General features: G+C 45.3%; 2 protein-coding genes across 9 annotated transcripts; both read left to right on the top strand.

Annotated features, from left to right (window-relative positions):
• Positions 1-27,703: 27,703 nt before the first annotated feature.
• LOC310694231 (hemojuvelin-like) lies at positions 27,704-46,546 on the top strand. 4 transcript variants are annotated; one of them, XM_083477260.1, is made up of 4 exons: positions 27,704-28,109; positions 35,269-35,452; positions 37,687-38,189; positions 42,419-46,546. In XM_083477260.1, the coding sequence occupies exons 2-4, from the start codon at positions 35,359-35,361 to the stop codon at positions 43,040-43,042; spliced, it is 1,221 nt and encodes a 406-aa protein (XP_083333386.1). In that variant the 5' UTR covers positions 27,704-28,109; positions 35,269-35,358; the 3' UTR covers positions 43,043-46,546. The 4 variants fall into 4 exon arrangements, with proteins under 4 accessions (XP_083333386.1, XP_083333387.1, XP_083333385.1 ...); XM_083477261.1 differs by having other exon boundaries at positions 27,870-28,127; XM_083477259.1 differs by lacking the exon at positions 27,704-28,109 and adding an exon at positions 29,640-29,841.
• A 1,840-nt stretch (positions 46,547-48,386) lies between these two features.
• On the top strand, positions 48,387-59,368 carry LOC310694265 (intelectin-1-like). 5 transcript variants are annotated; one of them, XM_083477356.1, is made up of 8 exons: positions 48,388-48,514; positions 51,277-51,389; positions 53,667-53,831; positions 54,520-54,767; positions 55,622-55,780; positions 56,686-56,806; positions 57,121-57,224; positions 59,101-59,368. In XM_083477356.1, exons 2-8 carry the CDS (start codon positions 51,329-51,331, stop codon positions 59,248-59,250), a joined length of 1,008 nt encoding a protein of 335 aa, XP_083333482.1. In that variant the 5' UTR covers positions 48,388-48,514; positions 51,277-51,328; the 3' UTR covers positions 59,251-59,368. The 5 variants fall into 5 exon arrangements, with proteins under 5 accessions (XP_083333478.1, XP_083333480.1, XP_083333482.1 ...); XM_083477352.1 differs by lacking the exon at positions 56,686-56,806 and having other exon boundaries at positions 48,387-48,514; XM_083477354.1 differs by lacking the exon at positions 56,686-56,806 and having other exon boundaries at positions 48,387-48,514; positions 51,277-51,377.
• The last annotated feature ends 10,637 nt before the right edge of the window (positions 59,369-70,005 follow it).

Below are 70,005 nucleotides of genomic sequence, written 5' to 3' on the forward strand. Positions count from 1 at the left end.
ACTTTTAGAAGACATCTGAAGGCAGCCCTGTTTAGCGAAGCTTTTAATGTTTGATGTATTACTGTATTTTAATATTTGGTTGGAAGCCGCCCAGAGTGGCTGGGGAAGCCCAGCCAGATGGGCGGGGTATAAATAATAAATTCTTATTATTATTCTTATTTGCAGTAGGCTTGATTTTGGTGGTGCACAGGATTACAGCCTCTATGCTAAGTACCTCTTCACTGCTCAGGACTCTTAAGAGGTGAGCAAGCATGTCGTACTTGCCTGCTATTGCAGAAAAGTCACCCCCTCCTCACACACAGACACAAATGCGCACACTAGTAGGTCTTGTTGGTTATCGTCAGCAAAGGTCAATTTAATTGCAGCAACCCAGTATAAATCATTCTGTACATGCTCAGCGCCCGCCCAACTCACCCTTCCCAACAAAAGGCTGACAAATCCCTCGCCTGCCCGATTTTGCCGCCCTGCTTTGCAAATCCGCCAGGTCTCTCCACCCACCCAGCCCGCCCCCTTTCAGCCCCCTGACCTCTTGCTTCTCTCCGCCACAGGGTCCTGCCCTTCTCTGCTGCCTTAATATTGAAGGATGTTGCACATCATTGGCCTTCGCGCCATCCATCAAGCTGCCATCCCTCAAGATCAGGGTCATGAATAAAAAGAGATCGGAGGTCAGCTGGGAATACACAAGAGAGGTTGGGTTGAGGGGGCAGGGGATAATATTCCTTTGCAGAGGTAGAACTTGGAAATGAAGGAAATTAATGTTGTGTGTGCGTGTGTGTGTGCGCGCTTGACTACTACAGGCTTCAAGGGGCCATCTGCAACAGAGCTTTTAAAAGAGCAGTGGTTAAAAAGCGTGCTAGTTTCTTTAAACAGCAGCCCCCACCCCTCATCTGATGATTTGTGTCAATGGGGATGGCGCAGAAGATTTAAACAGCTTGGTTTTGGTTTTTTAATTTGTCCCAGACATAAAAATATCTTAGTCACCCTCTGATGTCAATTATTATTATTATTATTATTATTATTATTATTATTATTATTTATTTGTACCCCGCCCATCTGGCTGGGTTTCCCCAGCCACTCTGGGAGGCTTCCACAAAGACCAAAAATACACCTAAGATGTCACACATTAAAAACTTCCCTGAACAAGGCTGCCTTAAGATGTCTTCTGAATGTCAGGTAGTTGTTTATCTCGTTGACATCTGATGGGAGGGTATTCCACAGAGCGGGCACCACTACCGAGAAAGCCCTCTGCCTGGTTCCCTGTAGCTTTGCTTCTCGCAATAAGGGAACCGCCAGAAGGCCCTCGCCGCTGGACCTCAGTGTCCGGGCAGAACAATGGGAGATAGACTTTGGGCGCCTCTTCTCCACAACCATCACAACCCAGCTTTTAAAATCCTCTAGAGACGATAAAGAAGGCTGATCGCTGAAGAATGGATGCTTTTGAATTCGGGTGCTGGAGGAGACTCTTGAGAGTCCCATGGACTGTAAGAAGATCCAACCTCTCCATTCTGAAGGAAATCAGCTCTGAGTGCTCACTGGAAGGACAGATCCTGAAGCTGAGGCTCCAAGACTTTGGCCACCTCATGAGAAGAGAAGACTCCCTGGAAAAGACCCTGATGTTGGGAAAGATGGAGGGCGCAAGGGGAAGGGGACGACAGAGGAGGAGATGGTTGGACAGTGTTCTTGAAGTTACCAGCATGAGTTTGACCAAACTGTGGGAGGCAGTGGAAGACAGGAGTGCCTGGCATGCTCTGGTCCATGGGGTCACGTAGAGTCAGACATGACTGAACAACTAAACAACAACAAGAGATGAACATTTGCCGCCAGAGCTCAAATGCCCAAACAGATGTGTGCTGGAGAGAAGCATCATGTACCCAGCTGCAACAACCATCTCCAATCTAGGGATGAGGGATAAATTAGTTTGGGTTGCATTTTAGTGAAAAGCAACAAAACCAACGCAAAGAGTGTCAAAAACGCTCTCAAGTTTTCAAAACTCTGGACTATTCCCCCCTCTGGATTTTTCTCTGGATGAAATTTGTTTCTTTGGGGTTCTTTAGTTCTGTTGATTTTCATTTCTCTGAATGTCAATATAAGGAGTGCCAAAAATTCCAGATTGTTCAAACTCTAGGTTATCCTCTGCTTTCCCCCCTTTGGATTCCAACCCCACGCTCTGGATTTTTCTCTGAATGAAATTTGTTTCTTTGGGATTCTCCAGCCCTCTGGATTTCAGTATGAGGAGCATCTAAGGTTCTCTAGTTTTAAACAAAGCATTGCAAACCCTACTTCTGTGGACTTTTCAAGGAAGTTCTCCAATCCAATAATTTGTATGAAAAATGGGAATATTGGTGAACATAACTTTTGAAACAGCTGTTTTATGGGGGAAATTGCTGGCTAATTCTTCTTCTTCTTCTTCTTCTTCTTCTTCTTCTTCTTCTTCTTCTTCTTCTTCTTCTTCTGTTTAGGGAAGTTTTTAATGTTTAATAGGATATTGTATTCTATTGTATTCTATTAAACATATAATGTTTAATAGGTTATTGTGTTCTATTGGAAAACCCAGCCAGATGGGTGGGGTATAAATAATAAATCATCATCATCATCATCATTATCTTCTTCTTCTTCTTCTTCTTCTTCTTCTTCTTCTTCTTCTTCTTCTTCTTCTTGAATCATTTTAAAGCATCTCAAAGTGACTTCACAATCTAACCAAAGCCACATACAGTGGTGCCTCAGGTTAAGTACTTAATTCATTCCGGAGGTCCGTACTTAACCTGAAACTGTTCTTAACCTGAAGCAACACTTTAACTAATGGGGCCTCCTGCTGCTGCCGTGCCGCCGGAGCACGATTTCTGTTCTCATCCTGAAGCAAAGTTCTTAACCTGAAGCACTATTTCTGGGTTAGCGGAGTCTGTAACCTGAAGCGTATGTAACCTGAAGCATACGTAACCCGAGGTACCACTGTACTGAGCAATTGCTTCTTATAACACAACTGCATGTATGTATGTACACACACACACACAAAACCCCTTTTATTGAATTTTACTGTTGCATACAAAAACGTGTTGACACAGAAAAACAACAACAAGGGATGGGGAAGGTAATGCAGAGTTGCAGAATGCAATTTTTTAAAAAAACCCAGCATATATGATCCATATAACGTTCAAAACACATACAGGGGCAAAACTGCGTACAAAGATCAGGGGGAAACTGTGCAAATCTCTGCGTGGATTTTTCTTTTGGAAAAAACTGCAAACTGCTGTGATAATGGAGCAAACCGAAGATCTGGGATTTGGGTGGGGGAGAGAGAAAGAAAGAAAGAAAGAAAGAAAGAGAAACCATAATTGACAGAGCAAATGATAAAAAACCCAAATTCCTTCCCCCCTGTACTGCTACCCCATCGCCACTTACCCGAAACACACACATGCACTCTCCCTCTCTCTCTTTCTAATGCCCCCTCTTTCGTTTTATTTCAATCTAATTGAACAGGGAGTTTTGAAGATAAAAGCTGCCAGGGCTAATTACACCTCATTATTCCAAAGGCTCTCTCATGCCTCACTTATGCTCAAACGCCGGCAAGAGGGGGGGGGAGGGGGCGAGGCTATTAAGGATAAAGCCTTTGGTGGAAAACAAAGTTAGTTGATTCACACAGCGAAGCAGAAAAAGAGGAGGAGGAGGAGGAGGAGGAGGAGGGTCTGTGTGGTAGTTTCATTATTTCCACTCTCTCTTTTTTTTGTGTGTGTGTATGTGTTTTGCTTTTCTTTTCTTCTGGGGGGTGGGAAAAAAAACCCACCCCAGGTTCCCCCTCCCTGCTAGTGAATTGATGGCTTAAAAGCAATTGAGGGGAGAATGGGAGGGGGTCATAAAATAGGGGGTGGTGGAGGGGTGAGAGGGAGGGAGGGAGGGAGGGAGAAATAAGCAAATTACTGTAGAAATTCTTGTGCAATGGACATTAATGGGGAACTCATATATAAACACATCCACCCCACTCTTTCGACCACCAGAGGCCTAGAGGAGATGATGCTTTAAAATCTCCTCCTCCTCCTCCCTCTTTCTATTCCTCTTCTCATGTCACTGCAAATTCTCTCATATCTATCTATCTATCTATCTATCTATCTATCTATCTATCATCTATCTATCTATCTATCTCTGCAGGCTATGGAATCTCAACTAACACTCAAGTTATTCCGTGCTGTTATGGGCCTATGTTTTCAAACCATTAGTTAAAAATACCCAGTGAGGTTATACAGTGGTACCTCGGCTTAAGAACTTAATTCGTTCCGGAGGTCCGTTCTTAACCTGAAACTGTTCTTAACCTTAGGTACCACTTTAGCTAATGGGGCCTCCCGCTGCCGCCACACAATTTCTGTTCTCATCCTGAAGCAAAGTTCTTAACCCGAGGTACTATTTATGGGTTAGCAGAGTCTGTAACCAGGAAGAACTTTCTGAGGGCAAGAGCTGTTTGACAGTGGAACAGACTCCTTCGGATGGGAGTCCGGTCCTGAGAGATCTGCATTGGCTCCCAGTACGTTTCCGAGCACAATTCAGAGTGTTGGTGCTGACCTTTAAAGCCCTAAATGGCCTCGGTCCACTATACCTGAAGGAGCGTCTCCACCCCCATCGTTCAGCCCGGACACTGAGATCCAGTGCCAAGGGCCTTCTGGCGGTTCCCTCATTGCGAGAAGTGAGGTTACAGGGAACCAGGCAGAGGGCCTTCTCGGTAGTGGCACCCACCCTGTGGAACACCCTCCCATCAGATGTGAAGGAAATAAGCAGCTATCTTATCTTTAGAAGACATCTGAAGGCAGCCCTGTTTGGGGAAGATTTTAATATTTAATGCTGTATTGCTTTTAACACTCGACTGGGAGCCTCCCAGAGTGGCTGGGAAAACTCAGCCAGTTGCGAGGGGTATAAATAATAAATTATTATTATTATTATTATTAGGGGAGGGGACTCTACTTCCTGGGAGGTTTCAAAGCAGAGCTTGGATAACCATCTTTTGGGGATTCTTGAGGGCCTAATATAACCCTCGGTGTCCCTTCCCAATCTACCATTTTACGGTTCTGTGGTAAATGCTCACAATCCATCTCGCGAAGCAACAGTTCTTCAGTCACGGTTTCTCAACGTGGAATGGAATTGGCAATCGCGGTGTGAGAATTAAGCATCCATATCAGTCCTACTTTGGCAGCTATGGGAAGGAAACATGACGGGTAATTTGGGATGTATGATCCTGGGGCAACCTCCCACCCCCAAAACATGCCGAGTAACTCACTCCTTTATCTCAAACTTTGGTTCAAAATTTTCACCTTTTTCTTTGGCTGTGGGAGCTGTCCCATCAGGCTTTATCCCTCCCACCATTTTGGGGGGCAATGATAGCACATTTTATTATATAATTATTATTATTATTGATGCTCCGTGTCCTTAACGTTACCGTATTTTTCACTTTATAAATCCCAAGAGACCATAAGACGCACCTAGTTTTTGGAGAAGGAAAACAAGAAAAAAATATTCTCAATCCCAGAAGCCAGAACAGCAAGAGGGATCGCTGCGCAGCGAAAGCAGTGATTCTTCTTGCTGTTCTGGCTTCTGGGTTAGCTGCGCAGCCTGCATTCACTCCATAAGATGCACACACATTTCCCCTTACTTTTTAGGAGGGAAAAAGTGCATCTTACTGAGCGAAAAATACGGTATACACCACCTTGGGATCTTTGGATAAAGGGCGGAATATAAACCGAGTAAATAAATTAATAAGTAAAACAAAACAAAACAAAACATGGAGATTTGCCCCTCCTACACCTTCTCTCATCTGAGGCTAGTTCACACGTTTTCGTTAACACGGGTACAAGTGTTTGTGTGAAAGTGTGCACGCTGTTGGTCTGTACGGCTTAGCTACGGTGCACACACAGACATTCTGCAGACAGGGGCATGGGGTGTAAATTCATCTGAATGTAATGTGTGAACATAAGAAAAGCAAGAGGCGTTAATGTGAGGTTCCCTGCCATGGCTGTTGGACAAGTGGAGGAACGGGAACTCGCATGCTGAGTGGGAGGACATCAAGGTGTAAAATTTCTCTAACTTTACCTTGAGGGAAGGGGAAGAGAATGAGTCACAGGGACCTTTGCTTTCAACGTGAAACTATATTTCGGCTGGGCCTGAGGGACAAAATTCAGCTCATGAATCCTTTAAGCATGAGGATTTCTGCTTATGTGATGGGGCGTCCAGCCCCTCTCCCCACACTGTGCACCCATGAAAACGTTGACTCTGTTCCTACCTTTGTGCACATCTGGTGGGACTGTAAGAAGATAGGAGAATTTTGGGACACTGTATATCATGAGGGACGCGGGTGGCGCTGTGGGTTAAACCACAGAGCCTAGGGCTTGCCGGTCAAAAGGTTGGCGGTTCGAATCCCCACGACGGGGTGAGCTCCCATTGCTCGGTCCCTGCTCCAGCTAACCCAGCAGTTCGAAAGCACACAGCGCAAGTAGATAAAAAGGTACCACTCCAGCAGGAAGGTAAACGGCGTTTCTGTACACTGCTCTGGTTTCGTGAGAAGCGGCTTAGTCATGCCACATGACCCAGAAAAACTGTCTGCGGAAGCAGACAAATGCCGGCACCCTCGGCCTTTAAAGCGAGATGAGCACCGCAACCCCAGAGTCGTCCGCGACTGGACTGAATTGTCAGGTGTCTCTTTACCCTTTACCTTTATACATAATGAACTTAAACAGATATTTAAACTCATTAAAAAACAACCCTGAAGCCTTTCTGTTAGGTATTATGTCCACGGAAACATGTTTTTAAAAACCCACAGAACCCTTTTTATGTATGCAACCACAGCGGCCAGGATTTTAATAGCAAAAGAATTGGAAAGGCGATACAATCCCCACTAAAATAGACTGGCAAGTGAAAATGATAAGAGTACTTACAACTCGCGAAAATGGCTGGTAGAATAAGAGGAAGATCAAATCAGAAAGCTGATAAAGATTGGGTAATATTTAGAGAACATCTCAAAAATCATTATGATAGTGCAAACCTCCTGACAGACCTAGACTGAATCCTGAAATAGAAAGAAATTATAAAATAAAATTTGTGTTGATAAATAATGGGGAAGTAAAATAATAATAAAGTGTGTATAGATCTACAAACAGTAAAAAAGCATAATGAGATGGATCAGAAATGTATATATATTGCTAGTTAGTGTTTATGTAGCTATGTGTTGTCGATGTCATATGTAAATTCAGGGGTCAGCAAACTTTCTCAGCAGGGGGCCGGTCCACTGTCCCTCAGACCTTGTGGGGGGCCGGACTATTTTTTTTGGGGGGGGGAGAAGAAGAACAAATTCCTATGCCCCACAAATAACCCAGAGGTGCATTTTAAATAAAAGTACACATTCTACTCATGTAAAAATACCAGGCAGGCCCCACAAATAACCCAGAGGTGCATTTTAAATAAAAGTACACATTCTACTCATGTAAAAATACCAGGCAGGCCCCACAAATAACCCAGAGGTGCATTTTAAATAAAAGTACACATTCTACTCATGTAAAAATACCAGGCAGGCCCCACAAATAACCCAGAGATGCATTTTAAATAAAAGCACGAATTCTACTCATGTAAAAACACACTGATTCCCGGACCATTCGTGGGTTGGATTTAGAAGGTGATTGGGCCAGATCCGGCCCCCGGGCCTTGGTTTGCCTACCCATGTGTAAACTGTTGTATAATAAAGGTTTTTTTAAAGAAGAAGAAGAAGAAAGAAAGAAAGAAAGAAAGAAAGAAAGAAAGAAAGAAAGAAAGAAAGAAAACTGGAACAGAGGAAGTGGGCAGAGGAAGGAGGGGTCATTTCGACTGGCAAGCAGAAATTCTCGCACTGACACGACGTTTCAACGCCGAATTCCTCACCGAGTCCACCAATCTGGAAACAGAGAGGTCAGCTTCAGTAATTGATGTTCTCCTGTCTTCCTCAACCTGGTATGCCCTGCAGAATAAGTGCCGGATGACAGCTCCTCTTAGCCCCGGCCAAGTTAGCCAACAGCCGGGGATGATGATGATTAGCACATCCTGTTATTTATTCATTTACACCATGGGTAGGCAAACTAAGGCCCGGGGGCCGGATCCGGCCCAATCGCCTTCTCAATCCGGCCCGCGGACGGTCCAGGAATCAGTGTGTTTTTACATGAGTAGAATGTGTGCTTTTATTTAAAATGCATCTCTGGGTTATTTGTGGGGCATAGGAATTCGTTCATTCTCCCCCCATATAGTCCGGCCCCCACAAGGTCTGATGGACAGTGGACCGGCCCCCTGCTGAAAAAGTTCGCTGACCCCTGATTTACACCTTCCCTGTCTCCCAACTTACAGGAGTTGGAATCCAAAACGTCGGGGAAGCACCGAGTTAAAGAGGGCTGATGTTGCCGCACAGGAACAAAGAAAGCTGTGTTTTACTGGATCAGACCCCTGGCCCTTCCAGCTCAGTGCTGCCTACACAGGCTGGCAGCATCTCTCTGGGGCATGTAAGGCAGAGATACCCACTGTGTTTGACTGCCTTTCTCCTACAAATGAAGCATGATTCTACTCTTCGTGGAGCTGAACAAAGCACTGGTTTAAATGTACAGTGGTACCTCGGATTAAGAACTTAATTCGTTCCAGAGGTTCGTACTTAACCTGAAGCTGTTCTTATCCTGAAGCACCACTTTAGCTAAGGGGGCCTCCCGCTGCTGCTGCGCCACCGGAGCCCGATTTCTGTTCTTATCCTGAAGCAAAGTTCTTAACCTGAAGCACCATTTCTGGGTTAGCTGAGTCTGCAACCTGAAGTGTATGTAACCTGAAGCGTATGTGACCCGAGGTACCACTGTAAACCCAGGGAGCTGCCTTATTCCCAGTCAGACCACTGTCCCAATATTATCCACAACAACTGGTAGCACCTTTCTGGGGTTTCAGTTGAGACATTCTCAGCCCTGCCTGCAAATTCCAGGGATCGAATTGGGGACATTCTGCACAAAAAACAGGTGCTCTAACAGCAAGCTGTGTGGCCCTTCCCTTAATCATATCTTCGCATGCAGACACACAGCAGAGAAGGTTAGTTTCAATGCTTCCCATTGGAATCAATGGTGCAAGTTAAGTATGCCTCACTTAACCCTGTTGATTTCAGTGGGACTCCAGGGAGCCACAACGCGCTTGCTACGGACTCAGATTCTTCTCCCCACAAAGGTGAAATTCCATCCCCAGAATGACAATTTGGACTCAAAAACCTTCCAGCGATGGTTATTTAAATGTTAATTTTCAAGTGCCGAATTTCAGTGTCAAGAGTTTGGGCTTGGGCTTGGGCACACAAACCTTTTTAAAACTTTCGTTCTTAAAGTAAATGTAAATAAAAATAAAATCAGAGGAGTGGTCTTGCTCTTAGCAGAAGTCATCGGATAACAAGAGAGAAAGTGGTTTACTTTTCTCCCGACTGAACATTGTAGATGATAGAAAGCAAAGAATCTACAGCCCTTTATCCAAAACTGAGAGTTGTCCAAAGATTGACTGCAGCACCTCTGATATTCTGAATTTGCATTGTATTATTTTATGTACTGTGGCTTGCCGTTGTTTTATTGATTATAATTTAGAAACTATTTATTGTTACTGTTGAGTGGATTTCTGTTTAACTTTTATATGTTGATATTATTTTATACTATTCTAATAATTGTTGAATGTTACTTTTTTAATGTAGGTTGCTTATTTTAAAGTTTTGTTTTACCATCACATTTTTGTATTGCATTAGTTTGTTATAAGATGTACATTTTTTGTTTCTTCAGCTTGTAAACAGCCTTGAATATTGTAAGATAGAAAGACGGTATACAAATTAAAAATGATAATAAAGCATTTTATTATGCTTTATTATCCCATTTTATTTATGGGAACACTTGCAATAAAGATCAAATTGCAAAGCTAACATGTTAAAATCTCTGGTTGAGTTGATTAATACAACAAATGTGTGATATAGAATAAAATTGGGTTTCTAGTAATGTTTTTCACTGGTTCCCCTACACCCTAAATTTTGTTTTTTACTTTTGATAGCATTTTACATATCTAAAAACTTTGGTAGTTGCCCAGTGCCTCCATCCTTGCTTTCAATAATTATGGTTGTCTAATTAAAGCATTTGGTATATCAAAATTTCACCATGCTCTGGGAAGACAGGGCACTGTGTTCAGTTCCTGAGGAATGCTACCCAAATCCCAAATGTTTGACCACAAACAGCTCTAGGACTAACAAGATTTGCAGTTTTCTGCAAACACATTTCATTTCGGTTTCAAGGCTGTTCCTTCCCTTTGGAGGTTTTGAGAAACACACGACCAAGTCCTCATTCTAGACTCACTAATAATTATTCATTAGCAACCCAAATTATCAAAATGTGTCTCTCTGCACTGTTTATTCCTTTCCTATTATTTGTTTTCTTTCTTAAAGTTCTCTTTAGCTTCTCAATTCCCTTTCATCCTCTACGTCCTACAGTTAAGACCCGAAAAAGGCGGTTTTGGCTGGAAAAGAAATATTACAAATTTAAGTGACAAGGTGATATTCGCAGAGATTTAGAGCTCTTTTTTTACAATTCTGCCTCTCATAAGAACTGCTCTAGTCTGGCGTTTGTTATGAAAACATGCTGTTGTGTCCGAGTTTAACATAACATATTTCTTAATTCCCTTCATGACAATAATTTCCGAGCCAACAAGAACTCAAACCAAGTTTCAAGTTATTAATGACCGAGGAAGGCAACATTTTTATGTGTCTATCAATTTGCACCTTGGTTTTTGTTAGTTTTTCTTTTCTTTTCAAAATTACTCAGAAGTCCCAAGCCAACCCCGGAGAATTTTTTTTGAGACTTAAGAGTGCATAACTAGCTTTTTTTAAAAAGCAGCCTGCTTTTTTAAACATTGTTCTTCGCACCACAGTTTATTGCTAATCGCTTCCAACAAATCGATAATTCTAGTTCTTTGCTTGCAAAGGTCAAGTCCTTCCTTTAAAAAAAGAAGCCATTGCAAGTTTCTGCAGAGACGAGGACTAATTTGGGGTGCTGTTTTAACGTGTTTCCTATTTCCAACATTTTATGCTATGTTACCAGATTGGCACTTTCGGAGTGGAACAGTGAGTTCTCATAAATAAAATATAAAGCACAGGAAAGCATGCGTCACGCTCCTGTATATGTTTACTCTGGAGTAAAACCCCGCTGTGTTTAGCCAGAGCTGATGCCTAGCGTGTGTGTACATGGGGTTGCAAGTCTTAATCTCAAACTAATTGCATAGAGGCACTCCGTCAAGTTCAATGGTGTTTAAGTGAGCAGGACGGCACACCAAAATCTCTCTTTTTTAAAAAAGTACTGCTGAATGTGGGGGTGCCTGGAGGTGGGAGGGGATGTAGGTTTTTTTTTTTTTTAAAGTGAAAACCATTAAGTAGGATTTAGGGGTAATCATAATATAAGCAAACGAGACCGGATTATCGCCTCTCGCCTTGTTCTTTGCGTAGCGATAAGCCCTCTTCTCCTGGGATTACTCGACTCGATTTTAAATGAAGCAGAAGGATTAGCGGAAAGGCTTGGAGGTGGAATAGTTACACACTGCCCCGTCACTTTACGGGCCAAAACATCTCGATTAAGCCATCTTCCTCCCTGCTTCGACCGGGGGATCGGCACCATCAATGGAGAATGGGAGGAGATTTCTCAAACTCTGCTGTCCTCCTGCCCCAGATGGACTGAAGAATCCACTCTTTTCTGCTAAAAATATATATGTAGCTGCAAAGTTCTCTCGTTGCTATTATAATATTAGCTGATAAAGTCCCCCTCCTCTCTCTCGCCTTTTTACTAAGGTACAAAGAGCAACAATGAACTGCAGGAAAGAGAATAATTGTTTCAAAGAGTTGAAGGTGCTTTGAAAGAGGGATCACCGCCCAGGGCATGTGAACCAATCCTTCTCCCCACCTGTGGCTAAAAGGCTGGGCAGGTTTTCGGTATCGCTTCTAAAACCTGTTTGATCGGCATCAACGGTGGGCGGTAAAGGAACGGCGGGAGGTCTACTCTTGTGAAACGGTTTTCTTTCTTTGCCGCCTCCCTCTATCTATCGCTATTTTCCATCAACCTGTTTTTCTGTTCCATCACAAACTCTGTGATGATGACAACACTACCCTAGATAGAGGACCAGAAACTGCTTGCATTATTGTACAGGCATGGATGATCATCTCAATTTTGGGTTTGCTGCACATTTCATTTTTGCCATGTTAAGTTCCGTTTCAGTTTCCACTTTGACTTGTGTGTTCAGAAGTTCTAATGAACATTAATAGGCAGTTTAGATATCTGGTTCTTTATCAGAAGCTTATCATGTAAAACAATGTGTACAAGTATATGTTCCATAAAACAAAAACAAAAAAATACTGTTTCCATTTAAAATCACAGCTTTAGTACAAAACTTGCCTAACACACATATTTTTGCAAGAGCTTTTTGATAATTTAATGCATTTTTTGTATTTCATGCACACTTTCCATCATGCACACAATTTCTGCAATCATTTATAAAAGTTGTTTGGGTTGCAAGCGGTTTCGTTTGTTTGTTGGAGAATTGTTTTGCAAAATTCAAAGTGAATTTTTCAAAGAACAGCTGTGGTTTCAATTCAAATGTTGTTTCTGGAAGAGAGACTTGGGCAGTTTTGCATTCAGAGACAAACCAAGCCAAATTTCTCCTCCATTGTGGGTTGCCTACATAATTGTGGGTTGCCTTCACACTCCAAATCTGTGATGCGGTGATATTCAGGGACTTCTGCTTTCATTTACTCTTCCAACATCTGTATTAAATTCTCCTTTCCTATATGACCACTGTTACTTCTTCATATGCAAAACCAACCTTACAGAAATTTTATGATTCAGTATTGTTTAAATTAATCTGGAATTACTGGGTGTGTGTGTGATCACACAAGAATGTTCACAAAAATTCGGATAGTCAGTACACATATACAAAACTTTCTCCCACCCTCTCCAGTGACGTGTCCCTACTATAGAACTTTCAAACATTAAGATCAAAGTATAGATGGACAAAATGTTTCTGCTTTCATGATTTAAAAAAATCACAACAGATAGAGAAATAAAGAGGATGGGAATAAATGTATTTTTTTAGATAGATTAGCAGCAGAATCCTAACTGTGTCTATTCAGAAGTAAGTCCCACTGAATTCAGTTGTGCTTGCTCCCAGGTAAGTGGGGATAGGATTGCAGCCTAAATTATTTCAAGCATTAACGATTTCTGTTGGAATTCTGGGCTGGGTCAAGCCTTTGTCCTGCTCAAAATAAATTCCCTGAAAACAATAGAAAGGGCTCACTTAGGCACATGAATTTCACTGAATCTGCTCTTGAGTAGTTGGACAAAACCCTCTGTCCCGAGAGTGACTTATTTCAATTAGATAAGACCCTTGAGCATTCATTATTGGCCTCTATTTTGTTTGTTTTTTATTTGTTTGAAAGGGAGCTATCTCTCCACTTCTTAATCCCATTTTCCTGAAGAGACGCCCATAGTGTGACCCCCACTGTCCTTTCAAGACAAGCATTTAATCCTACAGAGAGAGGTGTCTCTGGCCAGTAGAAGGACCTTACAAAGTAGTATTTATTCATTCTCCAGTAATCAAGGACCGTAGGAATCCAAGACCATTTTGGAGCTGAAACAGACTCGAAAGAGACGGTAGAGAAAGTCAGTGGTAAATTCTCAGCAGAGCTCTCCAGCATCAGTCCATTAATTTCAGTGGGTCTACTCTGAGTAGGGCTTAGCTGGCAACAGCCCCATGAAATGGATTTTGTGCCATCGCCCATCCACCTGACCCACTTCTAGGGCTTAGAAGTTGCCTGGTTTGTCCCCCTCAGATGATCTATCTCAATAACAGCACCGCTGCCACCTTATGTTAAAGGCTTTATAGTTATGGATCACATACCGTATTTTTTGCTCTACAAGACTCACTTTTTCCTTCCTAAAAAGTAAGGGGAAATGTGTGTGCATCTTATGGAGTGAATGTAGGCTGTGCAGCTATCCCAGAAGCCAGAACAGCAAGAGGGATTGCTGCTTTCACTGCGCAGAGATCCCTCTTGCTGTTCTGGCTTCTGAGATTCAGAATATATTTTTTTCTTGTTTTCCTCCTCTAAAAACTAGGTGCATCTTATGGTCTGGTGCGTTTTATAGAGCGAAAAATACGGTATATAGATGGGGAACGATGTACAAACCCTAAAGTTATAAATTCAAGGCTTTATTGTTATCGCTGAGTTAAAGCATTTATGTATTGTAGGGTTGGGGGGGGGGGAGTCCTTGATGGAGCCCCCTCCATTTGTCAACAGAATTCTTCTGCTGAGTATCAACAAATTTCATTTTGCTTCAGGAATCTGCCCAATTTTGGGAGCGGGTGGGTTGGGAGGAAAGCCCTGATAATTAGTAGAAGTTCCGAAGGATTCGTTGGTGGGGATGATATATTTGTGCCATTCTCGCTTCCCAGGAAAAAAAGAAAATGTTCCCAGGGGAAAAACCAGAACGTTAAATGCCCTCTCTCCCGTAATTTTAGATCTTCTTCCCTCCCCTGATTTGTTTTGCAGGACAAATTGGGGGGGCCACCCACGCTGAAATCCCGCTGAAACGCCCCCCCCCCGATTCCCTGGTGTTGAACGAGGTGACGAATCATTTGCACCCCTTCCGATCTGGTCAAAATGATCCGCAATGGGATGCAACGCTCATGAAATGATTAAAAATAAATAAATACCGGAAGGAGGCTCTGGAATAAAAGGTACATGTGGCCGGCATGACTAAGCTGCCATTAGTTTTTAATCCTTGATATTATCTACTCCCTAATGTTGCAAAGTGAGGGATTTGCCCAACAGCTCCTTGCCAATGAAATCCAGGCAACTAGCGGAGGAAGTTGTTCTGTGTCTTGGTGGCTGTTATGGAAGCAACTGACCCAGATACACAAGAAGATAGCCAAAGCGTCTTGGACCCTCAGCTCTCCTTGTCTGCCTTGTGTATCACAAACCTGCCACGCAACACTTTAAGTTTATTGCGGGAAGCATCCCGGACGCAAAGCTACAGGGAACCTGGCAGTGGGCCTTCTTTGTAGTGGCGCCCGCCCTGATGAACGCCCTTCCAGCAGATGCCCTTCCAGCAGATGCCCTTCCAGCAGATGTCAAAGCGATAAACAACTACCTGACATTCAGAAGACATCTTAAGGCAGCCCTGTTCAGGGAAGTTTTTAACGTGTGATATTTTACTGTATTTTTGGTTTCTATGGAAGCCGCCCAGAGTGGCTAGGGAGGCCCAGCCAGATGGGCGGGGTATAAATAATAAATTATTATTATTATTATTATTATTATTATTATTGGCGTAGGAACGGACCTCTGAAAACTCCAGCTGCCCTCTCTGTTACCTGCCTCTAAATCTGCACTCAGAACTGCCCCAAACCCATCTTCTGCTCCCTTAATCTGGCAGTGGTTTCCTCCAGTCCAAAAGATCCGCTTTCGCTGACATATTTTTTCATTGGGAGCTTTTTAATTTAGAGAAAAGGCGAGCCAGAGGAGATGAGGCGGAGGTGAATTTGACTCTTCATGGTGTGAATACAGAGAAGGCAGATGGAGAAAAGTTTTCCTTCCTCTCTGGGAAGATTAGAACTCAGGGGCAGGGCTTGATTTAGGTTTGATAGTACCTCGGGTTAAGAACTTTGCTTCAGGATAAGAACAGAAATTGTGTGGCGGCGGCGCGGTGGCAGCAGGAGGCCCCATTAGCTAAAGTGGTAGCTTAGGTTAAGAACAGTTTCAGGTTAAGAAAGGACCTCCAGAACGAATTAAGTTCTTAACCCGAGGTACCACTGTATAGGGTATGTTCTTAGTTTCTTATGTTAGAAACACAAGAGAGGAGAAACTCAGTAAGATGCCTATGAAACTGTCTGTGTAAAGACTGGACAGAACAGTTCTGAAAGTGATCATGGTCTGAACCATACATTACATGCACGTAATATAACTCTTGTTGTCTTTGTCCATGGAGTTGTCTTTGTTCATGGAAGTGAGAGCTGGACCATAAAGAAGGGTGATCGCTGAAGAATTGATGCTTTTGAATTCTGGTGCTGGAGGAGACTCTTGAGAGTCCCATGGACTGCAAGAAGATCCAACCTCTCCATTCTGAAGGAAATCAGCCCTGAGTGCTCACTGGAAGGACAGATCCTGAAGCTGAGGCTCCAAGACTTTGGCCACCTCATGAGAAGAGAAGACTCCCTGGAAAAGACCCTGATGTTGGGAAAGATGGAGGGCACAAGGAGAAGGGGACGACGGAGGATGAGATGGTTGGACAGTGTTCTTGAAGCTACCAGCATGAGTTTGACCAAACTGCGGGAGGCAGTGGAAGACAGGAGGGCCTGGCGTGCTCTGGTCCAGGGGGTCACAAAGAGGTGGACACGACTAAACGACTAAACAACAACAAATATAACACTTTCAGGCCTTTAAAAAAACAGATAAAGAAAAAAAGAATAACACAAGCGCCAAGAACTCACAATAATGAGGCCTGACATCATCAGAGTGGTATGCTTGGCATTCTGCGCATCAGATTTGCACATTGAGAGCTCCTAACCATGTGTCCAGAATGGCGGGTGTGCTTGTTGATCTATCTTCCCATTTGCCAAGTAGGGAATCGCCAACTCTGTCCCTGCTTTTGGTACGGCTATACAAAGAAGTGGTTAAATTGCTCCTCACCTTTTCAGCGGTGGACATTTTCAGTGGTGCCCAAACCAGCAACTTTGACCTTCCTTCACGTCTGCATCAACATTAGTCTTGTTCACCCTCGGTGACCTCAAATCACTTAGGGAGAAAAGCAGACCCATGTGGCTGCGTTATGCACTGACCTCTGGCGATCTCATTGGGTCAGATATTGCATGGTGACTTTGTCCCGCTCGATCCCTGATTGGTTGGGGCCACCCGCCTGACTAATTCAGGGTTAAGGGAAGCAGCAGCGGGGAAAAAGTCAGGGAATGTAACTGGGAACATTTTTCCTGTTCTGCCTTGTACTTCCAACATGCCCTGTATTTCCAACATGTTTGCCTACGGCCAACTACTGCCAACAACAAAAAAATGACATTACTTGTCCTGCTGTCTGCTGTGGTGAAATTACATAATTCACACTGTCATTACATTATCACATCCCATTCAATTCAATGCAAAGGAAACTCGATGCAAATTGGGACGCACAGCAAATTATGTAACATTTCTGGGCTGAAAGCAAGAACAACAACAACGAATACCGATCGTGTTTGCTGCATTGCTTTCTGTTCTGGAAATGGGGTGAATAAGTGGACACCAAGAATTTCCTCTCTCGTTTCTGTTTCCATCGGAATTCTTTCACATCCCTAGTAGGAGGTGAATATTCATAAGGGCCGGCTCTGACGTTGGGCAGGTTGAGGCGGCTCCCTCAGGCGGCTCATATTGGGTGCCATCGGTAGGCAGAAAATTAGTCATGTCACCCATTATTGCTGCATTTTCACTGCGAAGGAGAGGAGGACAGGCACTTGTGGAATGTTCACGGCCTCAGCTACCATAATAATAATAATTTATTATTTATACCCCGCCCATCTGGCTGGGCTTCCCCAGCCACTCTGGGCAGCTTCCAACAAAATATTAAAATACAGTAATCCATCAAACATTAAAAGCTTCCCTAAACAAGGCTGCCTTCAGATGCCTTCTAAAAGTCTGGTAGTTGTTGTTTTCTTTGACATCTGGTGGGAGGGCGTTCCACAGGGTGGATGCCACCACTGAGAAGGCCTTCTGCCTGCTTCTATGTAACTTGGATTCTCGCAGTGAGGGAACCACCAGAAGGCCCTCAGAGCTGGACCTCAGAGTCTGGGCTGGATGATGGGGGTGGAGACGCTCCTTCAGGAATACAGGACCGAGGCAGTTTAGGTATACAGGACCATGATAACTTGAGTGGCCATGCAATGTGGATGGTGTCATTTGCAACTTTGCCTAATAGTCCTGGGCTAGCTGTAATAGTCACACAATAGATGCCTGTCTAGTTTCCCCTCTAGATGAAGGCTTTTCTACTCCATCAGAACAACGTGTTGTTTTGCCCAAAGACAAAAACGGATGAATACAAATATTCAAAGGCTTGTAGATAACAGGAAAGCAAATGATTCTTGGACACATTACTTGGCTCTTTCTAGAAATGGGGGAAGGTTTTGCTTTTAGCAGCGGGCTGACCTAATCTGATACTCTCCCGTTTGCTTGTCAATCGGAAAACAACTCCCAGGTTTTCGCCTCCAGATTCTCCAGTCCAGTTTCAGGGAAAGTGTGCAAAAAAATACATATTATATGTAAAAAAATTGCACAAACTTTTTTTTTTAAAAAAACGAACCAGTGCACTGGAAAGTATATATTTTATGTTGAAAACTGTTTAGGTTTTAAGAGTGCATATCTTATTAGGAGCGGGGGGAGGCGATAGAAGAGGCTTGCAAGATGCAGACATTTTTGCACATCCTTCCAAAATAAAGACCCACACAAAGCAGAATGGAACGGATTCGTGAGTGAGCTCCAGCGAGACTGCAGGAGGACAGGAGAAGCTGCTGAGGTCCACACCAAGATCTCTCCACACACAGCTGCAGGAATTTGCTTTTGCAGAGTGCATTCAGAGAACTGAGACAAACTAGGCAAGGCAGAAAGCTGCCTCTTCCTGAATGAGACCACTGGGACGTCTATCGGCACTGACCAACACTGGCCCTCCAGGGGTTCCGGGTCTTTCCCAATGACCCCAGAAAGGGATTACAAAGAGATTACAACCTATAATTTCCTTCAACAATGCATCAAAAAGTTGAGTGGGTGGGGCAAAGGCACAGAAATTCCACAGTGGGAAACACAAACTTGATATCATCACAATCACGCCAGTGCCAGCCAGCAAATGTTTTTTTTGACGAAAGCTGCTCCCTACCATATCGTGCACAGAAAGGCACACCAACAATTTTTCCTGCCTGGGACTGCCTGCCTCGGTTGTTGTGATTATTCATCTCACAAACCCGCAATACAAGCCCACATTCTCCTCTGCGGAAAAGGCCACATTCCCAGTTGCCGTTACGGAACTCAGCTGAATTGCTTAGTTGAGGCTTTGATGCTCCCCGAAGCAAAACGAGAGGCATACATTTGATCAAATCATTTAGGTACAAAATTACCCAGAAGCATGGGTTAAATAACCAAAATGAGTAAATATTTGAAGGAAACAAAACCACACACACTACTTTCAGCATCCAAGACAGAACACACTTTGCAACAGAATTCAGCATCTATGTTTCACTAGGTAAAAGGGACTGAAGATTCCTCCCTGTTCCGAGCCAAGAACGAAGGGGAAATCACACCAGCAATGTATCTTAATAGAAAATCTAGCAAACATCCAATTCCCTCCCTCTCCTGCTTGCCACAAATGGCTTACCCAGTTGATTCCCCAGCGGTCTCCCTGCATGATCTCAGCCCTTGAGTTTCCCAAAGGCGGCTGGGCTGCTTCGGAGATGGGCCGTGAGTTTGGTAGCCCCATGAGTGGCATTGTGAAGGGAAAGAAGAGAAAGAAGAGAGAGAGAGAGAGGGAAAGGAACTAAGGGGGAAAGAAACCAATTGGTCCCTAATCTGCTTGAATACACTCCTTTTGCTGAATCCATCAATTTAGCGCAGGCTTTGTTTTCAGGTTCCCCCCCCCAAAACTAAGTCCCTTCTTGTGAGGCCGTCTGCAAAGACTGGAAAGCAGGATAAATGGTTTGGAGAGGTATCTTTAAAAAACAACAACACACATGATGAAAAGTTTGTAAAATTACACCTCCCTCTCTTGCAGCACTAGAAGTCCTGGACGAAGCTGGATGTTGGGAGATTTAGGACATATAAAAGGAAGGACTTCTTCATGCAACACATGGTTAAACTATGGAAATCGATCCTGCAGGAGACATTGCAGGCCACCGACCTCGATGGCTTTAAAGGAGGATTGGACAACTTCATGGAGAAGGCTGCTGGTCATCTGCAGAGTCAGAGACAGCAAAGCTTCTGAATTCCAGTTTTTGGAAACTGCAAGAGGAGAGAGTTGCGTTTGTGCTCAGATCCTGCTTTCCCACAGACATTTGTTTGGCCACGATGAGAACAGGATACTGGACTAGATGGGCCTCCTTTGGGCTTGATCTGGCAGCCAGGATCTTCTGGTGTTCTTATGACAACTGAATCCAGGTGGGGTGTGGGGTTTGGCGGCTGCCATTATAATTACAAGCGCATGGGAATGGAGTTGAGTGATGACCTAACCTGGGGAGAAAACAGCAAAGGCCTGAGGAAGAGAGCACAGCAGAGGTTACATTTTCTGAGAATCCTCTGGAAAAACAATCTCTCAAAGGACCTGTTGATGGCATTTTCCCATTGTACGGTGGAGAGTGTATTAACTTATGGTCTGTGTGTGTGGTTTGGGAGCTGCACGGCCAGGGAAAAAACAATGCTGTCCAGGGTTGTAAAGGCTGCGGAGAGAATAATTGGGTGCACTCGTCCCACCTTGGATCAAATCTACGCTTCCAGGTGTCATAGGAAAGCTGCAGAGATAGCGCAGGATAGTGCGCACCCCGGAAATGATCTCTTTCAGCTTCTGCCTTCTGGAAGAAGGTACAGGGTTATAAAGACTAGGACTAGCCGCCTGAGAAACAGTTTCTATCCAAATGCGATTTTGGTTTTAAACGCAGTGTAAGGTAGTCTCTGTGGGAGGATATTGTATTTAATTGTGGGGTATCAGACTTTTTAGGGGGCTAACCAGGCTGGGATAGCAGGCTTGTTGGTTTCTGAATGTCTGATGTAGATTTTCAATTTCGTTGTTTTTTATGGGACAATGACAATAAAGATTATCGTATTGTATATTTTGAACTGTGTGCTTGACAGTGTGCAGTTTGACCTGGCAGGGAGTGTGTGTGTGTGTGTGTGTGTGTGTGTGTGTGTTCTCCATCCCCTGGGCTGATGTCTCCCGCAGATTCCACAGCTATAGGCTGCCTCGTGCTATTTTAAGAGCAGAGAGGCCCTTTGTTCTTTTAGCTGAAGATATATTAGCAAACCATAATGATCCGATGATATGTTAATTGAGCATTAACGCACCTCGCCAGTTGTAGAGGAGGTGAAACGTGTCTTTATTAAGAGACTTGTTCCTAAAGTGCTTGAGGACTGTGAGACTCCTTTTTCCCCAAGTCATAAATTGCTAACGTTTTAAAAAGAGCAAAATATTAAAATGACAAATGTTGAAAGAAACAGCAGCACATTGTGGATAAAGGCATATTGCAGGATAAAATAACCGTCATACACCTGGGCTGTGGATAGAGAACATTTGCAGCTCTCCAGAACTAAAACCCTCCAAATAATAATAATAATAATAATAATAATAATAATAATAATAATAATAATAATAATTACCCTGCTCATCTGACTGGGTTCCCCCCTCTGGGAGGCTTCCAACATATAAAAAACAATAATAAAACATTAAACATTAAAAAAAAACTTGCTTTTACAGACGGCTCTGGGGTTGGGTAACTCCATACCCTCTAACATTTCTCCGATGAAAATAGGGACGTCATAAGGAAAAGCGGGACATTCCTGGATAAAATTAGAAACCAGGGTGGTATCTGTAAATTCAGGACTGTCCCTGGAAAATAGGGATGTTTGAGGGTCTGAGATCTTACTGGGATTACTATTTTCACCATCATCTCTGACCACCGGGCCTTGCTGGCAGCTGGGAGTTGGTGGCCCAATGGCCTCTGGGGGGTTTCACATGTTCCTTAGCCTTGATTTAGACAGCAAAACAAGAATGGGGAACAGTCATGCCTCTATCTCCATTCATCCCTGACCATTGGGCTATGTTGGCTTCTGGGAGTTGAAGATCCAATAACAACTGTAAGGTCACAGGTGCTCATTATCCTTGATTTAGGCCAAAGGCCACCTAGAAGGGGAGAATTTTGAGACAGCATTGAAGCAGCATAAAAATTTGTGAGTGTCTCTCGTGGTGCAAGGAGTCACACATCTTGGGGAACTCTACGAAGAAGAGTACATTTCTGAGCGCAATTCAAAGTGTTGGTGCTGACCTTCAAAGCTCTCAACAGCTTTGACCCTGTATACCTGAAGGAGCGTCTCCACCTCCATCGTCCAGCCTGGACACAGAGGTCCAGTGCCAAGGGCCTTCTGGTGGTTCCCTCACTGCGAGAAGTGAGGTTGCAGGGAACCAGGCAGAGGGCCTTCTCGGTAGTGGCGCCCGCCCTGTGGAACACGCTTCCACCAGATATCAAAGAGAAAAATAACTACCAAACCTTTAGAAGACAACTGAAGGCAGCCCTGTATCGGGAAGTTTTTAATGTTTGATGTTTTATTGTGTTTTTAATATTCTGTTGGGAGCCGCTCAGAGTGGCTGGTGCAAATAATAAATTATTATTATTATTATTATTATTATTATTATTATTATTATTATTATTACTACAGGGAGGTTTTTAATGTTCAAGGATTTTTGGGTTTTAATTTGTTGGACACTGCCCAGAGTAAATAAATGAATAAGAATAAGAATGGAATACAGAGAGCACAGAAGAATCTCAATGAAAAACCGAAGAAAGAGGGAATGGAAGGAACTCAACCAAGAATGGAAGAAGGAATCCCACATCTTGGCCAACTCTATAAAGAACGAGGAAAGGACAGAATGGAAGAGTGGAAGGAAATCATTGATGGATGGAAGGAGGAGCACCACTTCTTGGATAACCTTATGAAGAAGGAAGGGCTGTAGCTCAGTGGTAGAGTAAGCAAGCTATTTGCCATGCAGAAGGTCCCAGATTGGTTCCATGGCCTCTCCAGATAGGTCTGGGAGAAAACCCAGCCTGAGACTCTGGAGAGCTATTAGTGGCTCAGTCGGGAGATCATGAAGCTCTTAATCTCAGGGCTGTGGGTTCAATCCCCGTGTTGGGCAAAAGATTCCTGCATTGCAGCGGGTTAGACGAACCTTGCAATCCCTTCCAACTCAACAATTCTATGATTCTAAGCTACGTAGGCAATACTGAGCTACATCGAACCTGATGGTTGCAACGTTTTTTAAAAAGTTGTCCCCAAATCTCCCCCACAAGGCAATGGAAGCTGGGACACTCTCTTGCAAAGAGGGTCTGAGCTTTGTTTGGTTAACCAGGTGATGGCCCGACAGCCATCTCCCCCTGTTTTACTGCAAGTTCCCAGGGTCAGAATCCTCCCTGCGCTGCTGAACTCGGGAAGGAAAACATGTCGCCAGAGCAGTGTCACTGTGAAAACACAATGGAAACGACTTTGCCGTCTTCCATCTCTGAGAGGCTGGTGATTTAGAGTATTCTTGGTTCCCCAGGGGGGTCATATCCCACATCCTGACGGGCTCCATAAACCAAAATATTTCATTTTGGTGTCGTCGCAAAACCCGACTCTGTGTCCTTTACTGGACACCCCCCCCCAAAAGCTGTGTTGTGTTTAAGGATAGCCTAGTTTTGTTTTGTTTTGAAAAAAATAATATATTAGTTACCGCTCATTCTCTCTGTGTTCGCAAGCAGAGAAAGTTGGTCCGGTTGTTTCCATGGGAGAGTTCAAGAGTTGAAAAGCCTCTTAAAAATGAATAAATGATAGTAAATAATATAGGGTATCTTGGGTCCAGAGAACTCAGCCGAAATGGCGCAAAAGCGTGAGAGCCTCGCTCCCCTTTGACATTCCTGAGATATTATTAACAGAAGGATAAATAGCCAATTTGGCCCCACACAATGGATACAAAACACTCAATTAGACATTGGTTGGGGCTACGATTTCCCAACAAACGTCCCCTAGTTTTGGGGGTGAAAATTTGGTGTTTCTTTTTAAAAAATATATTTAGGTTAAATAACAGAAACCAAAATATCAATTAAGAAATATTCGTACCATTCCAACAGGCTGAAAAGTGGAACGCTATCATTAAATTTACTATTCCAAAACACTACCAAAAATACTATTCCCCCCCAAAAAAAACTGTTAGATTGATTTATATGAATTAGTTTATAATAACTTAACTTAATCATAGTTACTAGAACCCCTTTCCCCCCGCAAATCATTCACATACAGTAGGCGATGTTACCTCTTCACCACTGCGAATCTTAGCAATCTTTGTAACAGTTATAAAATTACTATTTCTCGATCATTTTCTGAGATAACGTCCCTCAGATAACTAAGTAGAAATATTTTAGGACCTAACGGTATATGATACTCTTGTTGTTTAGTCGCTTAGTCGTGTCCGACTCTTCGTGACCCCCTGGACCAGAGCACGCCAGGCACTCTTGTCTTCCATTGCCTCCCACAGTTTGGTCAAACTCATGTTCGTAGCTTCGAGAACACTGTCCCACCATCTCATCCTCCTCCTTGTGCCCTCCATCTTTCCCAGCATCAGGGTCTTTTCCAGGGAGTCTTCTCTTCTCATGAGGTGGCCAAAGTATTGGAGCCTCAGCTTCAGGATCTGTCCTTCCAGTGAGCACTCAGGGTTGATTTCCTTCAGAATGGAGAGGTATGATTTTCTTGCAGTCCATGGGACTCTCAAGAGTCACCTCCAGCACCATAAGATATCCTACTGTATCAGAAATATTAGCCTGGACAGATTTCAAATATGTTTGTAACTGAAAGCAATTCCGAAAGTTGATTATATAGCCCGCTTTACTCAATTCACAGGTCCGGGATTTGTCTGATGCCAACTTATATATTAAATTAATCTGTAGGGTGTTAAGTACCATTGGTCAAGGATCTTAAAGTAATTCTCTTTTAGGTCAGCTGAAATTATGTGAGATGGAAATTTGTCCCAGATTCTTGTTGTGTGTGTGATTTCCCAAGGAGTTTTGGGGGAAGCCAGAAAAGTTCTAAGAAATTTTAGGGGTAGATTTTCAACAGCTTGGAACGAATTTATCCATTTTACATTACAGTGGACGCTCGGGTTGCGAACGTGATCCGTGTGGGATGCATGTTTGCAACCCGCAGCATTCGCAACCCGCAGTGGTGCGTCTGCGCACACGCGGGTTGCGATTCGGTGCTTCTGCGCATGCGCAAAGCGCAATCTAGCACTTCTCCGCATGCGCAACCTCCGAAACCCGGAAGTAACCCATTCCGGTACTTCTGGGTTTTTGTGGTTCATAACAAGAAAAAGCGCAACCTGAAGCATCTGTAACCCGAGGTATGACTGTACTTTCTATGGGAAAGCGCGCCTTGGTTTTGGAATGTTTTGGTTTTGGAACGGACTTCCGGAACGGATTAAGTTGGAGAACCAAGGTACCTCTGTTATCTACCATGGAGCTACCTCCCCCTTCCACGGCACCTTGTGGTGAATGGTGCGTAAGATATCAGTTCAAATAAATCAAGCATTGAGTTTATCTTGTCTCCAGAGTGGAACAAATTGCCAAAGTACGCTGTCCAGCATGCTCTAGCGCCATCTAGTGCTCACCTTGACACTTCACACACACTCCCAGATGCGATTGGCAAGTCCTAGGCGCTGAGGTTTTACCCACAGCGCCACCCGCACCCCCCTGTTCTATTCCTTCCAACCTGCTAATTTTGCTTACATGTTGCTGATCTTTGCTGGTGTCAGAACTCACGTTACCTAAGTTGCTCTCCGAACTGTTTTCCAGATTTGGGGTCAAACATAAACTCTGCCAGTGAATCTTCCCTGCGCCCAGAAAACGGCAACTTTAGTTGGCTGGCATGCCAGTAATTGGTCCTGCACGTCACCAGAAGTCTGTAGGTGGCCGTTAATTTTCAGTGGTTCCAGCTACCAATGGAATGGAGACGACGCCATCTGCTGGGAAGCCTCCCTCAAACTGCTTTTGAACTTCCAGTTGTTGGAGCATGGTTCTCATTAGTAGAATGCAACATTTTTAAACTCCTTAACTCATTGCACTTCAAATAGGCATTCCAGGTCTCTGTCATTTTCCGGGACTTTCAAGACCTTTCCAATGAGCCTTTTAATGCCAGTCTGTTTTTTAATGACTGATGTTTAAATGTATTTTTAATCTCCTGCTGGAAGCTGCCCAGAGTGGCTGGAGAAACCCAGCCAGATGGGCGGGGTATAAGTATAAGTAATATATTATCATTATCATTATTATTATTACAGTGGATGCTCGGGTTGCAAACGTGATCTGTGTGGGAGGCACGTTCACAACCCGCAGTGTTCGCAACCTGCAGCGCCGCATCTGCGCACACGTGGGTCATGATCCGGCGCTTCTGCACATGTGCAAAGCATGATTTAGCATTTCTGCACATGCGCGAGAGCCAAAACCCGGAGGTAACCCGTTCCGGTACTTCTGGGTTCAGCACGGTGCGCAACCTGAAAACGTGCAACCTGAAGCGTCTGTAACCTGAGGTATGACTGTACTATTGTAAATTGCTTCTACATATGGAATTGTTTTTGATTGCTTCTGTTGTTGATGTTTTCCCCCAGTGGAACTGCTCTGAGATATTTTATGGGACGTGATTCATAAATGGAATAAATGGCTCCTTACCTCTCTCGCTCTGCCCTAGCCACTGTGATCCACGTGACGGTCACCTCCAGACTTGATTATTGTACAGTAACTCACTCTATGTGGGGCTGCCCAGAAACTCCAGTGGGTGCAGAATGCCGCTGCAACACTCCTTACGGGGTCCTTGCCGCAGGATCACATTCACCCGGTGCTATACCAGCTGCACTGGCTCCTGGTGGAGTACAGGATCAGGTTTAAGGTGCTGGTTTTAACCTTTAAAGCCCTATACGGCCTAGGACCCTCGTACCTACAGGACCGCCTCTCCTGGTATGTCCCACGGAGGACCTTACGGTCTTAAAAAAAACAACATCTTGGAGATCCTGGGCCACAGGGAGGTTTGGCTGGCCTCGACCAGAGCCAGGGCTTTTTTGGCCATGGCCCCGATCTGGTGGAAGGCTCTATCACAAGAGACTAGGGCCCTGCGGGACTTGACATCTTTCTGCAAGGCCTGCAAGACAGAGCTGTTCCATCAGGCCTTTGGTTTGGACTCAGTCTGATCCTTATGTCTTCCCTCCCTTATGGTTTTGATCTATGGGCTACTTTTAAAATGAGGCTGCACTTTAAATTTCATTTTAATCTGTATTTTAAATTCGGTTCGCCCCCCATTATGTTTTTACTGTAATTTTACTGGTGTCAGCTGCCCTGAGCCCAGCTCTGGCCAGGGAAGGCGGGGTATAAATAAAATTTATTATTATTATTATCCTATCACATCTGAGTCTTCTCTTTTCCAGGCTAAACATGCCCGATTCTTTCAATTGCTCCTCATGTGGTTGCACAACCGTACTTATGCCCTCTCCTCTCCCTGCCCCTTCCCTGAATCTGCACCGTTCCCCATAATCTACGCATTATTATTATCATTTTTTTGCAAACATGGTTTGGGCTGAGAACTGCACCGCAAAATTCAGAGAAGCACGAATCCCAAAGGACGGCTGCGTCTTGCTTTGTAAAGGGCCTTCAAATGAGAACCAAATCGAATTCTTTCCCCATCCCTGGTGAGGAGAGGGGCTGCAGTGCCCATAGAGACTGAGCCAAATGCTTGCACGCCACTAGTCTCGAATGGCAGGTCTGTCGTCCTCCCTGGATCTTTACCCATGTGATGGAATCTTTCTGTTGCTCCATCTGCTCTGATCTTTTTTTAGAAAACTCACCCCCCCCCCCGGTCCCTTCCCGGACTGGTTCCTCTTTTAAACACACATACTCCCACCCTGGCTCAAGCTCCCATTTACAGATGCCAGTTTTCGGAACAGGTGCTTCTGTCCCTTGATTTATCTCTAGTGCCCCCCAGCTCCTCTGCAAAGATTAGCCAAGAGGGGGTGACGGTACTGTATCTGCGTGTCCAGAGGGGGTGTGTCAGATGGGTCTAATGACGGCCTTTCCCACCCCCCTCCGCTCCTTGTCTTTTCCTTTGCCTGGTGCTGTGACCCAGTTTCATCATCTCTTCCCAGATCTCATATCTTCCAAAGGGGAAGGGAAATCGCAGAAGTCTTGGAAGTCTCCTCCACCCCTTCATAATTCCCAGCGTGGAGTTCTGGGCTCTTAGGAAGAAATCCGATGCCAATGTCTTCCAGAATGTCTCTCCAACGACCAAGGAAGTGAGTGATGATGCCCAGGTTTGGGAGAGATTTTCTAAAATCTGTGCGGCCAATTTGGTGTTAAACAAAACTTGAGTTTCGCCATCATCAACAACCTTTTATTCGACCGTCAGTCAGAAAAAAATACATTTGTCAATACACAGTTAAAAACTCCAGGAAGATTTAAAACTTAGCCAACACTAAAAAGGGCTAAACAGATAGCCCCATATCAATACAGTCAATTATAGTCTTGTGACGCTTAAAAGCTAAAAAAAGAAATTTGGCCACCAAGGAAGGTATAGCTCTAGTGACGTTATTCAGCAAGTGTAAAACCTGGTTTTCTCCGGGTAGGAAGCTAGATTGACATAGGAGTGGGTCTATAAAATTTTGTCTAAGCTCTGCATAAGAAGGGCAAGTCAAGAGAATGTGTTCAGTGGACTCAACCACACCCATGGCACAATGACAGGTTCTCTGGGCGTATGGTACTCCTCTGTACCTTCCCCACAATATCGCAGAGTCAAGGATATTTAATCTAGCCGCTGTAAAAAGTCTACAGTATTCCACATAGTGAATTTCTGCAAGGTAGGGGGCTGGTATGGTCCGATAAATCTGGTCCACAAGGAACATCCCTGGTTTTACCTGGGCTATGTCCTCTTGTCTGGCAATGTTACTCAGTCTCCGGGAGATCACAGCTCTAGCTTGATTGTACGTCATAGACTCAAAGTAAAGGTGAGACAATCCGCAGGATTGAACCTCGTTAGTGACCTCCTTTTCCCACGATGATTGGAAATCGTCCCTCAATATCAAGGGGGCAATACCCACTGGTTTACAACAAAGCTTGAGCCATAGCCAGAGCTTCGTCTTCAAGGCCACATACCGTAGAGCTTGCCAGCCGACCTCTAATCTCATAACCGCACCCGCTACCGAGGGGGGAATCCTAAGGATGGCTCTAAGGAATCGCGTTTGGATAGAATCCAGTTTCAAAAAATCCCTATGGGAGCCTAAAGAGATGCCCACCAAAAGAAGGGGGAGGACTTTCATTTGAAAGAGTCTCAAAGCTATCTTCACTGATTGAGCCTGATTCTTAGCATATAGGGATCTAATCTGGATGGCTGCTTTAGATGCGTTAGTTGTTATATCAACTAACGGGTATCACTACAGTTCCCTGAGGGCTGAACACTCCATTTCTGCAGATCTCTCCCAGGTCCTTCCCCTTCCCTCTTCCCATTCTGGGTCTGCAAAATGTATTTCTAAGCTAGCACCGTGCTGGATCAGGCCAAAGAGAGCCCATCTAGTCCACCCTCCTGTTCTCAAAGTGGCCAATCAGAGGCCCAGCAAACAGCAGCAGATCACTTCCCATTTGTGATGACCCGCAATTAATATTCGGAGGAAAAGTTGTGTGTGTGTGTGTGTGTGTGTGTGTGTGTGTGTATACAAGGTGTCAGTTACTAAAATAAAACCAGCCGCCTCCGGGATGTGGCCTTCTGCCCGCCCCCGAATTCTGCTTTCGGGATCCAAAATACTACAACCTATTTTTAAAGCATCTGTTGCGGACCTTTGCCTTTTGGGGGACAGATCAGGTTGCAGAGGCTCAGCTGTCTCTAGGCTGCTGGCCACCAGCAATTGATGTCTTTTCCCCCTCGATTATCACGAGAAGGCAGGAGCTGGGGGCCGCTGGGGGAGTTTATGGAGGAAAGCTGGCCGTTTCCCCGCAGGGGGAGTTTGACGAAGCAGCATTCTAGTTCACATCGAGGTAAGCATTTTGGTTTATTCTTTCTGAATTTCATTTCATACATGCACACACACACACACACACACACACACACACAGAAAGAGATACATACCACTTAGTTTTGAGATATCGACCATTTTAAATATGTATCCACAGAGGGGAGGCTGCTTCCTCCTTTCTTGTGACAGCAGGTTGCCGTGGGTGAAAGAGGGGCACTCTGCACATGCTCAAAGGCATCTTCGTGCATCGCTTCGTATCTGTTTCTTTAAAGAATCGGCTTGGCCAAAAGATGAGACAGAGGTAGTGCTAAGTGGGCAAGGTTTATGGAGAGGTAGAAAAGAGCATGTTTGGTATAAAATTATGATCTTAGCTGGTATGCTTGTTACTGCGTCAGGATGGAAAGAAAAGGATAAATAGACAATGGAAAAATGGAATGACTATGTTTTTGAATATATACAATCTGATATATTTGAGCAGGTAATGACGGAAGATACATGGGAAAACAAACGTCATTTTTTTTTGAACAAATGGACAAGTTATAGGAATTGGATAGCATTGGGGGAAGCCAAACCAAGCATCCAAATTAGGACGAATAATCTGTGCACATGGTTAAAGATTTGAAGAGAGAACAATTTTTTTTGGGGGGGAGGGGTTAAAGGAGAGGGAGGTAGAGGAAAAAAATTAGGAGAAATGAGTAGGACAAAAGTATATACTATTATGCATAACTAATTGGAGGATGCATTCCTTCCAGTAGCACCTTAAAGACCAACTAAGTTAGTTCTTGGTATGAGCTTTTGTGTGCATGCACACTTCTTCAGATACCCCACACCAAAGCTCATACCAAGAACTAACTTAGTTGGTCTTTAAGGTGCTACTGGAAGGAATTTTTTTATTTTGACTATGGCAGACCAACACGGCTACCTATCTGTAAATGGAGGATGCATGTTATGGTTAGATTTTCGACCGAATGATTTTTTTGGTAAGTTATTCGGCATCCCTGGATGAAAGTGTGATTATAAAGAATGGGGGGGGGGGAATGGTTTATGGAGTGGTGTTTCATTAAAAAAAAATACCCCAAACCCCTGAGTTAATTCTTCCAGTTCCTTTTCCAAACAGAAAGCAGATGAAGGGGAGAAGAAAATAGAATGAGAGAGAGAGAGAGAGAGAGTGCAGCTGAATAGGGTTAATGACGCTCAAGGCCGGTGATATTCCAGGCCTTGGTGCTGATTCATTGATGGCTTTTGATGATAGCAACTCACCTCCATTCTCCACAAAGCAAAGCATTTATGTCAGTTGCTGCAACTCAGAGGGAAGATGCATTAAACCCAGTTTTGGCTTGCTGTTATGATCTTGAAGGTATCCACTCTCCTTGAGAAATACCCAAAGGGGCATTGCGTCATCTACCTTCAGGGTGGTGGTGAAATGCTGCAATTTTATCGCCGAGAAGGGCTACTGCTCTGTCGGCAGAGCACCTGCTTTGCTAGCAGAAGGTCCCAGGTTTGAGTCCCCACGGGGCATCTCTAGGTGGGGCTGGGAGAGGACGGGGCCCGAAACCCTATGCCAGGGTGTGTGGCAGGAGGGAATGGCAAGTGTGGCAGGAAGATTCAAGGGCAATTAAAAAAGACAAACATTTTAACATTTCAGTGTATGGTAGCTTAGTATAGCATGTGTGTGTCTGTGTGTATACAGTGGTACCTCCGGTTGCGAACGGGATCCGTTCTGGAGATCCGGCCACATCCCCAGGAATTCACAACCGGAGGATCACTTCTGTGCATGTGTGCATGGCGAAACCCAGAAAAATACTCCTGGGTTTGCTGCGTTCGCATCCCAAAGTTTATGTATCTAGACGGTTATGTAAGCAGAGTACGACTCTCTCTCTCTCTCTCTCTCTCTCTCTCTCTCTGTGTGTGTGTGTATATATATATATATATATATATATGGATATACAAGCAGACGAGGTGAGCTCCCATTGCTTGGTCCCTGCTCCTGCCAACCTAGCAGTTCGAAAGCACGTCAAAGTGCAAGTAGATAAATAGGTACCACTCCGGCGGGAAGGTAAACGGCGTTTCCGTGCGCTGCTCTGGTTCGCCAGAAGCGGCTTAGTCATGCTGGCCACATGACCCGGAAGCTGTACGCCGGCTCCCTCGGCCAACAAAGAGATATGAGCACCGCAACCCCAGAGTCGGCCACGACTGGACCTAATGGTCAGGGTCCCTTTACCTTTTATACAAGCAGAAATAACAGTATCCACTCCAAGGGCAGTGACTGTTTTTTTATACTTCTCCATGACATATTGTTGTGAAGAGGGGATTTTAAGCTCTGACAAAAATGCAAGATGCAGAAAAGAGAAGGGCTTATATTTGTGTTGATAAGGAGATGAGAGTTTGCTTGTCTCCAATTAGACCTAGAATAAATGAAATTGTCCGGCCAAAGCAAACTCGCACCCTCTGACTGAGTTTGTATACGTAAAGCACTTCTGCAAGAGGCTCATTTAAAACTATATTTTGGGAACGACTTCTGTTCTTATGTAGCTGTCCCTTGATCGTATTATAAAGTAGTTGTGTTCTATGTTATAAATCAAGCACTGCTATCCACTTAACACAAGGCTACCTACTTAAGAAACTGGATGTAGAATGTGATTAATGACGTAGGAAAGCGTAATGAAGACATCTGAATATAAATTAAAGCAGCCACATGCAAAACAATGAATGCATAATTCACTGGATATGCAGAAAGGGGTCAAGAAATATACTATATCTGCATGTGGGGCAAGACAAAGGGGAAATATTTGGGCTATACGTGGGATGGTGAAGCAGGTTTTTAATAATAATAATAATAATTGTGCAAAAAGGAAAACAAAATTCACCTGCCTTCTTGAAAGGATCTTCCACCTCTGTTTTCAACCATCTGAATAAGGAATACCCATATTTTATAGGGACGCGGGTGGTGCTGTGGGTTAAACCACAGAGCCTAGGACTTGCCGATCAGAAGGTCGGCGGTTCGAATCCCCGCGGCGGGGTGAGCTCCCGTTGCTCGGTCCCTGCTCCTGCCAACCTAGCAGTTCGAAAGCACGTCAAAGTGCAAGTAGATAAATAGGTACTGCTCTGGCGGGAAGGTAAACGGCGTTTCCGTGCGCTGCTCTGGTTCGCCAGAAGCGGCTTAGTCATGCTGGCCACATGACCCGGAAGCTGTACGCCGGCTCCCTCGGCCAATAAAGCAAGATGAGCACCGCAACCCCAGAGTCAGCCACGACTGGACCTAATGGTCAGGGGTCCCTTTACCTTTACCTTTTATATTTTCAGGACAGACACCATCCAACCAGTTGAAGGAAGTGTTCCCCACCGCCAAGTATTTTAGGGGAGGGCTTGTTACCAGTCAATCCTGGTGCAATCCTCAAAAACTGCAAGTTCTCCAAAAATTTCCACCTACCCAAATTTCACCAAATGTGCAAAGCAAAGCTCATGCCAGAAACTTTGTATTGTTTTTATTTTGAAAGGAAAAGGGGCGAGGGCAAGACTCGCAATCAGAATCATGTCTCTGCATCTGGGTGGTTGCATACTATATCAGCCACCCAGCTTTGTGCCCTGTAGATCTGTGGAACTCCCCGCCCGTTGACTTCAGGCAGGTGCCATCTTCGCTGTATTCTTTCTGGCTCCTGCTAAAAACATTGCCATTTTGGGAAAGCCTATTCAAACAAGCAGAACGTTGACATGTGTTAGTTAACTTGTTTTTTTTTTATAGCTTATCCTTGATTTTAATTACATTTTGAATATTTTAAATGGTTGTTTTTAACTTTATTTTTTTATAAACAGTTGTGAAGTTCTTTTTCTTAAAAATCAAAATCAAGGGGTATATCATTGTAACAGTTTTCCAAAAGAAATTTTCTCATAAAATTAACTTAATCACTTAACGACTTTTCTCCTTTTCATTTTAACTTTAAACAAATTATTCTCTAACATCACATATTTAAATCCTAAGCCGATCTGGCATTTGCGAGTTTTTCCAATTAAGATATCTTAGCATATCTAACTATTTTGCACTGAGTTTGTGGTGTTTGCAATTGAATTCAATTTCCTGCCCCGATCTTCTGTCCTTCTGGCTGCCAGTTTTTCGTTGCACGCCTCCAAGCTGTTAAATTAACTTCAGCACGCCCCCTTGTGGGTCGTTGGTTTAAAACAGTTTATAGAGTGACCCTCTGCAGAAGAGTGAAGTCCTGTAGCTTTAGAATCACAGAATCATAGAATTGCTGAGTTGGAAGGGACCCTGAACATCATCTAGCCCAACCCCCCCCCCCCCCCCGCGATGCAGGAATCTCAGCCAGATCATCCATGGCAGGTGGCCATCCAAAGTCTGCTTAAAAACCTCCAAGGATGGAGAGTCCACCATCTTTTTCTGCTGTTGAAGAGCTAAGTACATGACAGGAATAGAATAGAATAGAATTTATTATTTATACTGCGCCCATCTGGCTGGGTTTCCCCAGCCACTCTGGGCAGCTTCCAACAGAGTGGTATATAAATGAATTGAAAATCAATGCATCATGCAGATGTATGTTTGGTATAGAATCTGTCTTTTCTTCTTTTCTGTCTTTTTCTATGTTTCCAGGCACAATTTCAAAGTGTTGGTGCTGACCTTGAATGCCCTAAATGTCCTCAGCCCAGTATACCTGAAGGAGCATCTCCTCCTTCCATCATTCAGCCCGGAAACTAAGGTCCAGCTCTGAGGGCCTTCTGTTGGTTTCCTCACTGCGAGAAGTGAGGTTACGGGGAACCAGGCGGAGGGCCTTCTCGGTGGTGGCACCCTCCCACCAGATGTCAAGGAAATAAACAGCTCTCTGACTTTTAGAAGACATCTGAAGGCAGCCCTGTTTAGGGAAGTAATAATAATAATAATAATAATAATAATAATAATTTATACCCCGCCCATCTGGCTGGGCTTCCCCAGCCACTCTGGGTGGCTTCCAACAAAGCATTAAAATACAGTAGTCTGTTAAACATTAAAAGCTTCCCTAAAGAGGGCTGCCTTCAGATGTCTTCTAAAAATCTGGTAGTTGTTCTTCTCTTTGACATCTGGTGGGAAGGCATTCCACAGGGAGGGTGCCACTACCGAGAAGGCCCTCTGCCCTGGCTTCTCACAGTGAGGGAACTGCCAGAAGGCCCTTGGCGGTGGACCTCAGTGTCCTGGCAGAACGATGGGGGTGGAGACGCTACTTCAGGTATACTGGACTGAGTCTGTTTAGGGCTTTAAAGGTCAGCACCAACACTTTGAATTTTAATGTTTGATGTTTTATTCTGTTTTTAATATTCTATTGGGAGCTGCCCAGAGTGGCTGGGTAAATAAATTCTTCTTCTTCTTCTTCTTCTTCTTCTTCTTCTTCTTCTTCTTCTTCTTCCTCCTCCTCCTCCTCCTCCTCCTACTACTACTACTACTATTATTTGGCTTTTCTTCCAGACAACCACTGAAAGAAAGAAGGAAGCAAAGAGAACGGAGGGAGAGGAACAATCTGGGTAAGAAACGTTCCTAAACTCTGGATGGATTGGAATGGGGAGACTCGCCTGCTCCATGAGGCCGGGACGCTCGACGAATGCTGGTTTCATCATTAAAGCGCTCTTCCTTCTCCTGCTTTGTAGACATGGTAAGGACTCGACAGGCAATTGTCTGGATCCAGCAGACTCTTCTGCTATACAGTGGTACCTTGGGTTAAGTACTTAATTGGTTCTGGAGGTCCGTTCTTAACCTGAAACTGTTCTTAACCTGAAGCACCACTTTAGCTAATGGGGCCTCCTGCTGCTGCCGTGCCGCCAAAGCACGATTTCTGTTCTCATCCTGAAGCAAAGTTCTTAACCCGAGGTACTATTTCTCGGTTAGCGGAGTCTGTAACCTGAAGTGTATGTAACCTGAAGTGTCTGTAACCCGAGGTAACACTGTACAGTGGTGCCCCGCAAGACGAATGCCTCGCAAGACGAAAAACTCACTAGACGAAAGAGTTTTCCGTTTTTTGAGTCGTTCCGCAAGACGAATTTCACTATGGCCTTGCTTCGCAAGACGAAACGTCTTGCGAGTTCTTGCGAGTTTGTTTCCTTTTTCTTAAAGCCGCTAAGCTGCTAAGCCGTTAATAGCCGCTAAGCCGCTAATAGCCGTGCTTCGCAAGACGAAAAAACCGCAAGACGAAGAGACTCGCGGAACGGATTAATTTCGTCTTGCGAGGCACCACTGTACCTGTTTAAACCAGCCCTTTATTCAATCAATCAGTTCTTTATTAGGCTTAGCAAACCACACATTATAAATCAAACACCGTATACAGATTGTGGAAAATATGAATTCAGCATAACAATTTGCATAAATAAAACAGTATAACACTACCACATCACCAACAATTCAAGAACCACTAAATCTCTCTATAATGGCCTAGTTTTCCTCATGGACAGCACTCAAAAATTTAGCCACTATTAAAGTGATTTGATCATTCCTGTCCGAGAGCAGGCCCTGAACCGTTGGCAGCATAGAACCAAGCCTGTTAGATTGTAAGGCCTCTAACAATTGTCTTCTGACATAAATGCCAAAATCACAAGAAAAGAAAATATGCTCCAACGTATCAGGTTCCTGCCTACTACATTTGCAGAGACGCTCTGCTTCTGGGAGAGCTAAATATCTTCCTCTTACTATCATCGAGGGGAACATATTAAATCTCCAGCCCTTTATTCAGAACCACAAGGACTGGGAAATTGCTATTATTTTTAGGGCAAGGACTGCAGCTCAGTGATTGTACGAGTGTGTTGCTGAATTCTCCACAGTTATCTTTGCAAGGAAGGAGGGTGGAACAAGGTGTCCCCATCCCCCACTCAGCTGCCCCACGTGATCCAGTGGATCCCTGCCAGCATGGCACTGCAACGAACACTGAACTGTTTTATATGTCAGAAGAATTTAGTCTTATAACTTATAATTTATTACCTTTTAAAGTACCTTTTTTAAAAAAAAAAGCAGAGTCCTTTTCGTTGGGGATAATTCAGAGGAAATTCCCAGGTGTCAAAAAAGACTATTTATGCATGCCACTACTGTGGCCCATGTTTTGTTAGCCCATAAATGGAAAACGAGTGAGGTCTCAAGCAAAGAAGAGTGACGGAATATGTGCAGCTTGTGGATTTAACATATAGAATAAGAGAACAAGAAGAGTGTATGTGTAAAGAAGACTGGAAAATGCTTACTGAATATATGGAGAAAAATGTGTTCATTTAAAAACTCTGGTAGCATTAAGATAAATTCATCAGGGAAAATAAGTTTTGATGGAAGTAATAATGGATTAGTGAATAGTTTAGTTCAGCAAATGTTTTCAGCAGGGGCCGTTCCACTGTCCCTCAGACCTTGTGGGGGGCCGGACTATTTTTTTTTTTGGGGGGGTGAATGAACAAATTCCTATGCCCCACAAATAACCCAGATTTTAAATAAAAGCACATTCTACTCATGTAAAAACACCAGTCAGGCCCCACAAAATAACCCAGAGATGCATTTTAAATAAAAGGACACATTCTACTCATGTAAAAACACACTGATTCCCGGACCGTCCGCGGCCCAGATTTAGAAGGCGATTGGGCCGGATCCGGCCCCCTGGCCTTAGTTTGCCTACCCATTGTTTTGACTATACACAATTTTGGCTTCACGCACGATCCCCAGAACGTAACCCCAACGTAAGTTGGTATGCAAAATGAACCACGGAAAGAGAAGAAGGGAAGTCATTGGTTTAAGGTTGTTTGAATGAATATTTTGAAATGTAAATCAGAAAGTTTTACCTGACTCTGATCTTCATGGCTGTTTTTTCCCCCTTTCTCTTCCTATCCTTACCATCATTGCTATTTGGGTTCTGCCCTGCAGCATATTCCCACTGCAAGATCTTGCGCTGCAACTCTGAGTACGTGGCCGCCACGCTCAACTTGCGTGGCCCCAACAAGCACGCCAGCTACTGCAACACCCTGCGCTCCTACTCCCGCTGCACTCGCAGGACGGCCCGTACCTGCCGTGGGGACCTCGCCTACCACTCTGCCGTCCACGGCATCGAGGACCTCATGATCCAGAACAAGTGCTCCAAGGAGGGGCCCACTTCGCCGCGGCGACCCCCTGCGCCACCCCCTGCACACCAGGGTTTGGAACCCCCAGAGATCTGCGATTACGAGAAGAGCTTTTCCCGGAAGCACAACAGACCCCCCACGTACCAGCACTGCGCCACGTTTGGGGACCCCCACGTACGGACCTTCAGCGACGAGTTCCACACATGCAGAGTGGAAGGTTCCTGGCCTCTCCTGGACAACAACTATTTGTTCGCTCAAGCGACAAGCTACCCTGTCTTGAAAGGATCAAATGCAACAGCTACTAGCAAGGTAAGAAACAGTGACGTCTACAGGTGTCCCATTAAAGTTTCCCATGGCTTGTGTCATCGGTGGTGTGACCAGGGAGAGAGCCTCATAATTACTATGGACATTTGTAGCAAATTGCATCTGTGACAGTTGCCCCCCTTGGTGTGCTGGTCCCGTGGGTTTCCATGAGGTGAGGTCCGAGTCCAGTCCGAGGTCGAGGGAGCAGTGTTGAGGCCATCCATCAAAGCTGAAGCTAGGTCCAAGGCAGGAAGTCGGGTGAGGTCAGGAGATCCGGCAGGACAGGGTGCAGGCAGGAACCGGCTACCAGCAACGTTGCTCCCGCAACCTGGGACTGGGGCTGGCTGGCTTTTATCTGCCCTGAGGCATAGGGCGGCCCCAGTCCACAGGTGGCTCCCCTCTCCTGGCCTGGAGGCCAGCACTCCTCCTGCAGGAACTTAGTTCCCTCCGCCTCTCTGCCCTGAGCCTCTGCAGCTCAGGAGAGGCTGGAGGGTTACCGGACCCAGAGGCAACCTCAGCCTCCCCTGAAGGGGCTGAGAGTGGAGCACCTGCAGGCAATGGGTCCTCCATCACCTCAGGAGCCAGAGCAGACTCAGCTGGTGCCTGCACCTGAGGATCCAGCCCAGGTGAGGACCCTTCAGGCTCAGGCCCCAGCCCCGGCTCAGCTGGTTCTGGAGGCGGGGAATCCTGTGCAGGCTGGGATTCCTCAGGTTCAGCCTCCGAGTCCGAATCCCAGGCCATCACACTAGGTGTGTGACATCATACTGGGTTCATAGGGAAAGGGTTAACTAATTGTAAAATGACTAACCAATGGGAACCTAGGGGGAGGAGTTAGAGTTCGGGTGGAGAAGACAGTCTGGAGTTAGAAGAGACAGATAAGATAAGTCTGGGTTGGGCTAGTCTGGTGTGAGAGTGAGCGAATTTGTTAACAGGAGTCAGTCAAACAGTTGAGATAATCAGTCAGAAGGTATTAGGAAGGTATAGGCCGGTATAGAAACTAAAGTTAAGATACTGACACGAATATCATCGGAGAAACCATAAACTTGTTAATGTCTGTAAAAGAAACTTTTTTTTTTTGGTTCGCTTTTAACAACTGTCTGGACTCAGTGTTTTACCAGAGAGTAACTGGTTGGTGGCAGCGGGGAAGCAAGCACAGTGGTGGCACAGGGATCAATAGACCGTTAAACGTCCAGGGACCCTGTGTGATCACCACAGTATCTAAGACCTATCGGTGGTTTGCTTTGCACTGGGAAGACGCCAGGTTCACCTGCCCATATCTTCAGTCAAAGGGTCTCAGGCAGGAAGTCACTATTCTGACATTCGGATTTGGAGAAGGGCTGCTGGTGAGTGTAGATGCGACTGGGCTGGGTGGATCAAAGATGCGATACGGCACACTCATTTATACTCATTGCAACACTGTACATATCAGAACTGGAAAGCCTCAGGCCAGGGGGTGGGGTTCATATGGGGCTCACTCCTCCCACTGGACTGGATAGCCAGGGCCTTCCAAGTCTTCTCTCTCCTCTTCTAGGGGGAGGAGACCCTCCAGATCTGGCAGAGCTAAGGATGGCCTGAAACCTGAAACAGGGTTGTAAAGACTGCAGAGAGAATAATTGGGTGCACTCTTCCCACCTTAGATCAAATCTATGCTGCCAGGTGCCATAAGAAAGCGGCAGAGATAGCGCAGGATAGTACGCACCCCGGAAATAATCTCTTTCAGCTTCTGCCTTCTGGGAGAAGGTACAGGGATATAAAGGCCAGGACTAGCCGCCTGAGAAACAGTTTCTCCGCAAATGCAATTCTGGTCCTAAACGCAGCATAAGGGGTCTCTATAGTATAGTGTATTTTAGAATGGGGTTTCAGAGTTTTTAGGGGTTTTTGAATGTTTTATGTAGCTTTTATATAGTTTTAATGTAGTTTTATGTAGTTTTTCAATTTCATTGTCCTGCATGGGACAATGACAATAAAGATATTGTATATCGTATATCGAAAAACAAAACAAGCACAGCCGTGGTCACCATGCCCTATACAAAAAATTATGCCACAGGAGACACATTCGGAAGTTACACCACACCACACTTACATCTCCGTTGAAACCAGGGATGGATCTACACTGAACTGTTTTAACGTTATGAGAACGATATTAGATATAATTCAGGCACGTCCATCTCCCAAGAGACTGCGATGTACTCCCAGTATATAAAAAAACTGGCAGTGATCTACCAATTGTCATTGGTGGGAGGAGGAGCGTGTGGGGTGTGTGTGTGCAGGGGGAGGATTGCCCAGAGTTTTTGAGCTTTTTAAAGGGGGGGGGCTGCCCAGGGTTGTTTTGGGAATGATCCCGCGATCTGCCACGAGCAGCCGGGGATCTTTCGGTAGATCACGATCTAGTGGTTGGACATGCCTGACATATATCATTCTAAAACATCACAGGGCATGCTTGTTAATGAAAGCGGGTTTTAGCTTTGTTTTTTCTTTTCTTTGAAAAGCTGTCTCCCTACTGCTGATGGCTGGTTGCTCTGCGCAGCCACCTGTGTCACATTTTAATAGCGTGTTATGAACGTTAAAAGTAGGACGTCATCTGTCCATGTAGGTTATCAAAACCCTTATTTAACGTTAAAAACCACGAGTGTAGATCCACACCAGGACAACAAAAGCATATGAACCCACACTCCGTAGGAATAAGAGAATAAGAGAGGGAACCAGAGGTGGGCGGATATCCTCCAGTTTACAGAAATTAATGGCAAGTACCAATTTTTGTTTTTGCCAATGAATATTCTATGAATAGGGTGCAGCACAGCAGGATTCCCTAAGGACAGGGCTGGTTTTCCCTGCAGCAGAACAAATACGAACAACCCTCCGCAGTGCCTTTCTCCCAAATGCAGCGTCAGCTAAGGAAGAACCCGCCTGCTTTAGAATTCTTTGCAAAAGTAAGAGCAGAGGCCCAAGTGGCTGCCCTGCAGATGTCAACAACTGGGAAACTGCCCACTTCCCTTAAGGAGCGACGAGTCCCCTAGGAGGACTCTTCAAGTTCGTACATGGAGAACTAGAGAGGAGAAGAAGAGAAATACCTGAGAGGACGTATATTCTGAAGCACATGGGGCTCTTGGATCTGCCAGAGATTCCTTAGCTGGGATTCCTGCATTGCAGGGGCTGGACCAGATGACCCTTGAGGTCCCTTCCACCTCTACGATTCTCTGATTCTCTGAATCTCTCTCTCTCTCTCTCTCTCTCTCTCTCTCTCTCTCTCTCTCTCTGTGTGTGTGTGTGTGTGTGTGTGTGTAAAGGACCCCTGACAGTTAAGTCCAGTCGTGGATGACTCTAGGGTTTCAGGACTCATCTCGCTCTATAGGCCGAGGGAGCCGGCGTTTGTTCGCAGACAGCTTCTGGGTCATGTGGCCAGCATGACTAAGCCACTTCTGGCGAAACCAGAGCAGCACATGGAAACGCCGTTTACATTCCCACCGGAGCGGTACCTATTTATCTACTTGCACTTTGTGCTTTCGAACTGCTAGGTTGGCAAGAGCTGGGGCAGAGCAATGGGAGCTCACCCTGTCACGGGGATTTGAACTGCCAACCTTCCAATCGGCAAGCACTAGGCTCAGTGGTTTAGACCAGAGCGCCACCCGTGTCCCGTGTGTGTGTGTGTATGTATATGCATATGTATTTATACACACAGATACACATACCCACTACCCACAAACATACAAAATTCCTCCTGAAAAATCTGTCAGGGTTTCAGTGTGCATTTCTCTTGCCTGTACACATTTTTGAAAAATAATAAATGGGTCAGCTCACAGCTTTCACACTCCCAGGGAAGATTAAGTGGCTTGGGCACACATGGAGAGCATGAAATAGTGCTGTGGTCTAAACCACTGAGCCTCCTGGGCTTGCAAATCAAAAGGTCGGCAGTTCAAATCCCCATGACGGAGTGAGCTCCCATTGCTCTGTCCCAGCCAACCTAGCAGTTCGAAAGCACACCAGTGCAAGTAGATAAATAGTCACAACTGCGGCAGGAAGGTAAGCAGCGTTTCCATGCACTCTGGTTTCCAACGTCCCGTTGCTCCAGAAACGCTTTAGTCATGCTGGCCACATGACCCGGAAAGCTGTCTGTGGACAAACACCGGTTCCCTTGGCCTGAAAGTGAGATGAGCCCCTCAGCCCCATAGTCGCCTTTGACTGGACTAAACCATCCAGGGGTCCTTTACCTTACCTTTTTACCTCTCTCTTTTCAGCTCACCATCATATTCAAGAACATGAAGGAGTGCATAGACCAGAAAGTCTACCAGGCGGAGATTGACAACCTGCCGGCGGCTTTTGAGGACGGATCCACGAACGGGGGCGAGAAACCCGGAGGGAAAAGCCTGAGCATCCACGAGCGCACGCCCGGGCAGCACGTGGAGATCCTCGCCACCTACATTGGCACCACCATTGCCGTGCGCCAGGCAGGGAGGCAGCTCTCTTTCTCCATCCGGGCGGCCGAGGACGTGGTGCGCTCCTTCACGGAGGAGCAGGACCTCCAGCTGTGCGTGGGAGGCTGCCCTCCCAGCCAGCGCATCTCCCAGACCGAGTGCTGCTGTAGCAACGGAGCCATCCCTGCGCAGAAGGCCCAGCTCCTGTGCAAGGAGAAGCTGCCGGTGGAGGACGTCTACTTCCAGTCGTGCGTCTTTGACGTGGTGACATCGGGAGACGTCAACTTTACGCTGGCTGCGCACGCTGCTTTGGAGGACGCCAAAGTCTTCCACCCGGACGCCAAGAAGCACCATCTCTTCCAAAGCGATGCAGCTTGCATGTCCCATTGCTCGGCCTTCCTCCTCGCCATCACGTTGGTCCTTTCAGCGTTGCAGCTACACTTCTGAAGGTTTCTGGGGACTGGTGGAAGGGTGTATGGTGCTAGTTTGATGGGGTTGACTCCCCCAGAAGTATGGCCGTCAGCAAACATGGGACAGGACAAACTGTAAAGCTGTAAGAATCTGGGATGGATGGAAACAGGGCACCCTGACCTTCAAAGCTTTATTAGGGAGAGGAAAAGCTGAGGTTGGAAATGGACAAATCTGTTGATTTTGACCTCTCCGCTCCTCATTCCTCAAATCTTAAATTCAGCGTGTCACACTTCCACATCATTTTTTATTTATTTAACAAATCCTCATGAAGATTCATCAGCGTTTTGGTGAGAATTTCTCCTAATATGCACATTTTTTTTTTGCAAGCAATTAATAGCAATGCATTCTTGTACACTATTTTACCAAAGTATGAACACTTTTTATCCTAGCAGATGCGTATTTGTACACTTTTTCTTTGTTAGACAGCTGCGTTGCAAAATTTGGAGAAGTATGGATTTCTAATGACATCTGTGCTTCAGTTGGCGTATTATTTGGTGCTGCAAGTGGCGAATATAGGGCGGAACAGAGAATTATGTCTGCTTACACTCTTACTGTGTGTGCCCCATGTTCTGCCTGACACCCTGTTAAGCCCGCCTGCTCATCTCAGGTACAGTGAAGGTCATGGCACCATCTCTAGCACTGAAGTCATCTCTAGTCAACTGCCAATCCAACAGCCTTCTCTACATTAACCAGAAGGGGGACACCATCTTGGTTTTTTTTGAAGGGGATTGGACTAGACAACCTTTTGGGTGCCTTCCAACTCTACAATGCTATGATTCTCCTCCATCTCAGGCAGCAAAATGGCTTCGGTAGTCTTGAATCAACAAATCTCAATGTAGCATGCCCAGGAGAACATTCCTCTCTGGAATGAGCCCTGACATCGTGGCCTGTTGACTCCAGGGCAAGCCTACTGATATGAGGAAGACTAATACTAAGGGACGCGGGTGGCGCTGTGGTCTAAACCACAGAGCCTAGGGCTTGCTGATTGGAAGGTCGGCAGTTCGAATCCCCGCGACAGGGTGAGCTCCTATTGCTCGGTCGCAGCCCCTGCCAACCAAGCAGTTTGAAAGCATGTCAAAGTGCAAGTAGATAAATAGGTACCACTCTGGTGGGAAGGTAAACGGCGTTTCCGCGCGCTGCTCTGGTTTGCCAGAAGCGGCTTAGTCATGCTGGCCACATGACCCGGAAGTTGTACGCCCGCTCCATTGGCCAATAAAGCGAGATGAGTGCCGCAATCCCAGAGTCGTCCACGACTGGACCTAATGGTCAGGGGTCCCTTTACCTTTACCTTTACTCTAATACTAGGGGACAGGGTGGTGCTGTGGTCTAAACCACAGAGCCTAGGGCTTGCCGATTGGAAGGTCGGCAGTTTGAATCCCCATGATGGGGTGAGCTCCTGTTGTTCAGTCCCAGCTCCTGCGCACCTAGCAGTTTGAAAGCACGTCAAGTGCAAGTAGATAAATAGGTACTGCTCCAGATGGGAAGGTAAACAGCATTTCCGTGCGCTGCTCTGGTTCACCAGAATCAATTTAGTCATGCTGGCCACATGACCCGGAAGCTGTCTGCGGACAAATGCTGGCTCCCTCAGCCTATAGAGCGAGATGAGCGCAGAACCCCAGAGTCGTCTGCGACTGGACCTAACGGTCAGGGGTCCCTTTACCTTTACTCTAATACTGCTGATGTCTGCATTGCAACCTTAGGCCCATATAACGTGTGCTGATTGAAACCTACTGGATCTGATCGGGGAGGGAAATTATTGAGGAATGTAAATAAGAAGGGAGGGAATGATTAATATATTAAAGCTGAAGACTTTAAGAGAGGTTGCATTTGTCCGTGGAGACTGTGAATGTAATCTGCTGATGGTGTCATTGGTATCCGTTATTGATGTTGCATGGAAGCGTCATTCCACGCCAAATCACTTGGTGTCATGTGCTCTTGCGACTCAATTTTTTTTTAGGTTGAGAGATAACCTCAAATTATTTTTTTAAAGATTTTTTGGTCCATCATTGACCATATCGCATGTATTGGAAACAAAATAGCTTTGACCATATCATTGCAGAAGTGTTTTACACAATAAAATGAGTAAGGGCTCTGAGATGTATTTTGTTTTTATTAAATAATCAATAAAACTGAATTTTTAAACTATATTAGATGACATTGTAACATAAGAGGGTACAATTTCAACTATTCTCACAAATGTGTGAGTTATTTCAGGCTCAAAGAGACCTTAAACCTGTACAAATAATATTTTTTTGTAAAAAATATTCTTCAAAATCAATTTATTTTATTGACACAAAAACGCCCTCCTTATTTTTAAAACATAACAAGTACATGGTTAGCCCATTCTACAAAAAAGTATGAAACATGTGCTAGTTGTGGTTTGTGCGCTATGGCTTATCAAATCTGTTGTTGTTTAGTCGTGTCTGCCTCTTCGTGACCCCCTGGACCAGAGCACGCCAGGCCCTCCTGTCTTCCACTGCCTCCCGCAGTTTGGTCAGACTCATGTTTGTAGCTTCAAGAACACTGTCCCACCATCTCGTCCTCTGTCGTCCCCTTCTCCTGGTGCCCTCCATCTTTCCCAACATCAGGGTCTTTTCCAGGGAGTCTTCTCTTCTCAGGAGGTGGCCAAAGTCTTGGAGCCTCAGCTTCAGGATCTGTCCTTCCAGTGAGCACTCAGGGCTGATTTCCTTCAGAATGGAGAGGTTTGATCTTCTTGCAGTCCATGGGACTCTCAAGAGTCTCCTCCAGCACCAGAATTCAAAAGCATCAATTCTTTGGCGATCAGCCGGGAATAAAATCTACCGGGAATAAAATGACAAAAATTCACTTTGAATGGTTGGTGACCCTTTTCTGTGGCACTTAATACCATTTTTATACCTTATTTTGGAAAGATGTGGAAAGAGACCACAATTAGCTTTATTTTGATACCAAAATAAGCCCAGTTGAAAAATAAGTGAAACAGGAGGTTTTCTCTAAACTGACACAGAAATTGCATTAGCCTAAATCACTCAAAAATCGAAATTTTCAAAAAAATTATCCTGCACCCAAATTTGGACCAAAAAATCTAAAAAAATTAATTTGAGGTTATCTCATAGCTATCTACATAGCTATGAGCTATCGCATAGCTATTTTTTTAAAAAAGAAAATCTGAGTTGTGAGAGCACAGTCGAATATTAAAATCAGTTGATTTGGCATGGAATGACCTGGAAACTAAAAGGGGAAGAAGAATGAGTGTTTGTGTGTGTGTGTGTGTGTGTGTGTGTGTGTGTGTGGTGACGTAGCCTGCAATGAATTTCTAGATTTTGATTCCTTCAAGCCACGTCACGTCACAATGATTGGGTACGAGACATATTCCCATATTGTGCTCTCTCCAAACCTGCCTCCAGCACTGACAGTGTTCGCTTCTGAACTGCTTCCGCACGGCCTCCGTTAATCCTCAAGTGTTTGGCATTAAAAATACATCTATTTTTGAAGCCTTCATTTCCTCTCATCTGTTTCTCCTTTAAGCACCCGGCTTGCAACAGGTGAAGCTAAAAATAACTCGCCTTAAAGAGGGCGGGGGTGTGTGTGTCTCTCTTCCGTTGGAAAAATGAAATGCATATGAAACAGGGTGTCCAGCAATGAAGTCAGAAAGGAGAGGACCCCTGTATCTCCAATTCAGACATTCCTCCTAACTTTCAGTACACCAGTTCATGCGTATTTTCATTGCCGCTCCAGTCACCAAATGTGCAATGTAATCTCTCTCTCTACGGTTGTGTTTCTGACAAACAGGGCCGGTGAAAACAGGCAAGTCCAGGTCCCTCTCCCATTACATAACATGCACAGTTTAACCAAGGTTTGGATGGCCACCTGCCATGGATGATCTGGCCGAGATTTCTGCAGCGCAGGATGTTGGACTAGATGATGCTCTTGGTCTCTTCCAACTCCGCAATTCTATGATCCTGTGATTCTAAAGGTACAGGACTTCACTCTTCTACAGAGGGTCACTCTATAAAGTGTTTTAAACCAACGACCCACAAGAGGGCGTGCTGAAGTTAATTTAACGGCTTGGAGGCGTGTAGTGAGAAATTGGCAGCCAGAATGGCAAATGATCTGGGCAGGAAATTGAATTAAATTGCAAACACTGCAAACTCTGTATAAAATAGCTGCATAAACAAAATGCTGTCACGGTCACACAAAATGCACAGTTTATGTTCACTGACTCTATGCTATATTGCTCTTGCACAGCGCTTAGAAACTACAATAATAAGCAATAGATATATTGCTAATCCATCCATCCATGCTATTACTGGCACAGCACCTATGTATTTGATTGGAAATAGTTTCCCGGCAGCCTCCAGCTCTCCTTTCATGAGCTCTTGTGTGGACAAAGAACTTAACTCACTGGCTCCCTAACCGTTTTTGGTCCCCCGCACCCTTGATTCCATAAACTCAACCCCAGTGTGCCCTACCCTATGTTGTTAACCACCCTGAGATCTACGGGTAAAGAGGTGGTATACAAATTTAATAAATAAAATGATAATATGCTATAAGAAGGGACACAGGTGGTGCTGTGGTCTAAACCAGAGAGCCTAGGGTTTGCCGATTGGAAGGTCAGCGGTTCGAATCCCCGCGACGGGGTGAGCTCCTGTTGCTTGGTCCCTGCTCCTGCCCACCTAGCAGTTCGAAAGCACGTCAAAGTGCAAGTAGATAAGGTACCACTCCGTCGGGAAGGTAAACGGTGTTTCCGTGCGCTGCTCTGGTTTGCCAGAAGCGGCTTAGTCACGCTGGCCACATGACCTGGAAGCTGTACGCCAGTTCCTTCGGCCAATAAAGTGAGATGAGTGCTGCAACCCCAGAGTCGGTCATGACTGGACCTAGCGGTCGGGGTCCCTTTACTTTTATGCTATAAGAAGCATTATTTAGATTAGTGGCTCGCACAGCCCACTGGAAGCAAAGCAATAAAATTCAAAGCAGTAACAATTAATTGAAAAATCCAACTAATCAGTTTAACAAAAAATGATGAACGTGACCCACTGATATGAGGTTTTCAACGTCTGATAGACATTTACACCTCCAGTGCCCCCCTGCCCCCTTCTTAGCTCTCAGCACCACCAGGTAATCTCATTTCCCCACAGGGGGCTGTACCATCCTCTTTGGGGACCACTGGGTTGGAAAGATTGGTAGCAGAATTTGCAGACGGTAAGCCCTGGAAGGAATACTTGAAGGAAATACAAATAAAGAAAGAATGATCCCTTCTGCAGTCAATCCACTGCCCGCCTGCCGTGTGTCTGCCAAGAAGCCCAGGTCACTGCTGGTCACCTGCAAAGATTTCCTCATCCTCGACTAAGGTCCATTTGTCTAAAGCAGAGGGCAGTTGCCAGAACGCCAGCGCCTTTCCTTCCATTTCCACGGCTGCCGTTGAAAGCTGCAGTTTAGAAACTCCAAACGAGCTGAGCTGCTGAAAGGGTGAGCTATTAATTCATTAATTCATGATCATTAATTGGATTCCTTACCTACCCTTCACCTTAAGGTTCCAGGTTGGGTGCTGGCAGTGTAAAACAAGAACAATAAGAACAACAACACCAGTGTAATGCGAATTACGGTCCAAAAAAATAGGGTGAGATCTAAAATACCGTATTTTTTGCTCTATAAGGTGCACCAGACCACAAGATGCACCTAGTTTTTGGAGGAGGAAAATAAGAAAAAAAATATTATGAATCTCAGAAGCCAGAACAGCAAAAGGGATTGCTGGGCAATGAAAGCAGCAATCCCTCTTGCTGTTCTGGCTTCTGCGATAGCTGCACAGCATGCATTCGCTCCATAAGACACACACACATTTCCCCTTACTTTTTAGGAGGGAAAAAGTGAGTCTTATAGAGCAAAAAATACGGTATATACAGATACATGTGGTGTCAAGGGCCAGGAGAAAGAGGTGGGTCTTAATGACATGACAGAAACTACATTTTGAAGCTTCGGAATAGACCTCTGTGGGGAGGGAATTCTGCAGATTAGGGGTTGTCACTGGAGAAAGCCCTCTCTTTAGGGGCAGACCTTGGTAATATGCCAGGCTTTGGGAAGCAGGCGCAAGACTCTGTGATCTGGAGACTAGCTGCAACAGCCCAGCCATCCTGCCTGGCTGAAGGGGTGGTCTATGCCACACCCACAGCAAGATTTCGCTTGCCTTGAAAATTCTCCCCTTCTCTCTGCCCTCTATAATATTGGCCTGGCTTTGTAATAAAATGACCCCTCCCCATGTTAGTCTGTTCTCTTTCCCTCAGATTTATTCCACAGGCATTTCTCATGCCTTGGGGACAGTTCCGCTTTTGCAACTGGAACAAAGAACTTTGGAGCAGGGGTGGGCGGGTGGAGGAGGCTTGCTGCTCCAAGATAAAGTCTGAAAGCATTTTTGTGCAACCTCCAATCATCCTGGAGCAGGACTGGGTGAAACTGTTCCTGATGTTTTCAGCCCTAAGTGTGGCTCACCAAATTTGGACACAGATTTCCACACCGAAAAGCTCAAGATACACGCTAATAATAATAATAATAATAATAATAATAATAATAATTTATTATTTATACCCCGCCCATCTGGCTGGGCTTCCCCAGCCACTCTGGGCGGCTTCCAAAAGAATATTAAAATACTATAATACATCAAACATTAAAAGCTTCCCGAAACAGGGCTGCCTTCAGATGTCTTCTAAAAGCCTGGTAGTTGTTGTTCTCTTTGACATCTGGTGGGAGGGTGTTCCACAGGGAAGGCGCCACTACCGAGAAGACCCTCTGCCTGGTTCCCTGTAACTTGGCTTCTTGCAGTGAGGGAACTGCCAGAAGGCCCTCGGTGCTGGACCTCAGTGTCCGGGTAGAACGATGGGGGTGGAGACGCTCCTTCAGATCTACCCACCTGTAGTTGTGATCCCTGAGAAACGTAGAAAATAACAGGATATATTTATCCAAAAGTCTTCAAACTTACACGACCCTTTAAAAATTAGCTGATGAAGGTGAATACTTCGAAACAGGGCCCTGTCCTGGTTTCTGATCCATAATTGACTCCTGATTTCTGCTCACTGATTGAAACTCCATGTCGAATCTGACTATGGGCTAACATGAACTTATTTCTACTCATCAACTCTTATCTCTAATTCTGTAACGAATTATTGTGTTATACATATCTTTATGAGTTTGAGTTTGTAATCTCTGTTTGAGTTTGTAATCTCTCTCTGAGTCTGTAATCCTTCTCAGAATACATACTTTTGAATGGATTAGTTTTTGTCACAATTGACTATTGATTTGCGAGTAGGGACCACACCCACTATTGAAACTTGCATTGGCCTGAGTTTTTGCTGTGCTTTTTTCTGGTATACAGTGGTACCTCAGGTTACATACGCTTCAGGTTACAGACTCCGCTAACCCAGAAATAGTGCTTCAGGTTAAGAACTTTGCTTCAGGATAAGAACAGAAGTCATGCTCCGGTGGCGCGGCAGCAGCAGGAGGCCCCATTAGCTAAAGTGGTGCTTCAGGTTAAGAACAGTTTCAGGTTAAGAATGGACCTCCGGAAAGAATTAAGTTCTTAACCTGAGGTACCACTGTATTTAATAACAAGAACTCCAACTTATTTAACATGAAAATTTATCTGCATTTTAGTGCAAATTTCTCCTGATATCCACATTCATATGGATATGTCCAACAGACACATTTTTACAAAGTTGTTTCCTGTAATATAATGTATTTTTTTTCATGCAATAGTCACAGGTGTATTTATCTTTATCCACACTTCACAATAGTATATGCATTCTATTTGTATATACTGTACACTTGTTGGCTGGAGGACTTCGTTGCAAAATTCAGTGCCAGTTTAAAAGGATGGCTGTACTTCGGTTCACATATTTTTTCAGAAAGTGTAAACATGGTGTGTTTTCCTTGGATTGTGGACTGAATCAGGAAATTGGAATTGTTGACATTGCAGTTTTTGCTGGGATGCAAAGAGTACTTTGGTACTCTTTGGTGAGAGAACCTCAGCAGAGATTTATAGTCACAAAATATTCAGCAAAGTGTGGGGATAAAGGCTGCTAGACCCTTAAAATATGCCCTTTAAAGTGAGTACAGAGTTTCCCTCTTCCCCCAGCATAGAAAAAGACCACACATTTGGTAAGTTAAAAATAGTTTACTTACAAACTCTTCCAAGGTCAGGTTCATGTGGATTTCTGCCTGAGAGACTTTTTTTTTTGTAGGTGGTGAAGAGAGATTCTCACGAAATAAACTTGATCTCTCCCACTCAGAAGAATGAAGGCGATTGTGGCCATTCTGATTTGTGTGATTGTCTTCCCAAAAGGTTTGGAGTGTGGTAAGTCTATGTATGTTCATAGGGGAAGAGGGGAGAACTAGCTACATAATGTTTTGTAAAGCTTTTATTGCCTCAATTTCCCTCCTTAAAACCACACTGACATTTTCTTTCCTTCTCCGCTTCTGAACCAACCGAAGGGCCACACTACCTTATGTTTCAAGACCACTCTCTCACAGACAGCTGCCCTCCAAAAGGACAAAAACTTATTTCCTTCTCCACCCCAGTTCCCTTTTTCTTTCTTTCTCTCTCTTTCTCTCTCACACATATGCAAGACATAGAATGCCTCCATCAGTGTCAAAGTTTATTGACCAAAGTTCTTGCAACCCCCCCTCCCAGTTTTGCAGCAATTTCTTAAACATTTCAGCAACAAAAACTCGCTTGCACATTTCCCCCCAAGTTTCTTTTTTTCTTTTAACTTTTATTGGTAAATGCAATACTTACAAACACAAACCAAAACACTAAACACTCTTATTATACATAGATACATACATCTCTCAACTTAGATTACAAAAAAAGAAAACAAACATACAAACTCAACATACAGACATAAATTTTGACTTCCCTCACCCTATATGTGGCTTCCTTTGTTTGTTTTCTTCTTTTCGCTGCGTTATCCATATTATTATGACTATCTCATCTTATACCCATTTCTTCTTAATTTTTTACTCTATAAGTTGCATTCATTGCATATTGATATATTAATACCAGAACAATTTTTTTTGATGTATTCCTTCATGCAAGTCCACTCCTCTATCACTTTTTGGTCTGACTGGCCTCTTACCACTGCTGTAAGTCTTGCTGATTCTGTATATTCACAAAATCTTATTTGCTATTCTCTTATTGAGGGAGTTTTTTCTCCCTTCCAATTTTTTGCTATAATCATTCTGGCCGTAGCGGTTGCAAATAAGAAAACCTTTTTTCTTAGTGGCAGGCATGTCAGTCAATATACCGTATTTTTCGCTCTATAACACGCACCCGACCATAACACGCACGTAGTTTTTAGAGGAGGAAAATCCGTAGGCATGCCACCCGTAGGCATTCCCTCCATAACACGCACAGACATTTCCCCTTACTTTCTAGGAGGAAAAAAGTGAGTGTTATGGTGAAAAAAATACGGTAATTCCCAAGTTTCCCCAGACATTTCGAAAGGCTGCTGAGATCTCCGCCCTCGCCACAAGACAATATCACCAATGCAACTATCTGTAAACAAAGATAAACTTCCAGACAAATGGCCAAAGTAGTTTCTCTTCCAAATAGGTTTTATCTTAAACAATTGCAAATGCATTGAGTAAAGAGCTCACTTGTAATATATCAGTGGCTCAGTGCTCATTTATTTTCTTTTGGAAGAAAACTTATCACTTGTGTCAATTGCAGTAGCCAATGTATCACAACCCTCCTGTTCATTGTTTTATTGAAATTTCTGCTGTGCAAAGTACGGGATTTTCCAGTCGTATGGCTCTATATAGGGAGATTTTTAAAAAGCCTCAAATCGATTTACAATCAAGGTAAGAAATAAAATAATAATATAAATAGAAAGGAGATTTAACAGTGTCGCATAACGTCATTGGTGCTACCCAACTGCCTAGCAAAACAGAAAAATGATTTTGCCTGGTACTGAAATGATGACGAAATTGGCACCAGTCAAATTGCCAGGGGAAACATTCCCTTAACAGCATGGCTACTACAGGGAAGGCCCTGTTCTCTCACCGCCAACCCCTGGACCTCCCTTGAAGGTAGGACACAGACCCTCAGATGGTTTTAAGGGGGAAAGCGGTTCTTTAGCCACAGCAGTCCCAGTGTCTGATCCTCTTCTTCATCAGGCATCCTAAATTGAGGCGGTGTTTGGCAGCTGGGTGGGAATGTGGTGCAGGATTATGAGAATTTATCATGGTGATGGCATGAAATAAGACCGCCCAGAAGACTTTACAGTAGCACCTCTGGTTGCGAACGGGATCTGTTCCAGAGGCCCATTCGCAACCTGAACAGAAAGCAACCTGCATCTGCGCATGCACGGGTCATGATTCGCCACTTCTGCGCATGCGCGTGACGTCATTTTGCATGTCTGCGCATGCATGAGCGGCGAAACCCGGAAGTAACCTGTTCCATTACTTCTGGGTCACCGTGGGACGCAACCTGAAAATGCGCAGCCTGAAGCTATCGTAACAGGAGGTATGACTGTAGATCGAGAGGTCCACAAAACACCTTCCCACCCCTTTCCCCAATAAATGCACTCCACCTTTCCTCTCCTGAGTCTAATAAGGAGCCCCTTCTGCGCAGACACGGACGGTTGCATCGCCTCCTTAAAAAGAGACATCCTCAAGCTGATGGTCAAATGGGAAGATGCCAGCTGCCTCCAGAACCAGCAAGGCCTGGTCCCAAACCTCCTCCAGACCCTCCCTCGAAGCTGCAAGGAAATCAAAACGGCTCTGGAAGGAGCCCCAGGTAGGTAAGCCAGGAAGGAGATGTGCCAGATCAGAGGCTCTTTGTAGGCATCTCAAGGGGGTTCGACCAAATGCCCCTTTAGGTCCCTTCCGACTCTACAATTCTCTGCTTCTGTGCTCACTGCTGTGTCAGGGAATGGTCTGAAAATGAGAACCGGAGAATGCATTCTATTGCAGACCAGCTTCTCTCTGATGGAGAGCTGTAGGGGGAAGAGTCCCCCCCCCCCGTCCACAACCTGTTCAGAAACAGAGAGAGACAGGAGCTGAACAGCTTAGGGAGGAGCTACCTAGTTACGAGATAATGACAAGGGAGCCAGAAGAGAGGGTGCAGCTAGCTGAGATGTCACTTGAGAGTGTGGGGGATACCGCCCTCACCGTGGACTCGGAGGTCCAAACGTATCAGGGAGCAAAAGAGGCAGAGGGAGGGATGAACTTAATTGTTGTGGAGGTCGGAGGGAGGATTTAGAGTAGCCAGCTACCCTCCTTGTGAAGAGCTGTATATTTGTGCTTGTGACATGATGCTGCAATAAAAGGACCATAAATATATCAAATGCTCGTAAATTCTTATCTGTGGAGCTACCGAAGGGAGGGGAGGAATCTCCACGCGGCAAGGATTACAAAACGTGATCAGAGTCAATGCTGCCAACGGAGAGAGGGTCATAACGATAGCCTGTTTGGCTCATTGGCAGATGGGTTATATTTCCTGAGCACGGAGGATGGTGAGATCTACCAAACCTTCTGCGACATGTCCACCAACGGAGGCGGCTGGACGCTGGTGGCCAGCATCCACGAGAACAACATTTATGGGAAGTGCACCCTGGGAGACCGCTGGTCTAGTCAACAAGGGAACACTGCCAATTACCCAAGTGGAGAAGGCAACTGGTCCAATAACAACACCTTTGGGACGGCTGTGGGCTCAACATGTGATGACTATAAGGTGAGGCTCTGTTACCTTTCTTGAGCTTCTTGAGGATGCGGGTGGCGCTGTGGTCTAAACCACTGAGCCTCTTGGGCTTGCTGATCAGAAGGTCGGCGGTTCGAATCCCTGCGACGGGGTGAGTTCCTGTTGCTCTGTCCGAACTAGCAGTTTGAAAGCACACAGTGCAAGCAGATAAATAGGTACAGCTGTGGCTGGAAGGTAAACAGCATTTCCATGTGCTCTGGTTTCCTTCATGGTGTTCTGTTGTGCCAGAAGCAGCTTAGTCACGATGGCTAGCTCAGTTGGGGGGGGGCTTGTGGACAGGTCAAATGACCTCCGCTGGCCGCTTCCAGCCCATGGGCCTTAGGTTGCTGACCCCTGCCCTACAACTTCCTGCCTAACTTTTCATTCCACTTTGGTTGCGTTATGGAGTCGTCCCTCTAGATGGCAGCAATGTGTTAACCTTGTGGAAGCATCACAGAACAACTACCGTATTTTTCGCTCTATAAGACACACGTTTTCCCCTCCAAAAATTAAGGGGTAATGTGTGTGCGTCTTATGGAGCAAATGCAGGCTCCATGGCTTCAGCGAAAGCAACACAAAAGCCTCCGTTTCTCCTGCTGCTTCGCTGAAGGGGCGCTGCGCAGAGAGGGAGAGAATTCCCCCCCCCTTGTCCCCCCCCTCTAAAACTAGGTGTGTCTTATGGTTGGGTGTGTCCTATAGAGCGAAAAATACGGTATTAAAGCAGAGTCTTGTGCGAATGGTCCATTATGAATCCACCACAGAGGCACTCTGATTGCAGAATAAGGCCACAGAGGCACTCTGATTGCAGAATAAGGTGTTTTTCCCTACCCTCTTCTGATATTTTACAGAATCCTGGCTACTCTGACCTCCAAGCACGGGATATGGCCATCTGGCATGTCCCAAACAACACCCCCATGAGGGAATGGCGTGATTCTGCCTTCTTGAGGTATCACACCGAGACGGGATTCTTGTCTGTAGAAGGAGGGAACCTTCATGGGCTTTATCAGGTAACTGATGTGGCTGAATGGACAGTCAATATTTAGTGCCTCAGTTAGCCTGGACCTCTCAAAGGGATGTGGCGGTGTGTGTTTGAGAGCAGATTTCTAAATACCTGAAGACCTCAGATGTAGATCTCAGAGGTCCAGGTTCCCATCCTGTCACAACTTCACTCTGCCCTCTGTTATGACTTTCTTAGGGAAAACATGGAAAAGGGACGCTCGCCCCACCCCATGGCCCAACCCTTGGGTGTACAGCATGTGTGCCACTCTGGGTGTCGGAGCAGCTAGCTTCACCTCTGTCTGGAGGCTTTAGATGCTTCTGAATGCCAGTTGTAGGAAACTGGAGGAGGGGAGAATATCTCTTGTGCCCAGGCCCTCCTTGAGGGTTTCCCATTGGTGCACCGGGTTGACCACTGAGAGAATAAAACTCTGGACTAGATGGGCCACTGCTCTGATCCAGCAGACTTTTCTTATGTCCTTAAATGTGATCAAATTAATAAGTAAATAAGGAAGGACACAGGGAGGATGATGCAATTACAGTGGTACCTCGGGTTACATACGCTTCAGGTTACATACACTTCAACGAAGAAATAGTGCTTCAGGTCAAGAACTTTGCTTCAGGATGAGAACAGAAATTGTGCTCCCGTGGCACGCCGGCAGCAGGAGGCCCCATTAGCTAAAGTGGTGCCTCAGGTTAAGAACAGTTTCAGGTTAAGAACGGACCTCTGGAACGAATTAAGTACTTAACCCGAGGTACCACTGTATATTCTTTTAAAACAAATTTGATGCTCAGGCTTGTATGCTTCTAAGTTGAACAGGCCAAGGTTTCTCTCTCTCTCTCTCTCTCTCTCTCTCTCTCTCTCTCTCTCTCTCTCTCTCTCTCTGGTTTATTTCCCATTTGTTCTTCTTTCCAGCAATACCCAGTCAAGTTTGGGCTTGGCAGCTGCCCAGCTAATAATGGCCCCATAGTCCCTGTCGTCTACGACACCGGAAATGCGCAGCAGACGGCATTCTATTACTCTCCAAATTCCAGAGGCAAGTCCATTCCAGTCTGAAGATACACCCACATGGATTTTCCTCACAGGATTCTGGGAAATTTAGTTTGTTAAGGGGATTGTAGCTCGGGGGGGGGGTAAGTTAGAACCCCCAGGATTCTTTGGGGGGCGGAGCTGTGTGCTTTAAAGGTACGTTGAATGTGCATCATCTCTTTTATATATGTTTTGTGGATGTGAGCTTTGTCCCCATGCCTTTTGAAGAAGATTAGACAAATTCACGGAGGAGGCGAAAGCTGTCAATTGCTCTTAGCCACCAAGACTGTGTTCTCCCTCCCCACCTCTCTGTCTTTCCAGGTGAATTTGTCACTGGCTACATACAGTTCCGGGTCTTCAACAACGAGAAAGCTGCCGTGGCGCTCTGTGCTGGGATCAAAGCCACTGGCTGTAACACAGAAACGGTGAGTTGTAAGTTGGTGGAAAGAGAGCCAGGACTCAGCTACATTGTTGTTGTTGTTGTTTAGTCGTTTAGTCGTGTCCAACTCTTCGTGACCCCATGGACCAGAGCACGCCTGGCACTCCTGTCTTCCGCTGCCTCCCGCAGTTTGGCCAAACTCATGTTTGTGACTTTGAGAACACTGTCCAACCATCTCATCCTCTGTCGTCCCCTTCTCCTTGTGCCCTCCATCTTTCCCAACATCAGGGTCTTTTCCAGGGAGTTTTCTCTTCTCATGAGGTGGCCAAAGTATTGGAGCCTCAGCTTCAGGATCTGTCCTTCCAGTGAGCACTCAGGGCTGGTTTCCTTCAGAATGGAGAGGTTGGATCTTCTTGCAATCCATGGGACTCTCAGGAGTCTCCTCCAGCACCAGAATTCAAAAGCAGCTACATTAGCAAAGAAAAAAAGAACTGAATGCGTTTTAAACATGCAACACCAGATGGCGGAAGAGAGAAGGAATGGTTTAAAACGATATTTCCCCAGCGGCGGAGCTAGCTGCTCAGGCACCTGGAGGGGTGGGGGTGGAGGAGCTGTCCAGGGGGGCCATTAGCGCCCATTGGGGATGATCGGCACTGCGATCATTGGTCATTGGGGGCTATTGGCACGGCAATCGGCGCCCATTGGGGGCGATTAGTGCCCAGGGGTCCAGGGTGGCAATCCGCTCAGGGGGGATTTTGTCACCCCTCTGAGGGATGACACCCAGGGTGGGCCGCCCCCACCTACCTACGCCCCTGGGTTTCCCCTTGGATTTTTTCTCCTTTTATTTAAAACAATTTAATTTCTGACTTACTGTACTTTTCCGTGTATAAGACTAGGTTTTTTAAAATTTAAAATTATGTTGAAAATTGTGGGTCGTCTTATACACGAATACAATCTCCCCCCACTTTCTCAATTTCGAGTCCCAAAAATAGGGGGTGGGGCGTCTTATACTTGGGGGCATGTTATAAACGAAAAAATGTAGTACAGTGGTACCTCGGGTTAAGTACTTAATTCGTTCTGGAGGTCCGTTCTTAACCTGAAACTGTTCTTAACTGGAAGTACCACTTTAGCTAATGGGGGCCTCCTGCTGCCGCCGTACGATTTCTGTTCTCATCCTGAAGCAAAGTTCTTAACCCGAGGTACTATTTCTGGGTTAGCGGAGACTGTAACCTGAAGTGTCTGTAACCTGAAGCATCTGTAACCCCAGGTACCACTGTATTTATAGTGGTTTCCCCACTGTGTTTAGATCCACTCCCGGGGTGGTGTAGCGGTTAGAGTGTCGGACTAGGACCTTGGAGACTGTGGTTCAAATCCCCGCTCAGCCACGGAGATCACTGGGTTTTACCTTTTGGGGTGGGAGTGGGGGGCAGTTGCTGCCTCTCAGACTAACCTACCCCACAGGGTTGTTGCGGGGATTAAACGAAGGGGGGGGGGGGAGGAAACCACGTATTCCACCTTGCAGGAAAAAAAAGTGTGATAAATACCATATTTTTTGCTCTATAAGACTCTCCTTTTCCCTCCTAAAAAGTAAGGGGAAATGTGTGTGCGTCTTATGGAGCGGATGCAGGCTGTGCAGCTATCCCAGAAGCCAGAACAGCAAGAGGGATTGCTGCTTTCACTGCGCAGCGATCCCTCTTGCTGTTCTGGCTTCTGAGATTCATAATATTTTTTTTCTTGTTTTCCTCCTCCAAGAACTAGGTGCGTCTTGTGGTCTGGTGCGTCTTATAGAGCGAAAAATACGGTGAATAGTAATAAAAGAGGCAGGATAAGTTTGGGAGCTGCTTTGTCCCGCTGGCGATGCCGAATATGATGAAGGCCACTCCCGGTTCCGAGCTAGACTCTCCCAAATTTTCTTTCCCCAGTTCTGTGTCGGTGGAGGAGGGTACTTTCCAGAATCAAGCCGGCAGTGCGGCGACTACACGGCCTTCGACTGGGAAGGTTACGGCACTCACACTGGCTGGAGTGTTTCAAAACAGTTGCTGGAGTCTGCGATGCTGATCTTTTACCGCTGAGTCTAAGACCGCTGCCGATTCTCTGAGCACCAGAGCTTTGGGCTGGAGAATGAGGACGTTTCCCCCCAGCTAAATCTCATCTCATGTCAACAGGGCTAATACAACCATCTGGTTCATACGAGTCTTAGTCTTTCTTGCATCATCCCATCAAAAGCAACACGCCACTGCCCACGAATTCCAGTTTCGTCTCTTCGTGGTTGCATTCTGACCAAGCTGTCTGCTTATGACGTTGCGGGGGAACGGAATGAATATCGCTGTTTGGGGGAAGGGAAGGCATTTGTGACAAGGGGGCGGAAATTCAGATCAGCTTGCATTTGAGTTGCAAAGCTATTTCATTTGCCCTTCCCGAAATACTATGTGAAGCAGAATCGCCCTTCCAAATTGGCACCTTCTCGAATTCTGTGGTGCAGTTCTCCATTCAAACAAAAATGTTATATCAGGAGAAACTGTGCCTAAAGAAGTATATATTTGTAATGCATTCTGCGAGGGTGGTTCTTTGCCAAAGAGTGTACATTAGGCACAACTGCATGCAAAAAAATAATAATAATTGTCTGTGTCAGGATGATATGTGGGTGCTAGCCGAGATAACAACCCGGGATTCCAGCCAGCTGTTACAAGATTTATTAAGTCCAAAAACTATGTACAGTACGGAGCTCTTACAAGCATGTCTTCCTCAGTTGCTATCAGTTGCCGGAAGTGGCTTGTGCCTTTTCCTTTTCCAGCCTAGAAACTTCCTGAGCCCCCCCCCCCTTTCCTCCTCTCCTTACGTAAAAACCAAAGCGTTGGAGGCTGTTCCTTTCTCTCTGTTTCTGTGTTTCCTGACAACCCCTCCTACTCCTCTCTCTCTCTGATAAAGTGCAGCTGCTCATTAAAGGAGCTGGCTCCCTGTACATTCCTATCTCTCCCCCCTTCTCAGCCAACAGATCCCTGACAGTATGGATTATCATCACTATGAACTTTATTAACTACCTTTCACCAGCAGGCCTCAGGGCAGTTTACCACACTTTAAAATTCAGAACCAAAACAGTTAAAACATATTGAATTCGCATTAGCTTTGGTCATCCTTGTTTAAAACAAAAGCTGGTTTGTCATCCACTCAAAGCTCCTCCTCTTTAGTTTGTAGAATTAAGGGTAACTCAAGACCGATGATCTTTTTGAAGATTTACTGTGGGCTTGAAAATCCCTTCCTAATCAGATTTTTTACTCCTCCAGGGAAGTTTGAGATTCACTTGAAAGGTCAGTTAGCATCTTGTGATCACTGCTGAATGGACCATTTTATTTCTGGATGGACTTTTTTGGGGGAGGGAGTACTCAAAGTTTCAGTTTTGATTGAAGGATTATTTGAACGGAGTTTCCATTCTCAGTCTCCTATTTTGCTGAGAGGTATCCTGGCTCTCCCTCCAAAAAAAGACCCCTAACAACAACAGTGTTATAAGAAAAATTGCTCCTTTTTCCTCATGGGGTATTCTGGAGCCCATACAGAGTCTTTAAGTGGGTTCCTAGGGACACAGGTGGCGCTGTGGGTTAAACCACAGAGCCTAGGACTTGCTGATCAGAAGGTTGGCGGTTCGAATCCCCGCGACGGGGTGAGCTCCCATTGCCCAGTCCCTGCTCCTGCCAACCTAGCAGTTCGAAAGCACGTCAAAGTGCAAGTAGATAAATAGGTACCGCTCTGGTGGGAAGGTAAACGGCATTTCTGTGCGCTGCTCTGGTTTGCCAGAAGTGGCTTACTCATGCTGGCCACTGGAAGCTGTACACTGGCTCCCCCGGCCAATAAAGTGAGATGAGTGCCGCAACCCCAGAGTCGGCCACGACTGGACCTAACGGTCAGGGGTCCCTTTACCTATCAGTAGGAGAAATAACAGAGGCCAACCAGAGTATATTGATAAGCAAAGCAGCTAGTAAGCATGATCTTTATTCAAGGAACTATTGCAACAGGGTCCCCACTCACCACATGCAGGAGTGGTGTGCAAGCCCTTATATAGACTCTTGAAATTGCCCACACTGTAGCCCAAGACCACCCCCCTAAAACATCATACTTACATTACAGGAGGCAGCGCTCCACAGCAGAAATCCTGCCTGCCTGGATACCTGATAATGGTCACTGATTGCATTACCCAGGCAGCCTGGACATTCTTTTTCTTCGCAAAAGAAGAAAAGGTATCAGGATACCTGATAATGGTCACTGATTGCATTACCCAGGCAGCCTGGCCATTCTTTTGTGATGGTAAATACTTTTAGTTCCTGAATCCAGGTCACAGGCTCACCCTATTCATACGCAAATGCGCCCTTAAGACAGGATTTGCAAGCAAAAAGACAATGGGAAGGCATTCCCCTTACAGCAGAGGAATATTTGAGGTCATTGGGAGAGTCAAAATGGCTTCAGGATTGCTCTCCTGTACTATTTCAGACACATGGTTAATATATTTAGATATGTGTGTATTTATGAATATTTATTTTATATTTCCAGGGGTCAGCAAGGTTTACCTCACCTGGGATGGTTCACTCCAGCGCAGATCCCTCTGTGGGCTGGATTGTGTGTGCGCGTTCATTCGTGCGCCCAATATTTCCAGCATCTGTGTCTGCGCAGATGCGATTTCTGGCATCTATGCATGCGCAGACACAGCTTCTGGCACCGTGGAAGCGCGTCCCCGCGCTGTGCAGCACATGGGGACTCGCCAAGTAGGCGGCTCAGTTTGGGGGGCAACTCATGGGCCGGTTAAATGACCCCCTTGGGCCTTAGGTTGCCTACCCCGGTTTGGGACCTTAAAGTTCTTAGTACAAGAGCAAGAGGCAGGATCGGAGTTCAAGGACATATTTCCAGACAGGCAAAAAGACCCCCAGGAAGGTGCAAAGCAGGGAATGTGAGAGACATGGTGTGGGGAGAGTCTCAGGGGGTAGACAGAGTAGCTTAGGGGGCCACATCTGGCTCCCAGGCCTGAGCCCCCACCCTCATTATAGATGATGTAATATACTCGGAGTCAAGAGTGGATTTCATGCTCTTTATTCAGCTCATAGTGGTGAGGAGGAATGGAAGTTCCCCCAGAATGTCTGCTTTATATACATTATGGGCCCCAACGTGATTGGCTAATTCCGGGATTCTCCTGTAGGCCAATCAGTTTGCGGATTCACTTCCACCTGGAGCTGGATTGGGTGGCTCCTGTGGACCAATCAGACTGCTGCATTCTGAAACCTATTGTTCTAGGACCAATCAGGCTGCTGCATTCTGAATCCTATTGTTCTAGGACCAATCAGACTGCTGCATTCTGAATCCTATTGTTCTAGGACCAATCAGACTGCTGCATTTTGGATCCTATTCAACTCAGTACATAACAGACGACCACCTTCTTTCCGATAAGCCCTGCTTAAGAGAGTTAGCAACTGCTTCAGGTTCAGGTAACATAGTCAGACTGAAAGTTGTGGTCAGGAAAGGGAAGATATGCTTTTACATTTTCCAGCAGATATACACAATGTAAAACTTCATTTATTTACTTTAATTATTATTAACCACTAAGGAAAGAAATGTGAGTCACAGGATTAGTAAAGATTGAAAAATAAATGTAAAGATCTGCTCACCTCCCTTTTACATGTTTGTGAGGAATGTGGGTTACATGTTACTCCCCCCCCTAAAAAAAATGTTTAGGGGTACTCTCATTTTCCTACCCGTATTGAAATACTGCCCCTCAATGAGGCCAAACTTAGATTCACAAAATGTTTAGGGGTGTGCGTACCCCCAAGAAAAAGCACTGCATGTAGGGGATTCCCTGCCTAGAGTTTAGAGAAGGAAGAATCTCTGGTTTCTATTTTAGCATGAAGCTCCCTTATCTACCCAACTCACACACCCAGGAATGAGTCAAAAACCAAAGCGAAACCGGCCTTCGCATTTTGAATTACTATTATTATTTGCTCCTCTCCAAATTTTGCAATGCAGTTCTCCAGCCAAAATATCTGTGCAAAATAAAATTAAAAAAAATGTGGCATTAAGGGGGAAAAGTGTGTACAAAAATTGGCCAAAATGGCATATGAAAATGCACAAAGTCAAGGGAAAGCGCTTGCAGTCCTTTGAATATCAGGGAATATTGCACTGAAATATGGGCATTGTAGGATAAAGGTAAAGGAACCCCTGACCATTAGGTCCAGTCGTGGCCGACTCTGGGGTTGTGGTGCTCATCTCGCTTTACTGGCCGAGGGAGCCGGCGTACAGCTTCTGGGTCATGTGGCCAGCATGACTAAGCCGCTTCTGGTGAACCAGAGCAGCACACGGAAACGCCGTTTACCTTCCCGCCAGAGCGGTACCTATTTATCTACTTGCACTTTTGACGTGCTTTCGAACTGCTAGGTTGGCAGGAGCAGGGACCAGCCAACAGGAGCTCACCCCGTCACGGGCATTCAAACCGCCGACCTTCTGATCGGCAAGCCCTAGGCTCTGTGGTTTAACCCACAGCGCCACCCACGGGAACCAAAATGCTGACCAATTTTCCTGAACTTTCCCCCCAAGTAACTCAAAGTGGCATGCCTTCTATGGGTGGGTAAGGGTCAAGAGAGTTCCTTTAAGAGGACTCGGTTTATTCTGTTGGTATTTTTTATAGCTGTTTCCCCAAAACAGCAATAAAAAAACTTAACCGGAGAAGCACTGAAGCCACTAAAAACACAACCTTCAGTCCAGCTGTGGACAGTGTCTGCTCTGTGTGAAGTCCCAGAAATTTTCATTGTGTTGTTGTTGCAAGCCTCCTCTTTTGGCATTTGCAAATCCGTAGCAAAAATAACCAATAGTAGATAGGTAGCCGTGTTGGTCTGCCATAGTCAAAATAAAAAATTCCTTCCAGTAGCACCTTAAAGACCAACTAAGTTAGTTCTTGGTATGAGCTTTCGTGTGTATGCACACTTGTTCTGAAGAAGTGTGCATGCACACGAAAGCTCATACCAAGAACTAACTTAGTTGGTCTTTAAGGTGCTACTGGAAGGAATTTTTTATTTTAAAAATAACCAAAATCATGTAAGGGGGAACAGATTATCATGTGCTCATTATGTCACAGCGTGAAATTTATTCCTCTTTACTTCCTCTTCCTTTAATTGTGTTGTTGGCATTTGCATGCTGCTGTGTAGCACGAGGTTTTCTGTGTGGCTTAGAAAAAATTTAATTAAAAATTATTTTGCATACAACCATGATATTCAAAAACCCTATGTAAATACCTTCCTCTAAAAAAACCCACCCTCTTTGCATTTTCAGAATTAAAAACCACAAAGAAAAAGGCTTTCTATAAATTCCCTTACTCAGCACTTTCCTTCCTTCTAAAAATAATGTTTAGGGTGTTAACGGAGGAATCTGAGGGCTCCCTTGGACAAAAAAACAAGGGCACCAGCCAGGAATACCAGAGCAAAACAGCAGCCAGTAGGCTTGGTCTTTATTGAAGACTGTCGTGACAGGACTCCCACCTGCCACCAGGTGAAACAAAATGGAAGCCCAGAACAAAAGAAGACCCCAACTTTTATCAGTTACTAATCCCCCAAACTACACCCCTAGAACTACATAACAACTACATCATGACTACATCATTGACACATCACAAAAAGGAGGGGTTGAGGGAGGAGTTTTGGAGGTAACCTGAGTATCTTGTCACCTGGCTGGTTCCTCCTTTCCCCCTCCCCATGAGTCATTTCCAGAGGACAAAGGGGAGCTGGCAGTTTCCTGCCCCCAGAGGGAAGATCTGATCATTGTCCTTTGTTCTAGTCCGTGTTGAATCCACTCCCATATGCAAGTCCTTTGTGACCTTGATGGTCTTCTGTCTGGGACCATCAAGGTTGTCATGCCAGCTGGGTAGGGCTCCTGTGTATGTGCTGGGATGCTCAAGGGATTATGGCTGCCCTGTATCAAACCATCCCCCTTTGATAGTCATTCCTTCATGGAGTAAAATAAAAGTGGAACGGTGCAGATCTGATGTATGGTTGATTTTCTATGAATTTATAACAGAAGCGTAGCGTATGTCGTGTGTGTGTGTGTGTGTGTGTGTGTGTGTGTGTGTGTGTGGAGTTTGTATAAACTGAATGATTGGGGGGTTTCCTGCGACAAGGGGTACTCTAATTTTCCTACTCATATTGAAATACTGCCCCTTAATGAGGCCAAACTTAGATGCACATAATGTTTAGGGGTGTGCGTACCCCTGCGTCCCCCCAGGAAAAAAAGCACTGCCCTTTGTAAAGATTTCTGAGTAATCTTGGCAGCTGTGGAATAAGAAGGCAAGTCCTCTTTAGGCTCAGTAACCAGTTAAAAAACAGGAGGCAGAAAGGAACATTCCCTCCCACCCCAAAAATTTAAGGAATGTAAGATGTGAGCCCCACCAAGGACTGGTATAAGGGCTTGTTAAAACTCTCTGTAGTCTATGATTCATCATCATCTTTGCTTTGACTGTAAGCAGGGGAAAAACTCAGTTCCTGACCAAGAAGTCATGAGCATAAACTCATGACCATAACACAAACAGCTGAGTTTTCCAAAAAACAAACAAACAGGGCCAGCAGCTTTTACCCTAAATAAGGAACTGTTGATAGAAGCAACATTTCTTGAGCTGGGACTCGTGGACCTCTGGTGAATCAGAACATTGAACAATTCAGGGCAGACAAAATAAAATACTTCTTTATGCGGCTCGCAGTTAAACTGTGGCACTCCAGTGATGACCATCAACTAGGGTAGATATAAAAGAGGATGAGACAATTCTGAGGACAATTAGCCGTGATGGTTCTGCTCTGATTCCATAGTTGGAGGCAGAGATGCTTCTGAATATCAGTTGCTGGAAGAGTTGCTCTTATGCTTAGATCCTTGCTCATTTCCAAGAAGTACGTATCTGCCTGGCCACTGCAAAACCTCCAACATTTCTCTGATGAAAATAGGGACGTCCTAAGGAAAAGAGGGACATTCCAGGATCAAATCAGAAACCGGGACGGTTTCTGTAAATCCAGAACAGTAAACCCTGGAAAATAATAATAATAATAATAATAATAATAATAATAATAATAATAATAAACAACTTGGCTCATGGCATCTAACACCAGGTATAAAAACAATTGATTGAAATACAACTTAAAAACAAGATTAAAATACCACATTAAAATGCAGCCTCATTTCAGTAGGAACTCAAATCAAAAACTTTTTGGGGGATGAAAACGTCAAGTCTTCACCAAGGCCAGCTATCCAGACTGGTCCTACGTGGGCCAGAAAAAAGCTAGGGAAGTCCCCAAATAGGAGTTTCATCACAGAAGGAGAAAGGAAAAAGGAAAGAGGGGGAGGGGATCAAGTTGATTCCAAGCCAAAGGCCAGGCGGAACAACTCTGTCTTACAGGCCCTGTGGAAAGAAATCAGATCCTGCAGGGTCCTGGTCTCATGAGACAGAGAGTTCCACCAGGCCGGAGCCAGTGTTAAAAAGGCCCTGTCTCTAGTTGAGGCTAATCTGACTTCCTTAGGGCCTGGGACTTCTAGGGTTTTGCTATTTATGGACCTTAAGGTCCTCTGCGGGGCATACCAGGAGAGGCGGTCCCGTAGATAGGGACACTTGGAGGGTCTGCCATTGTAAGAACAGGATGCTGGACTATATGGGCCATTGGCCTGATTGAGCAAGATCTTCTTATGTTCTTAGTGGTCAAGCACCTGTTCTATAAGGAACAGATTTCAGGTTCAGTCCCTGGCAACTCCATAACTGTTATGTACTGAGTTGAATAGGATCCAAAAGGCAGCAGTCTGATTGGTCCTAGAACAATAGGATTCAGAATGCAACAGTCTGATTGGTCCACAGGAGCCACCCAATCCAGCTCCAGGTGGAAGTGAATCCGCAACCTGATTGGCCTACAGGAGAATCCCGGAATTAGCCAATCACATGGGGCCCATTGTGTAAATAATGTATATAAAGCAGACATTCTGGGGGAACTTCCATTCCTCCCCACCACTATGAGCTGAATAAAGAGCATGAAATCTCGACTCTGAGTATATTTCAATAACAATGGACTGATACAGCGTGAGACAGTTCCCTATTGAAAACAAGGTTTTATTCAGGACCATGGAGACGAAAACCTTGCTTTTATTTGTAGGAAAGGGTCATGGGCTCAGTACGGAAGGTTTTCTTACGAGGAAACTTTGAATCTGAAACGAAAGCAAGGCAGCCGTCTCTTCTCAAAATGAAGTGTGGGGGAATGCGCTCTCTCTATTCTCATAAAAGCTGAAAACACATCACAAAAAAGCACGCCGCTAGCCTTCGGTGTTCAGCAATCGGTTGCAAGAACTTAGGTCAAAATGCACTGCTTCTCACCTCTCCGCAGACATTCCCACAGCCTGCTGTCTTGCCAACCCGAGACAGGAGGATGGAGACATCTGCACCGTTCGGCTGCTCCAAGCAACAACCGAGCCTGTCGTGTGGGCGTCGTGGTCAGAGGGTGGCCTACTTGTGGCTGCTCAGGGGTGGTGGCCTTCAGGCGTGAGAGGGATGAGAAACCAGAAGAGGCCTCAAGGTCTCGGCCTTGCTCAGCAGCCTCGCGGTTGCGTTTGCAGAAGTGATGGTCAGGATCTTTGCAGCTACATCACAGCCGTCTGCGCTTTGGGAACTTTTTGGCTCACGGCAAAGACCTTGTTATTCTCTGAGAAGAACTGCATTTGAAAACAAAGCTCTGGCTCTGCACATTCACTGGAAGAAGGACAATAATGTACTCTCCACCAGTCCTCTGCAACTTCAATCCTAAAAAAAGGTCAACAACTTTGGTCGGCCCTCACACATGTTCACTTCATCAAATCTGGCCCTCTTTGAAAAAATTCTGGACACCCACGCCAATATCAACACTTTTAAAACCAAGCTCTTGTGTGAGTTTCATTTTCTCCTCATTCACAGCTGTGAATCCAGTGTTCTGTAAATTTTCCTCCTTTGCTTCGTGCTTCCTGACCCAAAGATGACCTTCCTGTTTTTCAAACTCGGGAGATTCCATCTGTGCAGCCATACCCAAAATACCCCAGTTCAGCTCAGCTGGACTTCTGCCATTCTCCCTCCCTTCAGTTCCCAGTTAGATTTCAGCAGTCGTCATCCTCTGAGCAGAAAAGTGTCTGGTTTGTTTAAGACAGCAGTATTAAAAGGAGAAGCACCTCAGCAGAACGTGATGTTGTAGGTTGTGGGGGGGTGAGTTGGGTCAGTCTAGATGATGCCTGAGTCCCTTCCAGTTCTTGGAGTCTTGTACCCAGTGAGGGTTAGAATCCAGCAGAGGAGGAGGTTGCTGAACTTATAAGACAAGGACCATAGCTGGACACTTAAGCATCCCCAAAGAACGAATCGGGTTGCAAGAATTGCACCTAAGTAATGGCGCCCCGTAAGCTAATGGTTAGGCCTTTCTTCTGCCCCCTCACGTAGTTGATGTCAGGGACCATGCTGAGGAGGGCGGCAGTGAGGAAGAATGGTGGGAGCCACCCCCTCCTCCTGATCCTAATCCTGATTCTTCCCAGGAGCAGGAGGACAGTACAGTGGATCCTCTGGTTACATTATCTTTGGGTTACGTAATCTCCGGGTTGCGAACGCGGCCAACCCGGAAGTGGGTTAGTCGCTCGCGCATGCGCAGAAGCGGTCCTCCGGTTATGAAATTTTGAGGATACGGCCTGGCCTCTGGAATGGATCCCATTCGTAACCAGAGGTACCATGTATAGATTTGGAACAGTGGTTTGCAGAGGGGCACAGCTCAGAAGGCAGAAGCTGGGAAATACTGATGGGGAACAGCTAGCAGAAGAAACACTAGAAGAGAGGGAGTTAACAAATTCACAGTCTCTGGACAGCATTCAACCCTCCCTCCCCACCGTCTCCAAAGTCACAGAGAGCTCAGAAAGTGTCAGAACAGAAAGCGCAGAGGTTACAAACTCAGATTACAAGATGTAGGAGTGACGTAGATTAACAGGGACAGGGGTGGTGGTGAGTGGGCCTTAATTGGGAGCAGAAGTGATGGTCAGGATCTTTGCAGCTACATCATAGCTGTCTGCACTTTGGGAACTTTTTGGCTCACGACAAAGACCTTGGTATTCTCTGAGAAGAACTTCATTCAAAAACAAAGCTTTAGTGCTGCACATTCACCAGAAGAAATACAAGGAGGCTGGAAGCTGCAGACACAGGGACATGTTTGCTCCGTGCTAGATCCTAAGTTGTGACTCACGGAGATCTTTGGGGGTGTTAGTGCTGTGAGCCTCTCCATCTTATGCTCCGGTTGCACAGGTGTGTAAATGATACGGAACGGAGGGGGGGTGCCTCCTTTCCCCCCCTTTCCCTTTAAACAACCGAGGCGATGACCTCGAGGGTGCCCACTATACACTCACCCTCAGCCCCCTCACCGTTGCATAAGCACCACACTTTTCCCAGGCCTCAGTGAAACCCTCCTTCCACGAGCGAAATAAGCTCAAATATATATCTCCCTATCTCTTGCTATGCCTATTCGCGCTCCATACTTATAACGAGTAGACCGTGTGTTACTGTATTCTCGCTTATTCCTATGGCCGCGCTTTAGCCAATCACAGCCATGCATTCGTTCTGCAGAAGCTAGCTCAGGGAGCTACTGCACGCCTCATTTCACTCCTGACAAGCTGCTGACAGCCCCCCACTGCGAGAACAATGGATCCGAAACCAGGGGCCTCGTAAAACTGTCAAAATCTTGCTACAATGTATCCACTATGTATCCATTCTGTTTCCGCTTTTGATCTACAGCACGGAATAGGCTGGAAAGCATTGAAATCTTTGGAAATTGATATAA

This window comes from Podarcis liolepis (genome assembly GCF_965112155.1).
Source record: "Podarcis liolepis genome assembly, chromosome: 15".
NCBI classification, from domain to species: domain Eukaryota; kingdom Metazoa; phylum Chordata; class Lepidosauria; order Squamata; family Lacertidae; genus Podarcis; species Podarcis liolepis.

What these genes read in the sequence shown, in the direction of transcription:
- LOC310694231 (XM_083477260.1), top strand. Translation starts at nt 35,359, where the DNA reads ATGGGGAGACTCGCCTGCTCCATGAGGCCGGGACGCTCGACGAATGCT. An exon ending in TCTCCTGCTTTGTAGACATG is followed by an intron (nt 35,453 to 37,686) that starts GTAAGGACTCGA and finishes TCTGCCCTGCAG; the next exon opens with CATATTCCCACTGCAAGATC. An exon ending in ATGCAACAGCTACTAGCAAG is followed by an intron (nt 38,190 to 42,418) that starts GTAAGAAACAGT and finishes CTCTCTTTTCAG; the next exon opens with CTCACCATCATATTCAAGAA.
- LOC310694265 (XM_083477356.1), top strand. Translation starts at nt 51,329, where the DNA reads ATGAAGGCGATTGTGGCCATTCTGATTTGTGTGATTGTCTTCCCAAAA. An exon ending in GGCTCTGGAAGGAGCCCCAG is followed by an intron (nt 53,832 to 54,519) that starts GTAGGTAAGCCA and finishes GCTCATTGGCAG; the next exon opens with ATGGGTTATATTTCCTGAGC. An exon ending in TTACTCTCCAAATTCCAGAG is followed by an intron (nt 56,807 to 57,120) that starts GCAAGTCCATTC and finishes CTGTCTTTCCAG; the next exon opens with GTGAATTTGTCACTGGCTAC.